At 44.4% G+C, this 61,115-nt stretch overlaps 1 protein-coding gene across 2 annotated transcripts; it reads left to right on the top strand.

The window, feature by feature from the left end:
* Nucleotides 1–892: 892 nt before the first annotated feature.
* PFDN1 (prefoldin subunit 1) lies at nucleotides 893–56,845 on the top strand. 2 transcript variants are annotated; one of them, XM_005280826.4, is made up of 4 exons: nucleotides 893–1,051; nucleotides 1,961–2,127; nucleotides 28,096–28,180; nucleotides 56,553–56,845. In XM_005280826.4, the coding sequence occupies exons 1-4, from the start codon at nucleotides 908–910 to the stop codon at nucleotides 56,634–56,636; spliced, it is 480 nt and encodes a 159-aa protein (XP_005280883.2). In that variant the 5' UTR covers nucleotides 893–907; the 3' UTR covers nucleotides 56,637–56,845. The 2 variants fall into 2 exon arrangements, with proteins under 2 accessions (XP_005280883.2, XP_065411924.1); XM_065555852.1 differs by lacking the exon at nucleotides 56,553–56,845 and adding an exon at nucleotides 55,384–55,410 and having other exon boundaries at nucleotides 896–1,051.
* Nucleotides 56,846–61,115: the final 4,270 nt, after the last annotated feature.

Below are 61,115 nucleotides of genomic sequence, written 5' to 3' on the forward strand. Positions count from 1 at the left end.
TGGAAAGATTGAGAGCCACCGCTTTACATGTTCAAAGCACTGCACCAGCATTAAGTAACTACTGTGAAGTAGTATCACAAACTGTTCAAATTAAATCCTACCGCTCAGGTTGCATCTGATCACTATGTATGCTCTGGTACTGTATGCTCCCTCACTCATGGCTCAGATTATGGGCAAATAAAACTGCATAATAATCTCCAGTGAGAATTAGCATACAACTGTCTCTAGTGAACTGATCTGAATTCCTTGTCAATAAGGCTCTCTCAAGAGCAGCTTCTCTTTGTTTCACCCCCCTTGTCATTCCTTGTGAAGTTTTCCAGTTTATTTAAGCCAGATCCTATCCACTGATGTCAGTGGCAACGCTCCTGTTGACTTTCGCAGAAGTAATCCCTTGGACGCTCAGCTCCTCGGGCAAGGACCTTATCTTCATATTAGCTGGTTAAATGCCAAACACACCTGTTGTGTAATAATGTTTATTAATAACTACATGTACAGTCACATTATATTTTTCTGGTCCCTGGTTGGTTGACCTACAACTACAGGATACATGAACACACACATAGTGTGATGAAATATTCTTTATGTTTTATTTGGTCTCTTGATAGTTGGTAATTTGCAATTTCAGCCATTCATCTCAGTGAGCAAAGCTTGGGTCTACCACAAATACAATTCTGCAATGGCCTGGCTAGCATATATGGGCACCAGTATGGGATAGAGTTAGAAGAACTGCTCAGCTGTGTGTCAGAGGCCTCGTACCGCAGAGAGCTACAGGTGATTCTCCTTTAGCTCAGATGGCTGCAGGTGGTGGGTCTGGGTGGTATCCCTGCTGCACTGCAATTCTGGTTGTCGGTACTCCAAGAGGAACGTGGGCTTGCTGGTAACCCTCCAGGACTGCCTTGGAGTCCCCATGGGTTGCTGCCCAGTGTGTGATGGGAAGCGCAGAGGCCCACCTCTCACTGCGCACGCGCACTGGAATAGGGCCCGCTGCCTTGAATGCGCACGCGCAGAGGTCGGCAAAATGGCGGCGCCCGTGGACCTAGAGCTGAAGAAGGTACCGGCCGGGTCCCATTTGTAGCGTTGCGTGCGGAGCCTCCTTTCCTATAGCCTGGGTGGCTGCAGGAGGGAGGGCCGCAACAGGGCCCTGCTCCCCGGGTTCAGAGGCCGCGCGGGGCTCGGCTGTGCCGCAGCCCTGCTGGGTGTCCCGGGGCTGGCAGGAGCTGGGGCCCGGGGAGCGGGGTCTGCGGGTGAGACCTGCAGCGCAGCGGAGAGCACGGAGCCGGGGGAGGTGTGGGAGCGTGGGCACTTGAGAGACTTCCTCCCCCCACCCCCCGACAGACACACACACACACACACCCTGAGACAGACACTCGACCTCACTCTCTGCAAAGCTCCCTCTGTCCGGCCGCATGGCTGATCCCCTCCCCAGCAGAGAGTAGAGCGCTGCCCCTCCCTCCCACAGGTGCTGGGCAGGGCGAGCTTCTCCAGCCCTGACCTGGAGGGAACCAGAGCTGTCAGGGAAGGGAATGGGCACTGGGAGGTGGCCAGGGGAAAGCTTGGAGAGCAGATAGAAGTGAGTCAGGCCAGGCATTTCCAGTGAAGAGGAGCAGTGCAGTGCCCCAGAAGGGAGGCAAATCACTAAGAATGAGTCTTGCTAGACAACTTAAAAACATATATGTGTGACATGCAGGAGGGCAGATCCTTGAGCTGACAGTCTGTGTCCAGAAGCGTGTCTGTGTTTGGAATCCCTGGTGCCATTATAGCTGAAAGAGGCAGTTCACTTAAACCCCTGTACATGAGTTAGCTGTTGCTGAGTTTTCTGAGTCCAAAATGAAAACAGTTGCCCCATGTCCAGAAGTGCTATTTGACACTCCTGGACCAGTAAAACTTAATTTCCTGTGCAAAAGTTATGACGTTCAAGGTCAAAATTTCATAACTGTAACTTGCCTACTTTTTTCATTAGGCTTTTACTGAACTGCAGGCCAAGGTTATCGACACACAGCAAAAGGTGAAGCTGGCAGATATACAGATTGAACAACTAAACAGGACGAAAAAGCATGCACACCTCACTGATACGGAGATTATGACTCTGGTGGATGAGACACGCATGTATGAAGGTGTAGGGAGAATGTGAGTAACTTTTTTACTGATAGAAGAGATTATGGCCACATTCTTCCAAACTGCCAATAAAACTTGCTGTAATTGCTTGTAAATTATACTACTTTTAGAAACATTTCTTTCTGTAGTCAATGATGAAGTATCAGGTTTGTAAATATTAGCTGCCTTTTGCATACCTCTGATCTGCGATTCCTCTACTCTCTTCCTTCAAAACATATCTTCTTTTAGGGCCATAAACTTTAATTTCCCCCTCATAATAATTCTGTGTGAATGTGTGAGTGTAGTCTCCAACGGTGGCAGTTAGAGCTGTGTTGGCCCTGTACAGGGGAAATTCTCCCGTGGCCATCTGCAGGGCTTTTGTATCTCCTATAAGCTGCTGGAGCAGCACACAGGGTCTCCAGCAGAGGACAGATGCTCTCTCATTGTCACTTATTTGTATGAAAAGCATTCTGGATTTTTCGTATCATACTGTGTTTAGGTGTTTTATAATCCTATTTTTAATTATCATTTCAATGGCTCTTCAGTAAGAGGGACTTACTGCGCTGTAATTCCCAGGATCAACCTTCTAGGTACAATGTTTGCTACCCACCAGTCTTCTGGCAAAATAATTTATTTCAATGAGTGCTTACATATTTTTGTTTGGCTTTGCTCATGCGGATTACAATCACATTTGGGGTTTCATGGAAGTTTATAGACTCCACCATCAGAGCTTGTATGCCTCATGAATGTTGATGACAAAATGTAGATTTGTGAGAAGTTATAATAAACCTGTCCAACTTTAACAGCCTGATGAAATATGTATTTGACTCTAAAAATTGTATGTCTCCTAATTTAATGCACTAATTCAGGGGCTATGGTTGTCCAACGGAACTGAAATGGTGATCTGTTCATTAGCATGTTAATTAAGTTCTGTGAAAGATGTTCCCTAGAATCTTTAGAGAACCAAATGAAGTGAAATGGATGCCAGAAAGTTGTTTGTCCAGGTGCACTGTGGCATATGTTAATTTAAAACAATAATAGGAAAGGAGGAAAATGTAACCTTGTGCGTTAGACTGTCTTCAAAAGAAACATAGCTTAAACCAGCGGTTCTCAAACTTTAGCAACCTGAGGACCCCCATTTTGATTTAAAATTTTGCTGCGGATCCCCAAGCCCTGCGCTCTGACTCCACCCCCGCCCCTCCTCTTCCCGGCCTCTTTCTGCCCCTACCCCGAATCCCACTCCCTCCCAGCGCCTCCTGCATGCCGCGGAACAGTTGTTCCCTGGCGTGCAGGAGGCACTGGGAGTCAGGGGAAGGAGTTGAGTTGATCAGCAGGGCCCGCGGACCCCAGGCTGAGAAACGCTGGCTTAAACCAAACCTAATATGTATTTTGATGGCATGCTAATGATACCTTCCTATTGTAATTACGATACCCTCTTGTAAAAGGCTACATGAACTAGTCTTTAAGCTAATAGTGCATTCTTACTGGATAAGTGTTTTGCTTAATACTCTGAAAGGAAAAGACAGACAAAGGTTTGGGAGTACTAAGGTTTTTCTTTCATGTAGTGTATCAGGTAGTACCGACAAATTGTCTGGGCCCACTTGAAGGGATGTTCTATATCTCGTTTCCAGGGGTCCAGTATACTGTACATACTGTCTCTTATTTGTTTTCTGTAAACTGCCAATAATTATTTTATTCATGCAGCTGAATTTAATTTTGAGGTGTTACATGAGGGTATTATTGACTGGCACCTTCAAAGGAAATTGATTTCAGTCTCCTGCAGTGAGGCAGAGAAGTGAATGATACAGCCTGTCGGCAGCTCAAAGCCATAGAGTTTAAGGCCAGAACAGACTAGCAGATCATCTAGTCTGACCTCCTGCATATCACAGGCCAGCAACACATCCAACACCCAAAAACTAAACCCAACAATCAAAATTAGACCAAAATATTACAGCCACAGAAGACTAATAGGCCACAGGCAGAGAATAGGCTGAATCAAGATGCAGCAATGTCAGAGTGCCCTACAATGCCAAGGAATTAAGTGAGATATACCCAGATAATCTTGGCACGTGACCTGCACTCCCTGCTGCACGGGAAGGCAACCCCCACCCCCAAGTTCACTGCCAAGTTCCTGACATCACATATGATGATCAGTTAGACTCAGCATTTAAGCAAGAGAAGGGTTTCTTCTTCAGGGCAGTGGGACAAGTAGGCACAGCAGAGACAAACTCAGAGTAAAAAGCACCTTCAAAAGGTTCCTTTAAGCCATTTTTTACTTAGGAGCACAAGGTGGCTTTTTCCATTTTGAAAAAACTCCTAAAGTAATTCTAAAACAAAGATAAGATGGAGAATGTATTGCCCTTTAAAACAATACCTGAAGTGTTTGTCTAAAGGGAAAAAAACAAAAATGTAAATAGCAGTTAAGGTCCCAGCATCCAGCTCAATTCCTCTGCCTCCTTTTTCTGCTCATCTTCCACCTATAGTCTAGAGACCACTTTCTCTCTGTGCACCCTCGATTACTCTGTGGGCAGCAGGCACCAGAGTAACCATCTTTCTGTGAGCTTTACTTCTGCTTCTCTATCTCTGACCAAGAGAGGGCTGTTTGGCTCCTGCTGGACTACCTGTTTGTACCATAGAATATGCATGTGCCATCTTATTTATATTATTACCATCTGTATTATGGTAGTGTCTAGAAACCCCAACCAAGATCAGTGCCACTGTATAAACATAGACTAAGAGACAGTTCCTTCCCTGAAGAGTTTACAATCTAAATGGCTTCCACCTACCCTTAATTCCCTGAGTTCAGTTTCATGTATCCTCAGGGAATTTAGTTGAACCAGTATCAGCTGTTCTGCTATGTTGCTGATGGCGAACTACCTGCTATCTCTGAAATTTGCTTTTCATGCTGACAAAGTTTGGATCCCTTTCCAGTATGGGGATTACACCCCAGCAACACAAAGATCTTCCGTTAGTCCACATTGGTCACTTCTTGATGTGTGATGGAGACTTTGTGTTCCCAGTTTGGGCTGGAAAGGTTGGCATGGGTTATAACCTCATAACTAAAGAGCCTGCTGTTGGAATTGAGGATAGACTTGTGGTAGCTGGTGGTCTCCAGGGCTTGTGTAGAGGTGAGTGAAGATAAGGAGAACAGCTAAGGTTGGCATTGGGACCTGAATTGTGATTTATCAGAATTTTGATCCTGCAGCATTTTGTAAATTATATGTCTGTTGTTGTTTTAAAGGGCAATATAATATGAACTGTGGTGTTTGCCTGGGAATATCCTATACTAGAGTTTTATTGTAGAGGAACTAGCAACTTTGTTCTGTACTGCCTCCCTACTGTGAAGGGAGAAAGTGGTCCTGAGGATGATTCTTTCCTTCTCACCTAGTTTTATGTGAAGTGTATCATCAGCTTGAAATCTAACCAGATTTAAAAAAAAAGGGGGGGGGGGGGGAGTTAAATAGTTGCAGGTATTGCACCTGGCCCTGAGTCCCACTTAAAGTTTTTACGGTTTCACAGTTGCATCTTCTATATCTTCACAATATCTTTTCCTTTGCTGTTATGTGTGACAATCCCATGCAGATAAGGGGGTGACAGGGGAAATAGCAACACAGACTCTCCAGAGACAAGCACTGTCAAATGCACAAAGAAAAGTCAATGAAAAGAGAAATTTTACTTCTGATCTCTCATAGCACACTAAGGCCTTGGCTACACTTACCCGCTAGTTCGGCGGCTGGCAATCGAACTTCTGGGTTTGACTTATCGCGTCTAGTCTGGACGCGATAAGTCGAACCCGGAAGTGCTCGCCGTCGACTGCGGTATTCCAGCTCGGCGAGAGGAGTACCGCGGAGTCGACGGGGGAGCCTGCCTGCCGAGTGTGGACCAAGGTAAGTTCGAACTAAGGTACTTCGAACTTCAGCTACGTTATTCACGTAGCTGAAGTTGCGTACCTTAGTTCGAATTAGGGGGGTAGTGTAGACCTGGCCTTAGATGTTACTTGTAACAATAATAGGCAAACATTTTTCAGGGTGACAATATTTTTTTTAGGGATGATGAGTCCCTTTAAATCAGAAGTATGGTAGTTGGTTTTTGCTCTAGTGCAGGGACGGGCAAACTTTTTGGCCTGAGGGCTGCATCGGGTTTTGGAAATTGTATGGAGGGCCGGTTAGGGGAGATTGTGCCTCCCCAAACAGCCAGGCGTGGCCCAGCCCCCACCCTCTATGCCCCCCTGCTTCTCGCCCCGACTGTCCCCCCCCACCCGGGACTCCTGCCCCATCCAACCACCCCCGTTCCCTGACCCCTGACTGCCCCCCATCACCCCATCCAACCCTTCCTCTTATTCCTGACTGCCCCCCGGGACCCTTGCCCCATCCAACCTGCTCCTCCCCCCCGTTCCCTGACCGCCCCTGGAACCCCTGACTGCCCCCCATCACCTTCCTCTCATTCCTGACTGCCCCCCCGGGACCCCTGCCTCATCCAACCACCCTTTCTCCCTGTCCCCTGACCGCCCCCTGTCGCTCCATCCAACTCCCCCTCCTTCCTGACTACCCACCTGTTCCCCACCCTCTGACCGCCCCAACCCCTATCCACATCCCTGCCCCTGATCACCACCCCGAACTCCCCTGCCCTCTATCCACCCCCCCACCCGCTCCCTGCCCCCTTACCGCGCTGCCTGGAGAACCGGTGGCTGGCGGGGCTAGAGCTGCACTTCCCAGAGCACCAGGACAGGTGCCCGGCTGGAGCCAGCCATGCCATCGCGCAGCACAGAGCACCAGGTCAGACTGGACTCTGCAGCTGCGCTGCCCCAGGAGCTCACAGCCTGCTGCCCAGAGCGTTGCGCCGGCGGCTGGGCGAGCTGAAGTGGTTTGCAAAGTGGTGATCTGGTTGCCTTTTTCAATAGCTCTAGGCTAGATAACATTATCACCAAACACCCAGGCAGTTCTAATGCTCAGACTCCTTTGGGTGGATTCCTTTATTTTCCTCATTACTTTTGCCAGGAGGGAGCTATTTACAAAAAAAAAAAATCTGTTCTGAAATAGTAAAATCTGAGACTGCTATAGTGGGATTTAGCCTCCCCTTCCCCCACAACAAAAAAAAATAAAATAAAATCTTGTGTTACACATATTAGGACTGAATCTCTGTTCTTGTGAGTTGGGATCAAGACCTGAGGTTTTAGTCTTCTTGGCACCTGCTTCTACAGTAAATAGTTGTATTTGTTCCATTTGTTTAATTGTGTGGTTATTGGATATAAGAGGGAGCGGCAGGAAGCCACTCAGTCAAAGGATGTTGTTCACTGTGATCTGTGTTGCTAACCAGATGAGCTTAGCACAGCTACTGTGTTCCGTACTAGTTGGAGCTTTGGTCTGCTTCATTTCTAGATGTGAATTGCAGTAATCAAGCCTGGAGGTTGTGAGTGTGTGGATCATGCTGTTGCTGGGTCTGTGTCTGATAGAAAAGGGCACAATCTTCTGGCTAGTTGCATTAGGAAGTATATGTGGTTTGGCATCCAATAGGATCGAGGGATCCAAACAGGCTCCAGGCTGTACACTAACTTAACTGTCTCAGAGTGAGGACAAAAACACACCCGCAGCCTTCTGCCCTGCACCTCCCCCCAACACCCAGCCTTCTGCCCTGCACCTCCCCCCAACACCCAGCCCTCTGCCCTGACCTCCCCCCAACACCCAGCCTTCTGCCCTGCACCTCCACCCCCCCCAGCCCTCTGCCCTGCACCCCCCAACACCCAGCCTTCTGCCCTGCACCCCCCAGCCCTCTGCCCTGACCTCGAGTTGCCCCCAAGACCAAGCCTTCTGCCCTGCAGCCCCCCCAGCCCTCTGCCCTGACCTCGAGTTGCCCCCAAGACCAAGCCTTCTGCCCTGCACCTCCACACCCCCCCAGCCCTCTGCCCTGCACCCCCCCAACACCCAGCCTTCTGCCCTGCACCCCCCAGCCCTCTGCCCTGACCTCGAGTTGCCCCCAAGACCAAGCCTTCTGCCCTGCACCCCCCCAGCCCTCTGCCCTGACCTCGAGTCGCCCCCAGCACCCAGCCTTCTGCCCTGCACCTCCACACACATCCCAGCCCTCTGCCCTGAACCCCCCCACACCCAGACTTCTGCCCTGCGCCTCCACACACCCCCAGCCCTGACCTCGAGTCCCCCCCCAACACCCAGCCTTCTGCCCTGTACCCCCACACACCCCCAGCCCTCTGCCCTTACCCCTGAACCCCCCCACACATCTAGCCTTCTGCCCTGCACCCCCACACCTGCCAGCCTTCTGCCCTTACCCCTGAACCCCCCCACACACCCAACCTTCTGCCCTGAACCCACCCCCAAGTCTGGGGTCCCAGCTGCTGGCCCCTTGCCAGCCGGCGTCCCAGCCACAGGCCCTGCTCAGCCCGCTGCAGGCCTTAGTGAACAGAACCCCAGGCTGGAAGTGGGCTGAGCAGGCTGGCGGTGTAAGATCAGCATTTTAATTTAATTTTAAATGAAGCTTCTTAAACATTTTGAAAACCTTGTTTACTTTACATACAACAATAATTTAGTTATATAATATAGACTTAGAGAGAGACACCTTCTAAAAAACGTTAACGTATTACTGGCACACGAAATCTTAAATTAAAGTGAATAAATGAAGACTCGGCACACCACTTCTGAAAGGTTGCCTACCCCGGGTTAGAATATTACATGTCTTAAGGTGGGTGGTAGGTTACTTTAATAATAATTTTTTATCAAAGAGGTGTGGACAATCTCTAAGTCAAGGTCCTGGGTGTCCTTTAGTCTCATCCACGGGAAAGGGTGGAGGTTCAGAGTCGGTTTTGGACTTCAATGTCATCAGTGCACCCGTGACTAATTGTGTGAATGACCAAATTATTGGAAGTAGGCTGATGTTTCTGTTCCTATGCTTAGCTTTAATAAATTAAAAACCCTGCTCACTCCCAGAACAGTATTTTGACTTTTTGTCTAGAAAAATCTTCCAATGTTTGCCCAGTGTATGTGTGTAACTTAGAGATTTAAAAAACATATTACTCTAGACGGCACCACCGTGGAAGATCTTGGTTATACCTGTGTGAAATGCATGCTACCCCAGAAGGCAATCGATTTAATCTTTCACTTCTTCACGAGCACTACATGAATGAGTATTATGGTCTTTACTCTCCTCTGCTCTGAACTTGAGCACATTGTCTTTCTGAGGTTCCTTCTCTGCATCATCATAATGTGAAAGCCAGTTTGTCATTCCCAAACCTGGGTTTCTTCATTGCAATTTATGTGTAGCGTGCAACTCCACCTCTCTTCAGCATAGGGAGCTTAGTAGTGCTAGATTTACTTCTACTATAGCTATTTTTGATTTAATACAAGGAAAGTCAGTGCCACATAGTAGGAGGTGATGAATTGCTGTATACTGTAAGTTTCCGTTGCTCAGAAGATATCCCAGCCTCGTGGCATCTTGCCAACTACATTTTAGTTCTGTTACTTCATGTTCTTTTGAAAGGCTTGTTATGTAGCCTGATACAACTAACACCAACTTCTAGTTTTGCTACTTAAGCTATTTGTGAACTGACATCATCATATTGCTTTGAGAACTAGGATGAAAGTTTAAACTGCAGAATTCTCTGTCTGAATATTTGAGACCTTTCCCTTTACATACTTCTAACATTCAGATAATTAATAGATCCAGTCAGAGTTGTAAGGGAAAACATTTATTTACACCAGACATGTTATAGGGTTCACTGCAGTTCTTGTTGTCGTGGGATGCCAAAACTGATTTTTTTTTATTATGTATTGATATTTAGTTATTTAGGTTGTCTCCAATTTTACTCCTCTGACGCTTTTTTTAGAAGTTGTATGCCCAAGGAACAGTCTGATTATAAAAATGAAACAAATTTAATAACCTCGTACAACTTCATTTTCAAGATTGTGCCCAAGAAATGTTCTGTCTGCATGGCAACTAATAATAATCTGATTTTGATCATGATTTTTGAAGTGTGGGTTGTTTGTTTTTTAATCACACAAATGAAAACTGATGTTAGAATTGAGCGGTGCAAAAGACCAAGGTAATCTAATCCATTTCACTGGAGGTTTGACCATGTTGCTACTTTCAGTGCTGTTCTTGGTGAGAGTCAAAAGTCATAAATTAGCAGGATCCCTATTTTCAGCAACTGCGAAGACAAGTCTCGGTCTCCTCACTATCATATGTTGCTCTCTCATACAGAAATACTCTTGCATGCAGCAACAATCGTATATTTTTTGCCAACACAGACAGTAGCAAGATCTGGCTCTTCTTGTTGACCTGTATATTCACATTTCACAAAGAGCTGAGGGACATGCAGGGCTCAATTTACCATTCGCCTACTACGTATAGGTCAATGTAGTAAATGTGAGTGTAGTACCTATCATCAAGCAGTACTCTGGTGAGACGTTCCGCACTGAATGCCACATGCTGGGAAGGGGGCAAGTGTTGGGATGTTTACAAGAGTAAACCAGGACAAGCACCTTAGGCCTGGTCTACACTGGGGGTGGGAGGTGGGGGAGGGGAATCAACCTAAGATACGCAACTTCAGCTATGAGAATAGTGTAGCTGAAGTCGATGTATCTTAGTTCGACTTACCTCACGTCCTCATGGCGCAGGGTTGATTGCCGCGGCTCTCCCGTCGACTTTGCTTCTGCCGCTCACCGTGCTGGAGTTCAGCAGTCGACGGGAGACTGATTGGGGATTGATTTATCGCGTCTACACTACATGCGATAAATTGATCCCCGATTGATCAATCGCTACCCGCCAATCCGGCGGGTAGTGTAGACGTACCCTTAGTATCAGCCTCTGATCGGAAGGACCTGCTGCTTTTGAAATTCTCCCATCTCACTGCTGGAAGAGTGCAGTATCATCCCCTCCCCGCCGAGACTCCTGGCTGCTGTCATGGAGGTTTTTATGTCTACTACTCTTCTGTACTCCCACAGCTTCTTGGAACTACTTCGGTGCCTACTGCTTCTATTGCTGGTAGCTTTCCCAAGCTGCAGGGCGTAATGGACATTATTTTTGTCAATAACACTGCTGCCCACAGATTTCTGAACTGATTTGAATCTTATTAATTTCACTCTTCTGCTTGGATAAGCTATGAGCAGCAGTAGGGGCATTGGAAGATAATTGTAGTTAGGAGGGTAGCCCTGTGTCGGATCACTCTGCAACCACAACTTTTTAAAACCATTTATATATGGCTATACAGGTGTGAAATACATGCTGCCCCAGAGGCAATTGATTTAATCTTTCACTTCTTCACCAGCACTACATGAATGAGTATTGTGGTCTTTACTCTTCCCTGCTCTGAACATGAGCACATTGTCTCTCTGAGGTGCCTACTCTGCATCATCATAATGTGAAAATCAATTTGTCATTCCCAAACCTCACTTTTCTTCGTTGCAATTTATGTGTAGTGTGCAACTCCACCCCTCTTCAGCGTAGAGAGTTTAGTAGTGCTAGATTTACTTCTGATATAGCTATTTTTATGTCACACAAGGAAAGTCTGTGCCACATAGTAGGAGGTGATGAATTGCTGTATACTCTAAGTTTCTGCTGCTTAGAAAATATCCCAGCCTCATGACATCTTGCCAAGTAATGCCAAAGTGTGTGTGTATTGTGTGTGGCGCACGCATATATATAAAATAGCTTAATTTCAGCAAAAAAATGATGCTGAAGGTACTTCTGCTTGCTATTGGTAAGTAGGTTTTTCATACTCTGGATGTAGGAGGTACCAGGATTTTATGAACACTACACAAAAAAACCCTTGCATTCAAAGAATGTGAAGGTTGTAAAGTCAGGCACTAACAAGCTGGGAAATGTCAGAATTAAGTTTGCCTGTGTAACCTTAATTTGGGCCCCCTTGTGCATAGGTGGCATGATACAGTCTTTAATAACATGATTGTGTGTTATTTTTTCCATAACACCCTGGTGCAATCCATGCAAAGGGCAAACCTGCTCTGGGGATGTATCAGGGTTGTGTGGTAAGGCAGACTGTAGTGTATAAGACCTCTGCTTCATTTGTTGCAGAAGTTGGAAGGTGTATTGTGTTTGAGTCAGGGGACTGCAGGAACAGAAAGGAGGGTCTCATGGTTAAGACAGTTGAATGCCCTCCTGAGGAAGTAGAGTCCATTCCTTCCTCTGCCACAGAGTTCCTGTACAATGATAGACAAGTCGCTTAAACCAAACTTTTCACAGGTGGTCACTAACTCTGTGTTCCTCAATTTCTGGGTGCCCAACTTAAGATCCTGGGGTTTGATTTGTAGAAGTGCTGAGTGCTCACAACTGCATAGTGGGGGCTGTGGCTTGAAATGTGTGCTATATAATACTAAGCACCTAAAAATCAGATTGGGCACCCAAAATCAGTTGATACTTTTTACCAGCTTCCTCTTTGTAAAATGGGGATAATACCACCCCTTCATCTCAAAGGGATTTTGTGATGATAAATTCATGTTTCTGGAGCAGTTGGATATCATAGTGATGAGTGCCACAGAAATGCATGAGGAAATTCATAATTCTGTCTTCAGAGCAGGGTCTGAACAGTGCACTGTAAATAAAGCTTAGGGCCACACATTAAACAATGAGGAGAAAACAAACTGATGAATAACTGTTCATTTAGTGAGCACCATGCATCCTGTGCCCTGAACAAGGCCTGGGTCCTGTTGAAAAAAGTGTGTGATCCTGTAATTAAAGATTGTATCGTAAAGCATTCACACAGAGGGGCCAAATAAAGTTTGCAAAGGCAACTTTAATTCTGGCCTGTCCTAACTTTTGAGTGCTTAACTTTGCAGTTTTAACATAGATTTGTATGTGTGTAATTTACTAGGATTTTAAAAAAGCAAACTGAAAAAAGAACAGTTCTGTTGTGTTGGCAGCATATTAACACCCCTTCAGCTGCCCAGAAACATTTATATTTACTGTACAGCCCTCTGCCCCTTGAACTAATAGTGTAACTGATAGCAATATTCATCCTGTATGTGGTCCAGCACCACAGGAGGATGTAAGGTCCATGGATATTTACTGACAGCAGAAGAATGGTGAGGCTGAGGAATCCTGGGTTCCATTCCAGCCTCTGGAGGGGTGTGGGCTCTATTGTGTACAGACTCTTCTGTCCTTTCCCCCAGGCTTGAGCCCTCCTGTCCCATCTCCCACAAACTTTCCCTACCCCACTCTCATTCTCCTTGCCTACACAGTCCCCATCTGCACTCCTCAGGCTTCTTGGCCTAGTCTCCTTGCCTCACCAGTCCCAGCATCCCATCCCCACTTCAGTTCCCAGCTTCTCTCGCCCTCACAACCCAGTCTCACCAGACTACTTGTCCCAGTCTCCTCTTTTCCCTTTCCCTGGTCCATTTTTTGCCCCTCTGTATTCGAATGAGGCTGCTTCCTCCTTTGCACTGCCTGGATGCCAGCAGGGGGATCAATGAGAGCATTGGAGACAGGCTCCCTGCTCTCATTCCCAGTGCTTGGCCTGACCCTGGTTTAGGGTGGCCACTCACCTCTTCCCGGAATACCGGACATTCCAGTACTTCCGGGAACAGCATGGACCTGCTCCTGTTGGCATGACCTTGGATGCATGGTGTGGGTGAAGTCCTGCTGCATGGGGGGTACCATTTTTAAGAGCCCCCCCAATGTGACCTCACATGCACGGTGCATGCAAGGACACACCAGATAAGGGGGTGTCACTTTTAAGAGTGTGCCACTCCGCCTCCAGGACCTTGTGTGTGAGGTCATGCTGCTGGGGGCAAAGTGGCATGCTCTTCAAAAGAGAGTCCCCCACCTGATACCAGACAAACCCATGTCTGGTTTTGTCAGAGTACTGAATGGGGGACAAACCCTAGAAAAGTCTGTCTGTCTTGTTTAATACCAGATGAGTGGCCTGCCTACCTCATCCTGGAGCAGCCATTACAGAGAAAGCCTTTCTAAACTCATGTAGCCGTGGCCTGGGGTATGCTCAGTCACTCTGTGGGGATGGTGCATGCACAGCATGGTCAGCATTAGGAGCCAACGACTTTTCAGAGTCTTAATTGTTCAGCTCTAGCAAGTCTCTCTTGAGTATATGGAAACGGAGATTTTTCAAAGGTTTATAACGTGGTCATATTTAGGCAGATTTTGATGGGCATAGACCCTCTACCAAATTGAGTCCCAGATCCAAAACATGGTGGCACTAGAACATTAATAAAAGGTCACCAGCATTTGTTAACATGGGGAAAACAGAGTATTTTCTTCTATCCTTGTTCTCAGAAAGGGCTGAACCATTTTGACTGAAAGTTCAAAAAAAATTTCAGCCTGAGGCAGACGTGGCATGGAAATTTTCAGCCCAAATGGTTAGTTTGGCAAAGTTATAAGTAAGTAAAATCAGGGTTTTATAATAGGAAGTGTCAGGTAACCTTAATAATAGGTATTTCTACCAGTCCTACCAAAATAAGCTTGTCTTCCAGGTTCTCCCATCCATGCTTGCAGTGAGAGAAGTTGAGGCAAGCTAACTGATATGCTTTTTACACCACATGTGTAGCTCTCCAAGTTAATTTATTGACACACTATGACTCTACAACTGTGGCATAAGCTGTGTTCAGTAAACAGCCTGATCATCTGTAGTCCAGTGATACTGTATTATCATGTAAATGCTTGAACACAAAAGATGTCTTGTCTTATACTTTGAAGGTCAGCAATTCAGAGGTAGACTACTTCAGGAAGCAAGTTCCATAGCATTGGATCCCTCACCTTATCTCTAGTCCCCAGTTATGCTCATCATCTGCAGGCAGTCATCAAATGTAGCTCATCTGATATGGTCTGTAGCAGTTGTGCACAGAGCGATCTTTAAGATATGTGATTAAACAAACACAAAGTGTTGGGTGAGCTTCTCTTCTAAACTTCTGAACTTGCAGTGTTCCTGTTTCAGGTCTTTTAGTGTCTTTGCTGTGGTATGTCATAGAAGGTTTCTCAGGGTATTTAAAACAGGAGCATGGGGAATGTTTTTGCTTAGCCCTTTAGTCTTGAAAGCATCTAAACCATCACTTTAATATTCCATAACTTAACACTTATCCAGCTTCTCTTAGAAAACTGAATAGATTTCCCACCCTTGTCATTTGCACAAAAGGCCTGAAGATCAAGGAAGCCTTCACATTTTCTAGAATAAAGAGCACTTCACCAATGTTTTTTATACAAACTGTTCTTGAGTTGATTCTTTTCCTGGTCAAAAAGTTGAACTCTCCATTAAAGGAATTAAACACAATCAAAGATGCAGGTGTGTCCAGAAATAGATCCGTCAAGTGACTGGAGATCATTGTCCATTTTTGGCCATTTGGCAACATGGAGAACATGCAACAGTATCAATGTGCATGTCTCTTCCTGACTGGATTTTTAGTTCTGAGCTGAAAATATCACTTCTGTTGGAACACACACATGTACCAGACAGAATGCCAAAGCTCCAAAGGCTTTTTTTTCTGAGCATCGCAGAGTTCCTGGGGGATGCAGATTTGCCAGCTGCCCAGGGAATGTCCCCTTGTCAAAAATAGCTATTTCTTTACTCTGGATCCTTGTTTGTGAATCAGTTTCTTCTTCCTCAGTTGTCACTTGCATGATTATTCCCTGGGATATAGCTTGATTGATGGCTATGGAGGGGAAGTGCTTAGTCTTGTTTTTTAGATGTTCATGAACAAATTCTCACCCTAGAAGGTTTGTTTTTTAGTTACTAGGTACCTAGATTGTGATTGTTTTAGTGCTCTATAGTTTTCTTCTGGTAATTAAACACATCTTATGTATCAGTTATGTTGGTTAGCATTCTAGAGTCAAAAGAACATTTAATTATATTTACATGTGTGATAAGTTGTGCAGTACTACTTCCTCCCATGCTTTACGTGACATTGATTTTCTGTTCGTATCACAAAAGCAATTTCTATGGTACATAAGAACAAAACCTATGCAACGTAGGGGCATTCCAAAATCTGCAAATAAAAAGCTGGGGTTTTTATTCACTTGTGGTCTTTTGCATAGTTGTCCTTATGTCTCACATTTTCAGTTTCAACTCTGTGTAGCTCTCCAGAAGATGCACAACAAATGAAACATCAACTTGTTTTTATAGGCATAAGGAACAGGCTCATCTTTCAAAAGAGGTACATTATGTTTTTTTGAAGGCCTGGGTAGGTGTTGGACTGCCTAACTGGAGAGGGGGAAATGTGGCAGTAGAATGGAAATACTTAATTTATTCTCTCAAATTCATTCTCTCTTTCCATCACATGAGTATTTATTATATATTATTTCATGGGAAACAGTGTTCAAGAGAAAACTCTTTACATGCTGATGAGGGGGCATTCATCTTAGTCTTTGCTATCTTTCTTTCTCCCGTCTGTTAGCCTTTTAATTCCAAGAGGCTCTTCTGCTATATGAATTGATGTTGTTTTACTTCTGTTTTTGGAAAATTGTGCAAACTTTTATGAAATGGATCCTACTGTTGTTAGAAAGGATACATGACAGCAGCACCTTAAAAATGATGGTGGGGAAAGCTAGTAATCCCAGCCCTCACTGTCCAAATCAGGTGCAGCGCTGACTGACTGACCACTGTGAATTCCTTTTTTATATTGTCAAATCTATCCTGTGGTGATGGAGAAGAGGGCATGTTCTCAGTCTCTGTAGCATACAGTTTTGAAAGTCTGTACCAAACCATATTGCATAAACCTACCTGAAGTATGTCGCTGGCATATTGTTAGACACTACGGTCTGTTGCGTTTTCTCTGCTTAACTAGCTAAAAATTGTTTATTGTTCATATTGTTTGTTAAACAGGAAATTAGATAAGAGAATGATTGGGGACTGCTTGGGGTGGGGTGATTCCCAACTCTGATTTGTTAAAAAGGGAAATATAGCCTATCATATTTGAAATTCTTATTCCACTTCTGACACAGATTTATCTTTGGATGTTGCTTGTGAATGTTTGCTCAAGTAACTTACTACAAAAAGGAAGTGTGACCATGCGCTTGAGGATTCAAGAAAAACTACAGGGTGAAAGAGATCGTTGAAACAGTTTCCCCGTACTCCTTCTGGGCAGCAGTCCCCGTAATAGGTATCTGCCAGGTAGCCCAACCTGGGACAATAGCCTTTTATAATCAAGAACAGAAGAATAGTGCAAAACAAACTCACTAGTCCTGTGCCAGGCCTCCCATTCTCCAGAGGGCTCTGACAGTTCACTGTCCCTGCAGGAGTGCAGGGCTGGTCCTTTCCTCCAGGGGCGAAGGACATGCAAGGTCTGCTTTCCTTGCTGATCAGCCAGTAACTGTACTCTCTTTCTCTCGTTTTAACTGACCCTTCAGTACTGGCAGTGAGTGCAGGTGTAGTGGGATTTAGCTGAGTGGGCCCACAGCAGTTCATTAACCCTGGCCTGTTCAGTGTGGGGTTGGTATAACCCATCATAGGAAGACACAAATTAGTCGGAATTTCAGTAAATCTTGATCTAGCCTTTGAAAAGAATGAATGGTGTCCTTTAAAAAGCTGACCCTCACTACTGTAGCATTATTTTTGGTCAGACTATGTTTATCACCAATTTAGAGGTGAACCACTACTTGCTTTTTTTAAGAAACTAAGTATGAACAATGGTATAAATCTACCATCTAGTTAAGTGTCTAGCAATGCAGAAACTGCTGTTTAGAAGCTGTGATACTATTTCTGTATGAAGTAATGTAATATGCTGGAGCTGTTGACAGATCCAAAATAAAGTGAAAACTAAAGTAAACATGGTACAGGTGTAAGACAAATAACATTTCCTCATCTGATAGGGCAGGTGTGCTTGTTCCTGACATACCACACACAATTTTGAAAATGTAAGTAGTTCAGCATTTTCTGTTTCTCACTTTCAGTCCTTTAAGGTCAATAAGTATATAACTTACAAATGTTAATCTACGCAATTTCATTATTGTCCCTATAAGACTAAAACTGGAACACTTGCAGTATAGTTAAGCCTTTTTTTCCATCCAATGTCGGGGCGCAGATATTACTGCACAATGTGTACATTATTGTACCTACACTTCTTAAGTTAAAACTGCCAAATGGCTCATTAAACCTGATGCATATAAGAATCTAATTACCTGTGTATAGATACAGTAGTAAAATTAAAAATTTGATTTGCCTCTACAAATGCAGAGAATTGCTAAGAAACTTTTTTGGCTAAAGTTTGTTAGCCTGTAATGGGAGATTTATGTACTATATGAATTTTTGCTCCAAAATATTTTCTAATTGGAGAAAAATAGTTGAGTCTAGCTGTATTGAGAATTTCTGATTTTTAGCTGCCTGTTATAGCAGCAAACATAGGAACAAATTGCCATCTAATCTGCTTGAGGTGAGTTGACTCAAATGCATCAGCCAAAGAACGTAAGCTGCTTAATGAGACGTTAAAAAACAGACTGGCAAAATATGAAAGATCTAGATATGAAGAGGGAGTGTATAAAATAGTGTTTAAAACATGTACACTGAATTACAGTACTATGTATCAGAGGGGTAGCCGTGTTAGTCTGAATCTGTAAAAAGCAACAGAGGGTCCTGTGGCACTTTTAAGACTAACAGAAGTATTGGGAGCATGAGCTTTCGTGGGTAAGAACTTCACTTCTTCAGATGCAAGTAATGGAAATTTCCAGAGGCAGGTATAAATCAATATGGAGATAACGAGGTTAGTTCAGTCAGGGAGGGTGAGGTGCTCTGCTAGCAGTTGAGGTGTGAACGCCAAGGGAGGAGAAACTGCTTTTGTAGCTGGATAGCCATTCACAGTCTTTGTTTAATCCTGATCTGATGGTGTCAAATTTGCAAATGAACTGGAACTCAGCAGTTTCTCTTTGGCGTCTGGTCCTGAAGTTTTTTTGCTGTAAGATGGCACCCTTTACATCTGCTATTGTATGGCCAGGGAGGCTGAAGTGTTCTCCTACAGGTTTTTGTATATTGCCATTCCTGATATCTGACTTGTGTCCATTTATCCTCTTGCGTAGTGACTGTCCAGTTTGGCCAATGTACATAGCAGAGGGGCATTGTTGGCACATGATGGCATATATAACATTGGTGGATGTGCAGGTGAATGAGCCGGTGATGTTGTAGCTGATCCTGTGATGGTGTTGCTGGTGTAGATATGTGGGCAGAGTTGGCATCGAGGTTTGTTGCATGGGTTGGTTCCTGAGTTAGAGTTGTTATGGTGCGGTGCGTGGTTGCACTTCCTAGACACCACAGTACAAATAAGCGATGGCCACGTTAACACCACCCTATACCGAAACCCCACTGACCGCTACGCCTACCTTCATGCCTCCAGCTTCCACCCCGGACACACCACATGATCCATCGTCTGCAGCCAAGCGCTGAGGTACAACCACATCTGCTCCAACCCCTCAGACAGAGACCAACACCTACAAGATCTTCACCAAGCATTCTCAGAACTACGATACCCACACAAGGAAATAGAGAAACAAATCAACAGAGCCAGACGTGTACCCAGAAGCCTCCTGCTACAAGACAGGCCCAAAAAAGAAACCAACAGAACTCCACTGGCCATCACCTACAGTCCTCAGCTTAAACCTCTCCAACGCATCATCAGTGATCTACAACCCATCCTGGACAATGATCCCTCACTTTCACAGACCTTGGGAGGCAGGCCAGTCCTCGCCCACAGACAACCTGCCCAACCTTAAGCATATTCTCACCAGCAACCACGCTCCGCACCATAACAATGAATGGCTATCCAACTACAGAAGCAGTTTCTCCTCCCTTGGTGTTCACACCTCAACTGCTAGCAGAGCACCTCACCGTCCCTGATTGAACTAACCTCGTTATCTCCATACTGATTTATACCTTCCTCTGGAAATTTTCATTACTTGCATCTGAAGAAGTGAGGTTCTTACCCACAAAAGCTTATGCTCCCAATACTTCTGTTAGTCTTAAAGGTGCCACAGGACCATCTGTTGCTTTTTACAGTACTATATTATTTTTAATTTTGTATTGGAATTTATGGCTAGTAGATGTTTCTCAATTAGATAAAGTAATTAAAACTCAAGCTTGCTGAGTGTATAACTAGTATCTATGTTATGAAGTACACAGGCAAATTATTAGAATTTAAATGGACATATGTAGGGAAGGGAGAGGGGTCTGTCCTGAAGGGTTGTGAACTTGAGCAGCCAACTTCTGTTCCAGTCAAGATGGATTGTTTGGGAACAAGATCAGCTCCTTTGGAAGTCTCTTTTCCATTGGCTTTGAACAGTACTTAAAATGCACTAATCCTATACTGGGTTACTCTCAAAGCTTGAATGGCAGCACGAGTTCAGCATTAAAAAGCATCTTTAAATAGATGAGGGCATGACTGAGGTTAGCCTAACTTTTCACATTGCTTAGTCTGATTGAAAAAAGCCTTGGCCTACAGCATTACATGTGTGAGGCAAAGCATTTTAGCCAGAACATTACATATATTTACATGGCATACCATGATATATTTACTGCATCATATATGTATATATTATATGCAGAAAGCTGTGTTAAAAGAACATTAAGGTTGTGTACACACAAGGGAACTGAATTAAAGTTGTTAATTCTGGCATTTCCCAACTTTTCTTTTGCAGTCTTAACATTCTTTTAACGTTTTTTTACTTGTGACGTTTTAGATTTTTTTTTTACGTGAATTGAATAACCCAAACTCCCATTTTATGGAACCATATTGACTTCCTGCATGAATCATTGGTCTGGCTGGAATCCAGGACCTTAGATCCATAACACAGACCTTTGCTACTTCTGTTTAAGGAGTAACTAGTAGTAGCATTAGGCTATTGTCCGGTCTGTAGACCACCCACTACAGGCATGTGACATACACTTTGCCAGTGACTTACAAAACTTTGATAGACAGCAAAGGAATGTTGAGAATCTTGGGTTCTGTTTCTGTCTCTGGAAGGTAGCATGTGACCTAGTGGTTAGACAGCACAGCCAAATTCAGAATCAATGTGCCAAATTTGTAAGGCAGTGAGCCCAAGTGCAGGAGACTTAGGTCTACCATACTAGAGACCTGGGGCTATATTCTAGTCCTTGCTATGGCCCCTTTACCGTGCTCCAGTGTACTCAGCACCATTTTGTTCCTCTCATAGCCACTGATGTAGGGACATGCTAGGGAAAGAAAAGGAAGTGGCTGATTTGTGGAACTCTACAGCAATTGGGGGCTTGGGAGAGGCTCATAGGCAGCCAGGTAAGGCTGCAGTAAATTAGAGCAGCCTCTTGGTTGTGTGCATAGTTCTGGCAGAGGTGACTTTGTGCTATTACCCCATATGTAAAATGAGACCGTGATATCTGGTCACCTCCTAAGGTAGGGGTATGAGGCTTTGCTCAACAATAAGGGCTGTGAAGTGTAAAGAATTATTAACACCAGTCAGTGGAAGAGTAAAACTAGGACTTGTCTCCTCCTGGTGCCCAGTGCCCCTGTGATTAAAGCAGAATGAGGAGCTTTCCCAAACCAGGAAGCAGATCTGTATGCCCCCCTCACCTCTGCTTACTTTAATGTCTGTCTTCTCCTAGGCCAAAGGGGTGGCAGCTGCAGGAGTGTGCGCCGTGTGGTTGGGATGTAGGAAGTTATGCAGGGCTGGAGTTCTGCTCACTGTGGATAGAATGTTCAGAGATTGTAGCCACAAACCTCTAACAGGTTCTACTGAGCATGTGCAAATGGTAATTTTTAGAGGTTTATAATTTGGCCAAATATGGATGGGTTCTCATTTGGACAGCAAAAGGCATCTCTCTGACGCCAGGATAATCCATCTGCCAATTTTCATGTTCCTACTCCAAACCTGTGAGGCACCAGAGCTGGTAGAAAATACTTTTAACATTAGCAAAACTACTTATTTCCTCCCTTATCTCATTCCCAGAAATAGCTCGAATCATTTCACTGAATTTAAAATAAAAATAATGAAAAAAATTCTGCCTGAGGCGTGAAAAATTTCAGCCTGAATGGTTAAAGATTGGCAAAATTATAAATAACTGAAATCAGGGGCTCCTAATGGAAAGTGTTAGGCAAACTTACATACAGGTGTCACCACAGTCCAGCATAATTTCTGTGCCATAAAACGTACACTCTGCATTGATTTGTGAACAAGTATCCCCATAAACTCATCCAGCAACAGTTTAAATATTTTAAAATGTAATACTGTTCGGTAAGTCAAATAGTAGATCCTGGCACAAACAATCTGTGGGTTATGGAATTAAATATTCAGTGTGAACATCAGTATGTGGGTATGTTTGCCTGTATGTGAGAGTGACACAAAGGGGCCTGCAGAGTTTATACCTGAACTCTATGAACTTCATACCCTCATATCTCAATGCCTGTACTTTGACCCATCAACCTTTTACCCCCAATCGGGGATATTGCAAATTATGTATTCCTTATGCCACGTGATCTTAAACCAAACTTTGCACCCTTGATAATCTGTACGTTATTCCCTGATAACCAGAAACTTCTATGCTCAAACTCTGTTCACTTTTTTTTTTTTAACATCTTAATAAAATTTTTACTGATGAGTAGCTGGATCCTGAAGACCATGTTGGAGTGCTAGGGGGATAAAATGATTTGTACAGATTTAAATAATGGAAAGACATGCTAGAAATCTCACATCTGGAAATGGGGAAAACTCTCTGAAGGAAACAAACAGCTCGGTTCCTAAGGGGAATGTATAGCCTCCACCCTGTTTTAAAGAAACAAAAATCCTGCTTTGGTGTTAGCAGAGGGTTATTGGGAGGAAAATAGAAATCAGTGGGGGAATTTTTGAAAGATTTTCTGGGGTGTTTTTTCTTTCTGCTTGTGCTTGGTAATACTGTTACTTTTTTGCTCCTCCAATACATTTTATGCCTTTAGAGCCAGCAGTCATGAGGAGTCAGACTCATAACGCTCTCTCAGAAATACTCACTGTAATAAAGAGCTGCTTGTGCTGCTGGCAGCCCAGTTTTTGTTGAACAATCCACAGAATCTCACACATGGCACCAGAAGAGCCTAATATAGTCTAGCGGACTCCCTACTTCTCATTTTTACCCGTTTTTAAGGACCTTAGGAAGTCTTATGTATGCAAATCATCAAAAGAACATTTAGCTGTTTTTCTATTAAAAACTTGCAACCTTATTTTTAACGGACTGTCCTTTTAAATGAATGGAACATCACTACTTGATGAATCTATCCTACTACATGAGAGATGGATATTCCTTGTATGAGGAGTAGTTGTGAAAGTTATTAGGCTTTAAAGTTAACAGCTAATTAAGCTGAAAAGGGGAAATTCACAACTCTTTCTGGGTGGTTGTTTCATGCTGTTTGGCTGCAGAGTGTATTGGTTTTTGCTCTGAAGGTTCTATGAGTAATCAGGAGCAGAAAGCTTTGCTTCTGAAGAAAGAAGCACGTGAAGTGAATTTGGCCTCGTCCCAGTTCCTAACGGATCCATGTCTCAGTAAAATGCTTTCTGGAGCAGGGGTTGCTATGGTGTTTGTCTTGTACAGCAACATGCACACATTGGCACATTGCAATTCAAATTAATAACTCCTGAGTGGCGGAACTTCACTTGAGGAAACTAGAGGTGGGTGTGGTGGAATCTTGCTCAGTGCCTTCTTACCCTATCTAGCTCATATCAGTCAGGTTAATCTCACAAATTCAACTTCACACTTCCGAAGGAGGCAACTGAGCTCTGCTGGCTTTGTTTTTCTGTCATTTATATACTGTCATAGGTCCATTAATTTAAATTACACCAGCTGAGAATCTGCCCCTGGTTTTTAAACACCCTAAAGCATTATATTGTATGCTAGGTGAAAATGAAACACTCTAAATATTCTAGTCCCTGCAGTGTCACCAGCTATCACCAGTTTCTTCATATACTCTGCACTGAATAAACATGTTTAGAATATTTCTTTTGTATACACACTAAAGAAAGCATCTGTCCGTACTTTCTAGGTTTCTTTGACATTGCTTAGAATGTCAAGAAATGTAATACCCATATGTATCTCAGCAATACAATTCAATGTAACCCGCTACTGTAGGTACTGCACAAAAACATTAGTGCTTAATTTCTCTCCTACTCAACAATGAACATTCTAGCTAAGTGTTTAGCTGGATTAATTGAAATTTCAAAATCTGAGACAAAATTACTAATTGCGAAATTACTCTAAAAAGCAACAGAGGGTCCTGTGGCACCTTTAAGACTATGGCATCTGAAGAAGTGAGGTTCTTACCCATGAAAGCTTATGCTCCCAATACTTCTGTTAGTCTTAAAGGTGCCACAGGACCCTCTGTTGCTTTTTACAGATTCAGACTAACACGGCTACCCCTCTGATACTTAAATTACTCTAATGCTCCTTCTATAACTGCATGGAGTAGGCCTCCTTGTTTTCTCTGGTAGCTCTGATAAATGGTACACTTTTCCTCAGTTGGGTGAAAACTTTGACCAACATTTTTGAAGTTGAATGCCCCAAGTCAGGCACCTACATCATCAGTAACCCAGTTTTTTGAGGGTTTGGTACCTCTGAAAGTCAGGCCACTTAGATGGATACATGTGGATGTGATTTCCGAGCTTTAAGATTTCAGTTAGAAAATTTTGGTCTGTCTGCTATCAATGTACATTCTTAAGCTTTTGTTTGAGGAAAGGCACCAGGGAGGTTATTTTCTCAGTTGAATGGTGTTGACAGCTGCAGAATCTAAGTTTTCGTTTAAAAACAAACAAACAAAAAAATCCTCTAGTCCTTAGAGTTGCAAAGATCTTCCAGAGTGAACCAAGTGTAAACTGATGCTGTGTAGTTTTCCTAAGTCTGCATGGACAACTTCAGAGATTTCCCAAGTTGCAGCGCAGTGAAAATTGACCAGAATCTTGTCTGTTTTAATGTTCCATATTTAGAACACAGTGGGCAGCCGTGAAACAGAGAAGATGGTCAGGTTGAACTACTCCAACTTTGGAAAGCTATGTACAGCAAATGAGCAGTTACTGGAGCTGTTCACAGTTATGGTCCGTCTTCCCCCCCAAATTTAGGGAATTGGAGCCACCTTCCCCCCTAACATGCCACCACTATCACCCTTACAGTAGCCACGATGCTCTTGGGTGTGAGAGAGGAATGATTTATATGTATTGCAGTAGTGCCTAGGAGCTGCATGGGTGAAGATCTTGCTGTGTTAGGTGCTGTACAAACACAGAACAAAAAGAATGCCTGCCTCAAAGAGCTTAGTATAGGAAAGAAGCAGGGGGAATGCTCCCTCTCTCTTCCACTGTCCAAAGGATGTGTGTGAGAGCTTCAGATTTATCAAAACCTGATAGCTAGAGGCTATGAGAAATGGGGCTCCTTCTTAAGATCCAGGGCTGCAGCTGATGCAAATGCAGTGCCCTTCCCTTTCCCTGAGGGTGCACAGGTGGCTGTGGCTTCTCACAGGGACACTGCACCCAGAGAGACAGAACCCTCCTTTTAGTTTAGTCACCTGGCTATTGAGCGTTAGGGCCTGAAAATGTTACCAGTGTCTGAGCAGGTGGTGGAGGGGTTGAGGCTGGTAGGTGGAGAGAGGGAGAAATTGAGGGGATGCATTAGATAAAAAGAGAAATATGATATTAAAAAGAGGAATTTTTGGGGAGCAAAGATGGTACCAGGGAGAAGCATCGCACAAAATGAGTGGAGGGAAAAGGGACAAAGTGAGGAGAGATGTTGAAAACTACATAAGAAGAGCTACCAAGTGAATTATAAGAGAGAGAAAGTGGAGTGAAGCCAGGAAGGGAAAAAAAAGTGTAACAAAATCAAGGAAAGCACTGTAAAGTGTGATTGAAAACACATTAAGGAGAGCATGAATTGGCAACATGTTAAAATTAAATGCAATACCCAACTCTTCTGTTGCTATAAATTGCAGGGCTGTGATGGCACCAGGTATTGTTCACCCAGGCTTAATCCTCAGCTAGTGTTGGGTACGTTTTTCAAGCTGTGCAGGAGGATCCACATTTCTGTTTGTTTCAGTTCTGTTCATCTTCCAGGCCCTGAATAAACGTGTTAATAATATCCATTTGTCATGGGAGATTATGCCACACATTGAATTCAAACTTTTGTGCAGAAGAGGCATGTAGTCTGGCACTGCCCAGTCTAAAGCTATTCCTTTTAGCTGTTCAACATGATCACTTGTCACCTGGCATGAAGACATGGTCCCAGACACTAGTTAGCCCTGTGAGAGACCTTGAACACAATGGTATGAGCTATGGAGGCTCCTTTTAATCCTTCTGGGTGACTTTCTAAGTAGGGAAGAAGCTAATCCGTTGCTTGTGCATTCCTTGTGTGTGAGAGGAGGGGATGAAGAAAGCTATGTAAGGTTCCTAAAATTTACTTGAACTCAGTTAGCCTTTACCTCTTTGCAAGCTGTCTGTCATATTCTGAGAGTAGCCTTGAGCCGTGTGATTACTCAGAACACTGCTCCGAGCAGTTTGGGGCAGCTTTCTTATGATGGCTGTACAAGCTTGCTGTTACTTTCATCTGTAACTCATAAGAACCTTATCTTTATAATTTGATTGCAAATGGAAAAAGGAAGAAATAGACACTCGTGACTGCAGCTTCAGTTTAAAAAAATATGAATGCAACAAAATGGAACTTTAGAAAGCATTGGAATTCAAAGTTCACTTTAAACAAATAAACAAACCTTAAACAATGGAAACTGTTAAAACACAGTTAAGGGCACCCAAACAAGTATAAATCTGTCTCCATAGAGAGAACAACCAGGGTTTGCCTTATCCCAGCCATTATGCAGGTTCATGTCTTCTGTGACCATACAAAATATTAATTAATATTAACTAGAGCTGGTTGGGAACAAGGTTAATTGGAATATGCCAATTCATTGAACCCGAAATATTTTTCGGAAATGTCTTGGGTTCAATGAACTTCTGACAAAACACAGGTAGGGTTCCTCCGGAGCAGCCCCTCTATGACAACTGTCATGAGGCCAGGGACCTCAGGGCTTCCAGGGTCTATGGCTCATGGGCAACCTTGCCATGTGGACTGCCCTGAGATTAGGCTCTGGCTGGAGCCATGGCTCTCAGGGTTTTAGGATCCCTGCTATGTGGTGGGGAGCTCACCTGAATCCCAGGGCATCCAGGAATGGAAGGCAGCTGGGAGGTGGGGGCAGCCGGCTACTCCATTTCGTTTAGAAAAATGGAACTGAAATGTGTGTGTGTGTGTGTGTGTGTTTTGTTTTTGTTTTTTATGAAAAAATCTCAGAATTTCTTTTCTGTGGGAAACTGAAATTTCAAGTTTTTGTTCTGTATCGGAATGAAAACTTTTTTGAAATGGCAGAATTTCACACAGAATGGAAATTCTGAGTTTTTGCCAGATCTAATCTTAACCATAGAGGTCAGTCAGACTCCAGGCATAAACAATCCGTGGAAGAAGTCGTCCTTTAATGATTCTTGATTAGATACATAGCCTACTGAAGATAGTCTTTTCCCTTTGCTCGCAAAGATTCCATGTGCCATGAAATATCCAAGTGCCATGAAATACAGATCTAGTGTATCTCTGTATCCAAACTCTTAAACTGAGATAATGAAATTATAGGACTTGCATGGAAACCTAAAGGTTAGCGTGGTGCCGAAGTATAACCCATTAATGTGCGTAAACAGTTATGTAACATGTTCTGTGGTTCAAATCTTCAGTATTTAATCTGCAAGCTGTGCAAGTACAGTGTCTTCTCTAAACGTTAAGACCATCCAGAAGGCTGGTAACAGCGCGTGAGGCAGAAAAAGTTGGCGTCCGCCTTTACTTCATTTTAAGTGTTTAGTTTGTCTTGAATTGAGTGAAGTCTGGGCCACTTTCACTAGATGATCACCTCCATTATGCAGCTGATTTTTTTTCAGCCCATTGACTGATCAATTCCATTATCTTTTATTGTGCTGTAAATGAATCTCTCTGCAGTCTCTCCTTACAGAGCACAGGATGAGAGTGAGTAACATTTGGTTGATGTAGTTTAGCTCTCTGCAACCGTAGTAAATCTGCCTGATTTCTTTTTTTGTCACTTGTAGGTTTATCCTTCAGTCCAAGGGAGTAATTCACAACCAACTCTTAGAAAAACAGAAAATAGCAGAAGAGAAAATTAAAGAACTTGAGGTAAGTTTTAGGTGAGTGAAGGTGATATTGAAAGTAGGACCTTAAAAAAAAAGTCAACATGATAGTCTTTGTTGCGTCCCTTACATATATAGTATATTTATATAGCGCTTTTCATCCTAAAGGATCTTACAACACTAGAACTCCTATCCACAGCTGAAACATTGCTATCTCTTGGGTAGAATGCAGCAGCTGTCATGGTAGTAATATTAGCAATGCATATCCTGCTGACCCTCCTGATAGGAAAATACCTATCTAGTCTAGAAGTAATTTAGACATATTACCTAATTTGAGTATTTGAGAGATGCAGAAATATATAGGAAATGCACAGTAATTTCAGTGTCCTTTTGCAAGTTCAAACTGCTGAAATGGGGCTTTGGATCCATTTAATCTTGACCAACATCCAGGGGATACAAGCCAGGTTCACTTGCTCTGCTCATTACATTTAATTCTTCAGAGGGGCACAAATAAAAATGCACCAAAAGAGCTACCATTATGTCTTTTTATAAATGTCCCTAATATGTGAATAATATGAAACCCTGCCTCTTAGTATCTTGAGCAAAGAACTTAAAAACAAACAAACAAACAAAAAACCCACAACAAAAATACCCTCTAGGAATGTGTTTAGGGGAAGCAAATGATGAGTTGACCAAACAGTCAGATATGTTAATGTGAGCTTTGGAGATGGAATTAACAATAGGGAAGGCAGAGCAGGCAAATAAGTGTGTGTGTGCACGCGCACAAGGAATAGTAATGTGAAGTGCTTAAAGTGGGGCACGGGTCACTTGTTGGAGGAGTCTCTGCACCTTGAGGTCTTTAAACCACGATTTGAGGACTTCAGTAACTCAGGCATAGGTTAAGGGTTTGTTACAGGAGTGGGTGGGTGAGATTCTGTGGCCTGCGTTGTGCCAGGAGGTCAGACTAGATGATCATAATGGTCCCTTCTGACCTTAAAGTCTATGAGTCTATAAAAGTGGCACTGTGGAGTTCTATATTTACTCAGTTACTCCAGATCAAATCTGCTCAGTTGGTAAATAGAAAGGTACTTTTCTTCTGTTTGCCCTGAAAGCCCAACCTATAGTCTGAAAGACAAGATGGCTTCTGTCTTTTGCATCTCTAGCAGTAAATAATCTGCAGTCAGAACTTAGTTAACAGTTCTGATAAAGTGGAAGATAGATATGATGCATGTGTTAGATTCTATTCTGCCTTATATAGCACTAAAAGGTGTTTTTAAAAAAAAGTCTTAAATGCATGGCCTGATTTTCAGAGATGCTGAGCAACCCCAACTCCCATTAAACACCACGAAAGTGGCTTGTGTTCATTACTTTTGAAAATCAGGTTCTTGTATTTTGTTCAATAAAGTACTTCGATATGATTCTGAATAGATATAGGGAGCAGATCTGAAGAGTAAGAATGTGCCATTTTTAAGTGTTTTTCATTTTAAAGACTGAGGATTTAATGTGGTGAAAAGTGTTTTTATTCAAAGAACAGATGATAGGATGGGGCATATTTAAATAGGGTTACCATACGTCCTCTTTTTCCCGGACATGTCCGGCTTTTCAGCACTCAAACCCCCGTCCGAGGGGAATTGCCAAAAAGCCGAACGTGTCGGGGAAAATGGCGGCTCTGCTTCTCCCCTGACTCTTCGGCTCTATTTAAGAGCCGAGCGCTACGGGCTTTGGGCAGCCCCCATACCTCCGGACCCTGCGCCGCCGGAGCCCGGGAGGGGAAGTGCCCGGCCGGGGGCGCAGGGTCTGGAGGCATGGGGGCTGCCCGAAGCCGGTAGCGCTCGGGCAGCCCGGCTCTTAAACAGAGCCAGGCTGCCTGAGCGCTACCGGCTTCGGGCAGCCCCCATGCCTCCGGACCCTGCGCCGCCGGAGCCCGGGAGGGGAAGTGCCCGGCTGGGGGAGCAGGGTCCGGAGGCATAGGGGCTGCCCGAAGCCCAAGCGCTACCGGCTTCACGGTTTGCCGGGCAGCCTCCAGACCCTGCGCCCCCGGCTGGGCGCTTCCCCTCCCGGGCTCCAGCTGCGCTGGGGAAGCGCCGGCGGGGGGCGCAGGGTCTGGGGGCTGCCCGGCAAACCGTGAAGCCGGTAGCGCTGGGGCAGCCCTTTCCCCGTGGCTGGGAATGGGAGGGAGGAAGGAGGGGGCGGAGTTGGGGCGGGGAAGGGGCGGAGTTAGGGCGGGGCTGTGGTGGGGAAATGGGCGGGGCCAGGGCCCGTGGAGGGTCCTCTTTTTTTATTTAATATATATGGTAACCCTAGATTTAAAGTAGTTTTGGGTGTTGTGTTTGAATAGGACAACCTTAAGCTTGCATTTCCTTGGTACCTACCATTCACATTTGTGGTGTTTTAACTATAATATTTTTGAAAAGTAATGCACATATCTGTAGTTGGAGTGTGTCGGCACCATGACAAACTCTTTAATGTGGAGATATGTTTTTGTTATAGTAGTATCCCAATAAAAATAGGATCCACAGTGAGGGAGATATCCTAACCTTTGAAAATCTGTTTTTAACTGTCTCAGTTTTCATTGGAAAGGAGAGAACAGATATGTCTAGGGGGGCAGCTGTGCTAATGATATGAGGCAAGATAACATTTTAACTACATTTTGGACATTAGCAAGTGTGGGTTGTCAGGTCTGATCAAGCTGGGACTGTGCCTATTTGGTTGTGAAGTCCAGGGCAGTGTAGCTGGACAGTGCTGTCCTATGCTCTGGAGAAAAACATTAACACTGTATTTATAGAAAATTCTCTCTCCATGAATAATGTGAAAGATGCACTTGCAAATTACAGCTGTCATTTCTGAGCCGAGGTGCTTGGGTTGACCTCATGGCTGGGACAGTCAGTGATGAAACCCAATGTCAGTGATGTTCACAAGTCCCCATGCTGCCTCAACAGTTATTAAAGGGTTGTTTTGAATACACTTTCTGAACCTGAAGCCATTCCATTGCTTGATAATTTGTCCTCTTGATAGCAGGTAAAAATGCATCCCTTGGTGGTGGCAATTTTTCTCCGTTTGCATCTTGGAAAACATGCACCTGCATACCTCTGCAAGTGTTGTAATGTTGATCTTCAAATGGTAAACTGGACATAGGAACACCTCCAGTGCATTTACGACTTCCTCAGTGACTGTCTCAGCTGTTCTGAGCACCTTCAGGGCGAGTTCATGCTCTTTGGAGGTTGCCTTCCAGTAAGATAATTTGGTCTTTCAAGCTGGCTTTGTGTGGTTTTTAATGGTCCAAGTGATAGGAACACATCTCTGAGGTATTACAGTGATTCTGTACCCCAGCAGCAGGCACAAAAACAACATCTGGTGGAAGTCTTGGGTAGCGTCTCACAGAGAGCACTAGAACATCCGTGTCTTATGCAAAAATCTGGAATTTAGTAGCACCTCTCTCTGTGACATTGCTGACATGCAAGATAATTGTAGACTCAGCTTCCTCATGGGAACTATGAAGAAACTCCACTGATCACTGTGAGGCAGCAGCTTCATTATGTCATACGCCAATGAAATTCTTCGAGAAATTCTTCACATGATGGAGTGTTTTTCCTGCAAGGTATGCGGTTAACTCATCCTTCATGTGAGTATGAGACAGTAACTTCTTCACTGTGGCACTGGAGATGTTCGTGGAGTCAGTGATTTTATATTTCACAAGTGCAGTACAATGGAGTCTTTTCTTTCTGGTAATATTTTTAATTGATTTCCCCTGAATACTTGTCAAGCACGAGATGGATTCCGTCATAGATCCAGTATTTTCTCTGTACCCTAATGATGAAGTGTTCAGCCAAATCTTGGCAAGTGTTAACAGTTTCTAGATTGTCAACAGCTTGTACTTTAGCCATACCATCTATGACTGATATCCTGAAAGGCCTCTGCTGGCATAAGGTACCGGTCATGTTGTCAGTAGGTGCTGGCATAGGAAGACCACGGAAGATGTACATTAGTTTGTTTTTTGTCTTGCACATATGGGTTGTTCCATCATATGCGAACATTGATCGTGGAGAACTCACGTAGACCCAAAGTCTCACATAGATGATCATGATGCTGAGATCTGGACTTGACCAGTAGATGAGCAACAACCTGTCTGCAGTTAGCTTTGTAATAGTCTCTGCCACCTTCACTCTGACTTCCCTCTTTGCATTTGAGCACACCATTAGTCTTTTTTTCTTAATGGGATCCCATAGATTGACAGAGCCTTGAATAATTCTTTGGGTTTTGAAGGCTTCATACAAATCATGACCCAGAGTATCCATTTGAGTGACATCTTTAGCTATCTCATCACTGAAGACTGCTTTTATCATAATATTAATGAGCTCTGATGCATGAATGGGTAGCCAGTGCAAGTAAGCTCACCTGTAGCTTTAAAATTGCTCCTTCTTGGTATTTAACAGAACCTAATGTGTTTAAATGGTGCTTGGTTACTTCTGGGAAAATCATACTAAGCACACTTAATGTTTCATTTGAAATTTGCTAGAGTTCTGGGGTTGTCAAGGAAAGAGCAGCATTCTCACTAAGAGTGACTGCTTCATACAGTTGTGTGTGTGTTGAAACTGTACTTAATGGATGCCTTCGGACTTCCAGCTTACCGCAGAAGAAGCAGGTGTTCTCTAAATGCATGCCAGGAGAACTAGTATAAGGCAAGTCTCACCCACAGTTGGCACCTGTCCCAAAATCTTTGACTTTTTTTTAATGCTCAATGTACTTCCCCTCCAACCTTGCCAAATTCATTTTTTGGGTGTGCTTCTTATAGCATGCAAGTTGCCACTATTTAACCAGGTACTCTGCAGGGGTATTCTCTAAAGATTCAACTACTATTTGGTATTCTTCATCTCCCCATAGACTTCTAAATATGATCAAGGCCAAAGTAAAAAAGAAGTATTTTGTAATAAATTACTTTGGGATTGTAATTAATATACATTATATAACATCATTACGTAACTATCAGTGTACTGTTTGCGGATGGATTCCAGTAATTTCTGTCTGCATGCTGACGTCTTAACCAGTGCCTCATTACAACTCTTTTGTCATAATAAACCAAGCTAATAATCAGTACCACTGAACCTTTTCTTTTTTGCCAATGCTGACAAATCAATTTGAAGCACTCCTTCCATTACAGTAATTTGTAACATTAAAATAAATTAATCAGATATATTCTGGGCATGAACTGATAACACAGTGCTGTCAGTTGAGGGCCACAATTTAACTTTGTGAGAGCTGCGTGTTTGACATGCCTGTGTTCAGAAATCATTTTTTAAAACCATAACACTTTCTCAAATATATATCTACATCATTGTTTTAGGGTTGTGGGAGAAAGAGCTTTGGAATGTTACCCAACTCAACCCATTTCCAGTGATGTATTATGAAAATTTCTGCCAACTGGAGAACCTGGCGCTGGGACCTCGGGGCAGCGAGTCCTCCCGCCATGCTGCAGAGGGGGACACGTTGAAATTATGATTCTGTACATTTCTATGAATCAAATGACACCTCCCTTAACTTTCTCTTCTTATCTTGCCCACAAAATTACACATGCTCTCAGACTAACATCATTAGTAATAGTAGTGCTTTAAGCATCCAAGTGCCTGAGTTTCTTAACAAAACAGCTGTAAGATTATTTGAACGTTATTTTTTTCTCAACTCATTCTTATAAATGACTGAACCGTGTTAGCAGATACTTTCAAAAACACCCAGCGTAGAAAATTTTATCTGCAACAGTTGAAGTTTGACAAAGTCGTAAGCAACCGAAAACAGGGTCTTATAATGGAGTGTGTCCAGCAACCTTAATAACAGGCAATGTTACCTGAGCCTTTAAGATGAGTTAGCTCTAGTATAGACAGGACACAGGCATTTTTACCACACACTAAACATTTCACCATTGATCGCACAGGTGGAGCTGCTCTGGGACTGAAAAGGCAGCTGTAAACATCCTGATTAGATGCAGCCACAGTGTTAAAGCCAAATGGAATCTAGTTGATAGGCCTTTGTTTACTGAGTGTTGGGCTCCCAGGCTGCTAGTCTTGCCAGACTGTGGTCAGTTTTCAGCAACTATAAGCTTTAGGCCTTGGCTACACTGGCACTGTACAGCGCTGCAACTTGCTGCGCTCAGGGGTGTGAAAACGCCCCCCTCTCCCCCCCGAGCGCAGCGAGTGCAGCGCTGTAAAGCGACAGTGTAATCAGAGCCTGCAGCGCTGCACGCTTGCTCGCAGTGCTGCAAGCTACTCCCCTCGGAGAGGTGGAGTACATACAGTGCTGCGAGAGCTCTCTTGCAGCACTGGCGGCGCGACTACACTCACGCTTCACAGCGTTGTGAATTCCCAAGTGTAACCAAGCCCTGAGTTGAATGTCTCCATCTGTTCCTGTTCCTGGTGGGAAATGGTTCTTAACCTTCTGAACTTCGATTGCTGGGTTAAGCAGAATGGGTGGAGTTCCTCGTAAATTAGAACCTTCTACTTCTTAGGCAGAGCTTCAAAGCTGTCCCCTTGATCGTTGTTTTCTCTCCTTTGAAGCTTACAGCTGCCTTTGGCCAACAGTTATTGGCACTGAATTGGCTGTAACAAAAGCAGTGACTGATCTCAGTAACTGGTGGGAGAGGGAAAGTGGCTGCCAGATGGATTGCTCTCTCCTTTTTAACCATTGATACGGGGGCCAGGTTCCCTGAAGCTTCTACAGTTTGTTTAAAATGAAGATTCATATCCACTATTAACTACTTTTCAAGCTGGCTGTTCCAGGAGAGCCATGGGATTCCTTATGAGAAAGGTTGAAGTCTTACATTGATGCTTCCTATGAGCTGAGGATTTCCAGGGAAACACCTGAATCCAAGTTACATCACTTACCACAGGAGTAGCTGGGAGAGAATTTCTCTGGTCCTGAAACCAACCAGTGATGTAGAGAGGAAAGAATGTGAAACTTACGTGATGAAATTAATGGAGACATGCCATCTCCTAGAACTGGAAGGGACCTTGAAAGATCATTGAGTCCAGCCCACTGCCTTCACTAGCAGGACCAAGTACTGATTTTTCCGTGATTCCACTAGGTCATCCTAAAGGAAATATCAGACTGAGAGAAACATGGTGAGGTTAAAATCCCCACCTTCAGATTATTAAATGTGAATAGGTTTTGAAGGTTGGATTTACCTTCCACCATGTCTACTGCTTTCTTTACCGCCTCCCCATCCTCACTACAGTGGCACAGCTCCAGCTCTCTTCTCTCCTCCCCCCCCCCCCAATAAATAAATAAATAAAATAAAAGTAAGCCTGTGGCATGGCATGGAAAATTGCAGTCCAAAGTTTGCAAAGTTTTTTAAGCAACTGAAAACAGGGTCTTGTGACGACTGAGTGTTGGGCTACCTTAGTAATAGGCAGTGCTCCTAGCCTCATTTAATAATTAATTATAAAATCCTGAAAGTGTTTCTCTTTTTGGTAGCATGCTAAAAATAGTGCCCATTTTGAGTGTGCTTTTTGAAAGCACGTGCCCAACTACCATTGACAGTCTGGGAGTTGGGTGCCTATTTCCTCTAGGTGCTTTGGGAAATCCCACCCTCAAGGGGGCTGATCCAGTGCATTGTTGGGAGTTTGTTGTATGAGACATTAGTATTGTAGAGCTATTATCAGGCCTGCATGAGATGTATGCTGCTGACATAGGGCAGAATTTTCCTAAGTGTTCAGCCCTGGGAAGCTGGGCCAGGTCTTCAGTACATTGGGTGCCCATTGGTTACTGAGCTCTTTTGAAAATCTGGCCATAGGTGTCGCAATGGGAGCTGCTGGGTGCCGAGTACTTCTGAGAACCACTCTCTCAGTGCTCTTCAGAGCTTGAGCTGCATGTTTTTACATTTACAGCACTGCCATAGTGAACTACTGTACACTGAGCCTGCAATATAAAACTTAACTTTCTCTTTCAGGACTTGTTTGCCCTATTTTTGCTTTTATTAGCAATGGATACAAACCCAGTTAAAAAATAATAAATTGCAGGTTACTTTGAAGGGTTTTGGCCAGTCTTTGAATCAAAAATAAAACTGCCTACTTTTATACCAACTTCAATCTAAATGGAATTAATAACAAGGCTGTCATGCAAATGGCTTTGAGACTCAGCTGCATTGGAAGCCACCTTTAGGAGCACTGCAGGCACTTGAAATTCACTTGTATAAAGAAAAATTATGCAGGTCTTAAGGTGCTGAAAAATGGTGGAATAGTACCCAGAGCTCAAAAAGATTCACAAACACCCATTAGTCAGGGTTAGATACAAACAGCAAGAATTGGGGTGAGCAAAGGTGCTGGGATTTCTACCAGGGTGCTGTTCTTGAACTGTGGTTTCTAGATCCATCTCAGATATTTGCCCCGGGTAGTAGATAGGTGATTAAACTTGAAGCTCACTCCAACCCCTTGACCTGCAGGAAAGGAAGAAGAGATTTTTTGCCTTTCCTCTAAAGCCTCCCCACTGCTGCGAGGATTGAGGAAGAGGAAGAAAGGTCTCTGCTATTCTACTTTTCTCTCTCCTCGTTATGGTAGGTCCTGCTTCCCTGTGAATAGTTCCAGTGCCTGCGTCTGATGTTGCTCCTAGCTTTCTGTGTAGCAGTATCATGAAATTGCTGTGATTCTGTTTAACCATTGAATTTCAGGTGTCTCTATTGCATGGCAAAGCTGTGAGCAGTGGCAGAGGAACTAGACCTCTATGTGCAAACCCAAAGATGGCACTTTACATTCAATGAACATTTGAAAATGATCTTTGCCGTTGCAGGGGCTAATCCTGCAAACACTTAAGGTGCTTAACTTTACACTTGTGCATAGTCCCACTGAAGTTAATGGGACTTCTTGTGTGTACGTGCTTGCAAGGTTGGGACCATAAGGCAATAAAAAAATCAATGAACCGCAACCTCTTAAATTCTGCAGAGATTGATGACCTGTACTCACATACTTACAAGAGGAGCTTCCAACTCCCTAGCAGCAATTGGATTTTTCCAGCCTTGATAATATCAATTCTCTTGTTATGTTTAACTATATTAGTTGTGTATGTGAAATCTATTTTGAAAGCATTCTAAAAGGATGAGCACAGGCCCTTTTTAGCTCAGCAATGTTTGTGCAGTATTAGGAGAAAAACCTAGTAATGTTTTTCTTCCCTTGTTTTTAAGGAAACATGATATGCTGGGGTGGAACAATGCTTTGTTCAGGAAATGTTATCCGTTTCCATTGTAGGGCTAGATGAATTCTGTTTTTAAATGTGGCATTTTAAAAAGACCAAACTCTGTGATGTTATAAAGACATGGAAAATGATTCTTCCTTCAGCGTGGAGGAAGTGATTATTGCTGTGTTTTTTCACTGGTAGTATCTGATAATCCCCCTCCCTCCCGCTATTCTCGGCATGTTTAGTTGTCAGGCGTTGTCAGACTAAATTGCTAAAAATAACAAATACGGGGGAGGCTGCTCTGTGGCAGCTTTCTTCAGTGTGTGCCACTTGTTGAATTTAGTTCCTTCACAGAAAGGGCAAAAGCAACCCGCTTCCATTCTTGTTGAATGGGATTTCTTTTTTTAAAGTGCTGACAAGAACATTGTTGTGTGTTTCACATTTCCCAAACATTAATACTCCATGCACATGTACAAGAGGATGAAAGCTGACTGCTCCTGTAGGGCTAAATCTTCAGTGTCTGTCTACAGCAAAAACTATGATCCTGGAAAACCACAGGAAAATAAACAAGTGGTTGCATTCTAATTCAATAGCTTTGCCATGTGGCTTCTGAGAAGCCATGTAAAATTGTCCCAACCCATGCTCAAGATCTGTTCACCTACCGTTTACCATGATGATGTAGAAACTAATATTTTACTTGTCCATCAAATACCATTAGTCTCCTTGCGTAAGACGTGAGTTGAACTGTGCAAGGCTCCTTTATGGTAGAATAAAAGGAAAGGGTTGTTCTGTGGCAGTGGGATCTAATAGTTAGGGAGGCTGGATGTCAATACTCAGAAGCTTTGTTCCTGCCTTTGCCATGGACATGGTCTGTGATCTTGGGGAAACTAGCAATATCTCAATACCTCACATTCCTCCTCTGTAAAATAAGCATCCCTCACAGAATCAGTGTATGGGTTCGTTATGTTCGAGGATCTTTGGATGAAAGGATGGCCTAACTGCAGGTGTAAGATACTAGCAGCAGCATCTTTCTACTAATCAATAAGATGAGGAGTCTCTGAAATTTGCCAGGGCTACTCCATGCTTCATGAGAACAAAGCTATTTTAATTAAATAGTAAATGTAGTGCTGGTGAAAAGTGCCAAATTAGCTTGAAGACTGAAGTTCTTTGTTACCAGGATAGTATAGTCCAGGCAGTAATGGAGGCATATTGCCACCTGGCAATAGACCTCCACTTTGCTCTTGAGGGACCACCTCCAGAGGTGAGAAGGGAGCCCTGTCTCCATGCTTTAGGCAGTCCCTTGATTTTCATACTGAGCCTGTCAATATGGATGCCAATTGTTAGTGTAGTTTAATTATGTCGAAAGCCTAGAAACTCGTGTGAAACCTCAATTCATTTCACAGGCCACTAAACAGCCACCAGAAGGTAACAGTGTTGCGTTATTACTGAGCTGGACCACATTTAATCCCATGAATTACCACTGACCAGCTGCTATCCCATTGTGGAGTCATGGAGCAGGCCAGTGGTCTGGAGCATGTGGGCTTTTTCAAATAAACGGGAGAGAATGAGTGTCCCTGTTTATTCTTCTGTCAGGGGAATCCTCTCAAGAATTGCCCTCTCTGTGTTTTAATCTAGATGGATCTTATTTTGATTGCGTGGTTTTTCTCTTTTAGCATAGAAGCAGGCTGTCATTTTTAAGAACTGCTCCAAGTGTGCCCGTAAGTGCTGGTCTGCTTAAGCTCTGTCTTCTTGACCTTATGGCTCCAGCTGCATTATGGACATCTTGCAAATGTTTCCCACCATTGCTAACACCAATTCAGTTATAGTTTGAGCAACACTGGGAGCCGTGGTGTAGTGGAGCTGCTGGTATTTTGAGCACCATGTCCTCCAGGGTTGTTAATGCTAATGGAGTAGAACTAGCGCTGCCATCAGTTTGTAATATGTCCATCATGTAGACAGGGCTGTACCGGTTTATGACATTACTGCATACAAGATTTGGCTGTTTGAACTCTTTGGGAAAATCTTGTATTGTTTCTAGACTTCCCCAAAGTCTGCTATTTATGATGGTGGTGTGGAAGGCTCCAGGACAGAATTCTGGCCCCCCAAGTTGTTAGGTTTTTAACGGAGCCTCTCCATGGCTTGATGAAGCCTGGACTTGTTTGGCCCTTAGGGGAGCTACCCTCTCCTAGCAGTACTAGTCTTGGCAGTCAAGGCTCTGTTACTTTGGCTTTAATGGCCTCATGTGATATTTGGAGTTATCTGCATTGTATCTGAATGGTCAAATGCCTGGAGGGTTCAGGAAGGTGGAGATGGTGAAAGCTCTGTGTAACTTGTTCCATATACCTGTGATGGCAGTTCCAAAGCTCTCGGCACAGAGTTCATCCAGCCAACAGGGTATGTCTTTGGCAATGGGGCTTGCTCTGAGCACTTTACATCAACACACGTTGCTAACTCTCAGTTGCTGTTACCAACATGGATGCAGGCTTCTATCCTCTGGATGCTCCACTTTGAAGTTTATTAGAAAAATTGGTAACTGAATTCTGTCCACCCATGAGACCTTTTAAAATTCTTCCATAGGAAAGTGTCTTGAAGCACATCTGAGGCACTGCTGGGCATCGACAGAAAGATTGCCAAATGCACAGATATGATCTCCCTGTTTTTATCTAATCTCTGCTCACCCCTTTTAGGGTTTACTCCTACATCTGTTCATATTGTGCATGGCAGCTACTGGAGGGAAGAGCCAAAACCCATCAGTCATCTGCTGCATGGATGGGGAGAGGATTGCACCACACTGGCTCCTTCCCTTTCATTGCTTTATTCTAAGGCTGTCAAGTGATTAAAAAAATTTATTGCCGGGTTAAACAATAATAGAATACCATTTATTTAAATATTTTTGATGTTTTCTACATTTTCAAATATATTGATTTCAGTTACAACACAGAATACAAAGTGTACAGTGCTCACTTTATATTTATTTTTGATTACAAATATTTGCACTGTAAAAACCAATAGAAATAGTATTTTTCAATTCACCTAATACAAGTACTGTAGTGCAATCTCTATCATGGAAGTTAAACTTACAAATGTAGGATTAGGTACAAAAAATTTAGGTAGATTGCTGTATTCAAAAACAAAATAATGTAAAACTTTAGAGCCTTCAAGTCCAATCAGTCCTCCTACTTGTTCAGCCAATCGCTCAGACAAACAAGTTTGTTTACATTTCTGTAGCAGATAATACTGCCTGCTTCTTGTTTACAATGTCACCTGAAAGTGAGAACAGGCATTTGCATGGCACTGTTGTAGCCGACATCGCAAGATATTTACATGCCAGATGCGCCAAAGATTCATATGTCCCTTGATGCTTCAACTACCATTCCAGAGGACATGCGTCCATGCTGATAACGGGTTCTGCTCGATAACCATCCAAAGCCGTGTGGACTGATGCATGTTCATTTTCATCATCTGAGTCAGATGACACCAGCAAGCTGATTTTTTTTTTTTTTTTTGGTGGTTTGGGTTCTGTAGTTTCCACATCAGAGTGTTGCTCTTTTAAGACTTCTGAAAGCATGCTCCACATCTCATCCCTCTCAGATTTTGGAAGGCACTTCACATTCTTAAAATCTTGGGTCGAGTGCTATAGCTATCTTTAGAAATTTCACATTGGTATCTTCTTTGCATTTTGTCAAATTTGCAGTGAAAGTATTCTTAAAATGAACAACATGCTGGGTCATCATCCGAGCCTGCTATAACATGAAATATATGGCACAATGGGGGTAGAACAGAGCAGGAGACGTACAGTTCTCCCTCCCCCAAGGAGTTCAGTCACAAATTTAATTAACGCATTATTTTTTTAACGAGTGTCATCAGCATAGAAGCATGTCCTCTGGAACGATGGTCGAAGCATGAAGAGGCATATGAATCTTTAGCGCATCTGACATGTAAATATCTTGCAATGCCGGCTATTGCAATGCCATGCCAACGCCTGTTCTCACTTTTAGGTGACATTGTAATGAAGAAGCAGGCAGCATTATCTCCTGTAAATGTAAACATACTTGTTTCTCTTAGTGATTGGCTGAACAGGAAGTAGGACTGAGTGGACTTGTAGGCTCTCAAATTTTACATTGTCCATGTCTAGTTGGCAGCCGGTATCAAGCGGAATGCCCCAAGGGTCGGTCCTGGGGCTGATTTTGTTCAATATCTTCATTAATGATCTGATGGACTGCACTCTCAGCAAGTGTGCAGATGACACTAAACTGGGAGGAGTGGTAGATACGCTGGAGGGTAGGGATAGGATACAGATGGACCTAGCTAAATTAGAGGATTGGGCCAAAAGAAATCTGATGAGGTTCAACAAGGACAAGTGCAGAGTCCTGCACTTAGGACGGAAGAATCCCCTGCACTGCTACAGACTAGGAGGGTGAAGCACTGGAATGGGTTATCTAGGGAGGTGGTGGAATCTCCTTCCTTATTGGTTTTTAAGGTCAGGCTTGACAAAGCCCTGGCTGGGATGATTTAGTTGGGAATTGGTCCTGGTTTGAACAGGGGGTTGGACTAGATGACCTCCTGAGGTCCCTTCCAACCCTGATAGTCTATGATTCTATGTTTTTGAGTGTAGTTACATAAAAAAAAAACTGCATTTGTAAGTTGCACTTTCAGGTTAGAGATTGCACTACAATACTTGTATGAGGAATTGAAAAATACTATTTTTTTTATCATTTTTACAGTGCAAATATTTGTAATAAAAATAAGGGAACACTGTACACTTTATTCTGTGTTGTAATTGAAATCAATATTTGAAAATGTAGAAAAAATCTAAAATATTTAATAAATTTCAATTGGTATTCATTCTATTGTTTAACAGTGCAATTAATCGCAATTAATTTTTTTGAGTTAATCGCATGAGTTAACTGCGATTAATCGACAGCCCTACTATGCAGTTCTATGCATATGGGGAGTGAAAGCCCCACAACCCGTTCTCTCATTTCTCTGCTTCCTTTGGGGATGGGTGCAGTTATATAAAGAAGCTTTTCCCCAGTGGTAATAACCTGCAGCTGTTCACCCACTACTCCCTGGTGCCACCTGCTAAGCCTCCACCGCTGCAGGATCTCCTATGGAAGGGCAGCCCATTGGACATGTAGGGAGAGCTGCTGGCGTGAATCTACCCTGTATATAGTTGCTGGTTTTCAGGAAGAAAGTAGCTGAAGTATATTCTAGCACATAGATCAGGATCTTTAAAGTGGGGAGAGGGCATCCACATTCTAGTCTTCCATTTAAAAATGAAAAATACTCGGAGCATCTCCAAAAAAAACCCCCTCCAAGCACAACAAAAAAACACAGCCACAACAACCCCACACCTGCTGCCCCTTGATGCTTTTTGGGCTTAAAAAAACCTTTTTGTAGCCAGCTGGAGGATATGGAGTACCCTGAAACTAGAATGATCAAAGAACAAAAACATTCTTTTTACAGAGCATTTCTGTCATTTGGTTGCTGCTTTACAAATGTGGATTAATGTCAATTAGTGCTGTGAGAGATGGGACGAAGTTAATACTGCACTACTTTCTTTACTGCGTATGTACTCCAGTTTTTGACTCTGTCCAGGTAACAGCAGGAGCACAACAAGTGAGGTAGAGATGGCTTTACCTGTGATCCATGTAATGATGAGCAGTCTTACTGTATGATCACAGCCTTGCAACTGAAAGGGAATCAGCTGCTCTATAGTAATTATGATGCAGCCAGGAGGTCAGTTTCTATACCCTGCTGTGATGGGGTTGATGCATTAGATCACTTCTGGCCTGTAACACAGATGAAAAGTGTGTCTGGGCTTTTAAAATTGCCATCAAAGTATGGCTTATAGTAAGTGGTATGCAAGTAACAGGCTGCAAGGTATTAGACCGTAAACCTAACAGGGATAGAAAAAGGAGAATTAGATCATTTAAAAGAGGAGATTTCCAGCTTTCTAATAGGATCTGGCACTGGCTTAGCCCTGGGAGGTCGTGAGATCTAGACTTAAAATTTCAGCTATTTTATACATTTTAAATGTTTTTGGCCATTGTGAATTCAGTGGGACAACCAATATGTATACAATTACTTGTGTGTATGTCTTTGCAGGGTTAGGCCTTTAATTTGGAATAAACCTTCACAATAGTGATTTTTGTAAGGTCTGCAAGTTGTGCAGATAGCTACTTGATTATTATCACATTACTAATTCACTCAACCAGCCTTCAGTTGAGCTGTAAGTGGTACAAAAACATGTAGGTTGGCCAGCAGGGGCTAAAGTTTCATGCAGTCAGAAGTTTGAAATTCCACCCCGTTTTGTATTTTCACTGTTGTGTTTTGTCTTTAGGACCTTTGATGTTTTTCCTGTCGTTATTTTTTTAGGTGTATAAACATGTAGTAGATTTGAAACTAGGAAAATGATTGACATCGGTGTTGATAAATTAATTTAAAAATATTCTGATAGCTTATTGAAGGGATGGTCTCTGGTCAAATTTGTCCCAGAATTTAGATTTTTGTGAAAAATATACTTTATAATTGAAATGTTTCTATCATTCTTTTAAAAATTACAACGGAAAAAGCTTTTAAAAACCATCACCTACCTCTGCACCTTCAGTTCTAGTGAAGGAGAACTAGAATGTGAAATAGGCTAGAAACAAAAAAGTCTGCTTTTAATTAGATCTCTATGGAGGTATGGAGTTAGGAGCCTAACTTTAGGTACCCAGGTTTGAAAATGTTGGTCACTTTTTTTAAAATATGATTTTTAGCTTTGCAGGATCTCCTTAGAGGAACTGGTAGTACCTGAGGAGCAACTACCATTTCCTCTGGTAGGACTGGACCTGTTTTTATGAATAAATTGAAAATGTCTTTTACACAACATTGGTAAGTTACAAAATCATTCTTGTAATTTGGAAACAGAGTATTAACACATTAAAAGGAGAGCTTGGAATTTATAGTGAAATGCTATCCAATGCAATGCCCAGAACTTCCTCAGGGCTCTCCCTTGCATAGCATTACTCACATAGGTAATCCTTACTCATGGGACTAATATCTCTGCACTCACCTCTTAGTCACTGTGGCCCATCCAGCCACTCCTCATTGCCCCTTACTCTATGCAGTTTATTGCGGGGCTAATCTGTTTCCTCCCCCACCACCCACGCCCCAGGTGGGAACAGGAAATAATTGTTTATATTGCCTAGAAGCCTTACCTGTGCCCAGAACTGACCAAGCTTTTAGTCAGCATTGTTAAACCACACCTCAGTTTTCAGGAATTCGAGGGTGTTGCCATAACTGCCTCTTGGCACATGCCTTCCCTCTCTCTCTTTACTATGCCTGAAGTTATAAATTAATTGTTAGTCTACACTTAAAATGCTACAGTAGTGCTGCACTGTAGACACTCACTGCAGTGAGAGGAAGGGTTCTCGTGTCACTGTAGTTAATCCACTTCCCCAAGAAGTGGTAACTAAGTGGAAGAAGTCTGGCCATCGACCTACCACGGTCTGTACCAGGGGTTAGGTCAGCATAGCTACATCTTTCAGTGGTATGGATTTATCACACCCTGAGAGACGAAGTTATGCCAAACTTTTTATGGTAGATCAACCCTAAGTAACAGTGTGAATGTCTGGTCACTTCTCTTTATATATCTGTAAGGCAAACAGAAGTTCAGCAGGGTCTGAGTTAGGAAAAATGGATATTTCTTATTGGCCTCTGATTTTTTTTAAATACATTTGAGCTTTGAAATCTTGGAAAATAATTATTAAAAAAAGGTTTTATTTGACACAGAGCTGAAAAGCAGGGGAAGTACAATACAAATCTTTGCAAAAAAACTTCTCTCTAAAAAAGTCATTCTGGCAGGAAGTGTTCTGATTGCATTACTGGCTTTAGCAGTAATAATATATTAGGATCCAAAGTGTGGAACTGAGGAACTTACTACATTTTTCAGGACTCTGTTTTGTAAAGGAGTTTTGCATAGAAAATATTCAAGCAAAAATTCAGATGACAAGGTGGGATTTTCAGAAGCACTCAGCATTTGGCCTAACTCTCTGCTCAGTAGTTAACAGGAGCAGATCTACGCCAATGTTGAGGGCTTTTGAAAATCCCAGCCTAAAGATTGAGTTTTGCAAAGAGGTTTAGTTTTAACCAGTAATCGATCTGCTGAGTCCAGAGAGAGTACATTTCTGCAGCCACACATTGACACTGCACAGGCCAGTTTTCTCAGGTTGTAATTCATGTCAGGTTGTGGTGCAGAAGTTCTGTGGAATAGTTGTCATACAGTTGAGGAACGCTTCATTTACACCCTCAAACACCTCTAATTTAAATTTTGTAGTTCAGATGAAATGATAGTTGTGTGCAATGGGGCAGTGCCTATCGACAGGCATGATTTATGTTTCACAATAATTCCTCTTATGGTACTGGTATTGTGTGTTGCCACTGTCTAACCATGGATGGTGTCTGATACTTTCCTGCAAAGTGGGCAAATCCAGTTGGATTCTCCTCTGTCTGCTGTTCTGCCTGGAGCAGACTCTAGTGGAATTTCCTGAAATTAATCTCCTGCTTGGGAAGACTCATTGCGAACAAGTCAGACTGTTCATCAGTTGCAGTAAGGTATAAATCTTAGAGTATCCCTGGGGTTCTAGTCAACATGAGATGGCCCAGGGCTCATTAAACTGGTGTATGCCCATACAGCTGCTCAGAAAAGAGCCCATTAATTGCTATGTTCTGAATTTCACCAAGACATACCTGTAGCAGCAAATGCCCAGTCTAGCATTTAGATGGCTAATTAGATTTCACTCTGGCCAAGTAAGTGACAAAATGACAGAGCACTTCAGACCTGGAAAAGAAATGGCTAAGGGGAGATAGGATTGAGGTCTATAAAATCATGACTGGTGTAGAGAAAATAGATAAGGAAGTGTTGTTTACTACTTCTCATAAGACGAGAACTAGGGGTCACCAAATAAAATTAATAGGCAGCAGGTTTAAAACAAATAAACAAATAAAAGGAAGTATTTCTTCACACAACGCACAGTCAACCTCTGGAACTCCTTGCCAGAGAGTGTTGTGAAGGCCATAACAGGGTTAAAAAAAAACTAGATAAATTCATGGAGGATAGGTCCATCAATGGCTATTAGCCAGGATGGGCAGGAATGGTGTCCCTAGCCTCTGTTTGCCAGAAGCTGGGAATGAGTGATGGGATGGATCACTTGATGATTACCTGTTCTGTTCATTCCCTCTGGGACACCTGGCACTGGCCACTGTCAGAAGATAGGATACTGGGCTAGATGGACCTTTGGTCTGACCCAGTAGGGCCATTCTTATGTCCTTTTCAAAGACCATGGGTAGACACAAATTTTAGACTTTGTTACCAATCTTTTTGAAGACAGCAAAATCTCCTTCCCTCCAGCCTGCGCTTTATGGACAATTTCAACCATCCTGATGTTGGCCGAAGCCCTGTAGGGTTGGGGAAAATGTTTCTCCAGATGAGTGTGTATACCCAACTATATCTCGGGATCTGATCACTTTCCCAAAAAGTGTTCCCACACAGACCCTGAGGAATGTAAAAAATGACACATGTTAACTTTAGAGATACAGAAACTCTTGGCCAAAAAGTTTATAGAGACCATGTCACAAGATGAGTTACATCAGGGGTGCTATTTGAGGCATTGTGTTATGTCCAAAGACTTCAGAGACTTCCTCAAGGAAAGGCTTCTGATTGTGAGAATAAAATACTGGCAACAGGCAGGCTGACTCTCCAGAATGTGATATAATGCTTGGGAAAAGGCAGTGGGGGAAGAGCATCCTCAGGAAAGAAAGCTGCCAGCTTGCTTCAGACCCGTCATTTAGGGTTTGTATGAACAAGGGTTTACAAAGCCTAACATTAGGCAGAAAGTTTCCATGACTGACTTAAATTTCCATGAAGAGCTTTTTGTTTGGATTTAAACATTCCCTTTCAGTATTTGCGGCCCACAGATTGAAATATTGTGCTAAGGCATGAGAACCAGAGGTTGAAACTGGCTACTCTGGGTTTTCATTGTCCAAACAGAGAGAGAAGCGCAACGCAAACATCAAAAATGGTGAAAAATAAATTATAAACAATTATTTGATAAGACTGTCTTTAAATCCTATGCATAATCTAGAGTTCTGCCTTTCGCAGCCTGATACACTCTGCTCTCCATGATGAAATACTGGATTTCTAATGGAAGAAGAAGATGTGCCACAATAGTTTGGTGCCCAGCAGACACGTCAGTAGCAAATCCTCTCCTGAGAACAAAATTTGGGATTCCCCATAGTCATGCAAAATCCAACCAAAAGCCATCTCAATGTAGGCCCAGTATCTAAGCCACAAGGCTGTAGGAAATATATTGCTTTAGTCTTCTAAAACTAGTCAGTGAGGGGTCTGAGTCATAGTTTTTTTCCCCTCTGTGGAATGCTTGCATGCTACCTCTTTAACCTATTAAGAATGTATGGCTTTGATGTGTCATGCTGCATATCTGTTTCGGAATGGCACCAGTTCAATGATTCTTATTAGGAGATGGTAGCATAAAAACTTAAGGTAGGAATATCCACTGCACTGAACTCCAATTTACCTGAACCACGCAGGAAACTCGTTCCTGGATTGCCAAAGAGAGAGTCTATGCTAATCACAGCTCTTGCCCTCTTGAGGGAGTATCAGCTGTAGCAACTTTTGCATTAAATAGAATACAGTTCTGCAGCTGCTGATGAAACCAAATAGGATTGCTTAGATCAGAAAACAAGGTGGTAGCATGCTACCCGAATAGGGGTTTGAAACACAAGGTCACCTCTTAGGAGTAGACACATGAGGTTAGGGTGTGATGTTAGGTATTTATAACATCCTTCTTATTGTACTGTTGACAAGACAAACCAGAGCACCAAAGCAGCCTCTTAAATGAACTGTAATAGTAAGTACCAGGAGAGAGTTAGCGTTCGTGGGACACAGCCTGACTTGCATAACCTCAAAACAAGGAGGAAGAGTCAAGTTCATGTTCCCAATAACTGAAGCTAAGGACTGTTACACCCTCCTATCAGGGAAAGGCATAGAGGAAGACTGACTAATTCCTTTTCTTCCACTAAATCACTGGTTTAAATGTGGCCTAGGTAAATTGTGGCTTTTATCATCTGATGCCTGCTCAGTGTCCACTGTGAATTCAGTTTGTGGCCTGTCTACTTTAGAAGGGAAGCCAGATCTTGATGCCAGAGAAGTTAATGTGAACTCTCTGTATGACAAGGATGCGTAAACTGCCAGTACTATTTTTGGCTGCATCTCTGATCACGTGGGAGGTGCCAGTTCTACTCGACACAACCCTAGTGAAATCCCATCCGGCTCCTCAGCTGGACAATAATTAAGACTATACCACATGCCGGAGGAGTGTAACATCAGGTCACTCCTCCATATTTGGAAGTCCTTTAAATATCAGTGCCATAAAAACTCATTTCTGAAACCCATTTCCTTGCAAACTCAGCCCAGTAAGCACTGGAAACAGATGCACTGGAATCCCTGGTAATTTTGAGTGCTGGATGATTCGCTTACGTGACAAACAATTTAAGCTTATTTACTGGTATTGCTGAGTGTTGCAGTTTGGCAGTGAGCAGTTAAACTACCTGCAGTAGCCTTCGCTGAATAAGCTTCAGTAAAACTACAAAGATCTATGTTGGTAGCAGAGTCCTGACTGATCAATCTATACATAGTACACTAAATGAGGAGTCATTTGCACTCACTGACTGGGGCAAGGGAGAGCCTTTCCGAAAGGGACCATCCCTCTGTTACAGACATAGACATCAGCTGGCAACCCAACCTTTTCATGCTACTTAATCCCTTATTCTCCCCCCTCCTGCTTTCCACAGCAGCAACTGAGCCCTAGTCTACACTTAACATTTAGATCAACCTAGTAAAGCCAAACTCGCCCCAGTATAGAGGCAGCTACGTACGCAAGATAATTCTACTGTTGACCTAGCTACTGCTGGTCGGGGAGGTGGATGGATGGAAAAAACCCTTCCATTGATGTAGGAAGCATCTACGCTATGGTGCTACGGTGGCATAGCTGCAACTGTGCCACTGTAGTGCTTGTAGTGTAGACATGCCCATAATTGCTTGTACCTGCATTCTGATGTCACTGGTGCTGGTAATGCATTGTCTTCTGCATGTGATGTAAAACTGAGGCCTTGATCAGTTGTGCTAATCAGGGTTGGGATTTTCAAAAGTGTCTAAGGGAGTTAGGCCATGGAAATTCAGCAGGAATGGGGCTCCACCCCCCTCAGCCTTCTATGAGAATCCCAGCCCATGACCTCTTGGCTCTTTAGAAAAGGGACAATGTTACTGTCCTTCCAGTTTGGGAAATTCTATTCTGCGGACGCTAAAGCCCCTGGCAGTTTCAATTGGATAGGGTATTTTCCATTTGCTGCTCTGCTAGGTAATATTACTGAGCCATGTTGTGCAGCCATCTCTGAGGTAGAACACAGCAGCTGTATTTCCAGTACTGAGAACTTGATTACCAAGTGTAGGCCCTCGTCCTGCAATTGGTATCACATAAGTGCCCTGCTGTGCTTCCCCAGATTGCTCTGAAGTCAGTGAGGCTCCGCGTGAGCATGCAGGTGCGCCAGTGAGCTGTCAGTTCCAGGATTGGGGCCAGGGAGATGTGTTGAGGTTAAAAACACTGGAACTAAAGTAAATGCTCAGTTGGGGAGGAGACTTTGGCAAAGTGTCTGTCTGATTTTCTTATGAATACAAATGCATAAATTGACTGACTTCCACATATGTGTTTGTGCACGTGGGGTGGAATGCAGCTGTAACTCTCTATATTAGAGGTTTCAGAGTAGCAGCCGTGTTAGTCTGTATCCACTGTGACAAAGTTCCTCCTCTATCTTGGTGGGTCCTGCGCTTATTGGCGGATTTTCTTGCCTCAGAGATTCACCATGTGGGTTGGGGAACAGCCCAGAAACCTTCCCCTCTGGAAGAACCCACAGTCCAGGTCAATTGAGAGGTTTGGGGGGAACCCAGGCCCGTCCTCTACTCCGAGTTCCAGCCCAGGGCCCTGTGGACTGCAGCTGTCTATAGTGCCTCCTGTAACAGCTGCATGACAGCTACAACTCCCTGGGCTACTTCCCTATGGCCTCCTCCAAACACCTTCCTTATTCTCACCACAGGACCTTCCTCCTGGTGTCTGATAACACTTGTGCTCCTCAGTCCTCCAGCAGTACACCCTCTCACTCTCAGCTCCTTGCGCCTCTTGCTCCCAGCTCCTCACAATCCCACCACAAACTGAAGTGAGCTCCTTTTTAAAACCCAGGTGCCCTGATTAGCCTGCCTTAATTGATTCTAGCAGCTTCTTAATTGGCTCCAGGTGTCCTAATTAGCCTGCCTGCCTTAACTGGTTCTAGCAGGTTCCTGATTACTCTAATGCAGCCCCTTCTCTGGTCACTCAGGGAACAGAAAACTACTCATCCAGTGACCGGTATATTTGCCCTCTACCAGACTCCTGTACCCCACTGGTCTGGGTCTGTCACACCGCAAAAAGAACAGGAGTACTTGTGGCACCTTAGAGACTAACAAATTTATTTGAGCATAGCCCACAAAAGCTTATGCTCAGATAAATTTGTTAGTTTCTAAGGTGCCACAAGTACTCCTGTTCCTTATATTAGAGGTTTTCGTTAACTGTACTTGCTTTTTAAAGAGCAGCGAAGAAAAACGTTTACAAATGTAATGTATCACTTTAACTAGTGGCAGCAGATGGCAGGAAACTTAAGTGAAGAACTGGACTATGAATTTTAAAACCTGCAACCACATTCTGGTACATCCTACAGAAAGATCAGTTGGTGTTCAGTTAAAAGGGCAATGAAAAGCTCATCAGCATGCAAATGAAATATGACTGGACCACTGGGGAGCACGTAACAATAATGGGTGTGTTGTCGCAAGAGGTCAATAGAGTTTCTGATAATACTAACAGTTAATGATTCACTTATTGCTACCACCTAGGTCCAATCAAATGTGGTCATGTCAGCAGAGTAGGCCTTAAACATGACTTAAAACTGTATTTAAAACTTACCAGGTGGGTTTTTAAAACTGATCTGACCAGGCAAACTGTTTTTCAGATCAGCTTGCATAACACTCTGCTGCTGTCCCCAGCGAAGACAAGACCAGAGAGTCACATGGAGTTCCCGTCTAGGCCCTAGTAATTAGGGGATGAGGAGGGGTTTACACACAAGTTCCTGATACTGCTCCTGGATTACTTAAACAGAAACCAGCCTGCAGTTCTGAGGGGGAAGGACACCTCGATTTCCCTTTGCAATGAAAATGTAGCAATAGTCTATTTCACACCCTTCCTTAGAGCTTGGCCCTTAGTCAGAATGTAATGAGCCAGCTGTAGCCCTGGCTCTTCGGGCTGCTCACCAGTGGCGGTATCTGTAAGGTTACCTTCTTTGGGTTGAGCTTTTAGTGCTTCACTTCTTCCTCTGCTGGTGATAGCACATTGTAGAGAGAACAGGAGTACTTGTGGCACCTTAGAGACTAACAGATTTATTTGAGCATAAGCTTTCCTGGGCTACAGCCCACTTCATCGGATGCATAGAATGGAACACACAGAAGATATTTATACATACAGAGAACATGAAAAGCCATACCAACTGTGTGTTCCATTCTATGCATCTGACGAAGTGGGCTGTAGCCCACGAAAGCTTATGCTCAAATAAATTTGTAAGTCTCTAAGGTGCCACAAGTACTCCTGTTCTTTTTGCGGATACAGACTAATACGGCTGCTACTCTGAAACCTGTCACATTGTAGAGCTGTTTCAGGACATATTTGGCTCCCTCTTTTCCCTAGCCTTCTCCCACTCCCTTTACCTGCAGCAGAGGCCTTCACCTGGCCTGGATCCTCCTTTGCTGAGTCCTAGGCTGCCTCTGCTGCTCCATTGCTGGCATTGCCAACTTGAAGGCTTCTTGGAGCCCATTGGGTGCCCAGTGTCGCCCTCTCTGTGAGAGCACAGACCTCGTGCAGAGGACTGACCTGTGCTAGGACATCCTTGTGTTGGGAAGAAACCAAGGTACTTTGGGACTGAGTAGCGACGGGTGGCAGACCCTCTAAGCTGTGAGACTTGATCCTAATGGGGTGGGAACACAGCTAAAGGGCGTTCAACCCCCCAGTAGCTCTTGCCTGAATCCTGAGCTCCCAGGACCTTAGAGTTGATCTGATCTGAGCAAGGGGTGGCTCTTTGGCATTCAGCTCCACCTCCAGTGCTCTGCCATACACCAGCAGGAGACCACACTCTGCCAGTGGAGAAGAGGCCCTAAGTGGGGAGTGTAGAGGATTATTTGAAGAAACGTGTCTTACCATCAACACCCAGAGTATGAATGCTTCAGTGATGTGTCAGGCAGGATTAGTGTGCCTAGTACTTTTACTCATCGGAAGCAAGGCCTAAAGGTTTTTTAGCTAGGTTTCCTCCCAATGGAAGTTTGGAATCCCATTGAGTGTATAAAGACAGACTGATGGTGGTAACGATCAGTTGTGTCATTGTAATTAAATCAGTTCTTTCATGACAGCAGTAGAAATGATACAACCCCTGTTTCCTCGCTTTGCATCTGTTGAGGGCAGGTTTTTAAAACGAAATTTTGTCATACGAAATTTGCCTTGAGGACAAACAGTCGGGGATTTCATAAGCTACTGGCTAACAAAACATTTGATTAGCAAGTAACTTCCTAGGGGTGGATAGTGTTAGAGTTAAAGCCAGCCACATCCACCTTTGTTTGGCAGCATGACAACAGGAGATGCCAGAGTTCTAATCACAGCTCTGACACGCACTGCTTCCGTGACCATGGGCTGATCACATAACTCTTCCGCTTCAGTTTCCACATTCATACAAATACCTCGAAGGGTTGTGAGAACGGCGTGCTGTGCTCTACAGACTTCAGTGCTACACAAGTGTAAAGTATTAGTATAGCTATTTATTGGGTTCCCTCATTAAACTGAAAAGCTGCTGCAGTGGGCAGAGGGAAAGCCAGACACTCCTGATGTCATTGCTGGGATTGACTTGGGAGAGAGGTCTGGGCACTTGTTCTCCATCCAGATCGTCTGACTACTGCTAACTGTCCTGAGTAGTTTGCAGACTTGTAATTGTACTAAACAGTTTAATTAAACCAAAACTCCAGCTGTAGTTAGTGGTAGGCTTTTCAGTCGAACATGCCTTGGATGGAATCTGGCTGGAAGAGTGCAGACACAAGGTGATGTTGGCAGGATTCTATCACAGTACCACATTCTAATGACTTTTCCTGCTGCATTAGAGCTCCCAGTCCCGCCGTGTCTTGGCAAAGCCTGACAGGAGACTGTCTGGTCTGGAGCTTTAACCTGGAATTTCCTGCCTTTTGTCGGCTTGTCCCAGCCTGTGTGTGTGTGAGCCCTCTGTGTTTCTTTTGGGGGGAGTTCACCTCTAAACCTGTTCCAGAAAGCACTTAGGGTATGTCTCCATTGCAGTGTAAGCCCAGGGTGAGTGGGACTTGAGTCAGCTGACCTGTGTTAGGGAACCCTGGACTTGAGTCTCCTATATTGTATTTTAACCCTGTGTTAAGACTTTTTTCTAATCTGTGCTTGAACCTACGGCTCTGGTGTCCACACTGCACTGTGCAGAGCCTTGTCAGAATAACCTTATCCCAGAGTCCCTAGTGGCGCTGCCTCCCCCCGTCCCCCATGTGGCTGCTCTAGCCCTAGGACTGTGGTGCACTGTGGGATAACTTTACTGCCTGCCTGCATGTTACCAGGAAGCAGCTCACTTTGCAAAAGGTTTGATCGGTTTGCTTTCCGTAGCAAACCCAGGAGGCTCTCTGATAGCGTGCTTGCAGATTGGTGATCAGAAGAGAATGGGTTAATACTGACATGAGCTGCTGCTGTTTGCACTGGGGGGTGGTTTTCATTTTCAATAGAGTGGATTTCAGATTGATGGGCTAGAGAGGACTGAGGAAGTTGTATCATGGAACTGTGGGATACTATTGGCTGACTACTAGGACCTTAGGGCTGGTCTACACTTGGGTGGGGGCGGGGAGAATTGATCCAAAATACGCAACTTCAGCTACGCGAATAGCATAGCTGAAGTCGAAGTATCTTGGATCGAATTACCTGGGGTCCACACGGCGCGGGATCGACGGCCGCGGCTCCTCCGTCGACTGTGCTACCGCCGCTCGCTCTGGTGGAGTTCCGGAGTTGACGGTGAGCATGTTCGGGGATCGATATATCGCGTCTTAACGAGACGCGATATATTGATCCCGGATAAATCAATTGCTACCCGCCGATACGGCAGGTAGTGAAGACGTACCCTTAGACGCTGTCCTGCTTGACTTCTCTGCAAAGGCTTGGACCCAACTTTAGCTCAGACTCTCCAGCCCTGCAGAGCCCTGGAACCCTGAGGTAGTGCAGTTGCAGTGTAGACGCAAGGGGGGCTAGGCTTGAGCTCCAGCTCAAGCACAGGTTTACATTGCAGTGTAGGCCTACCCTTGGTAGCTACACTCCATTGACCAGCTGCTTAGTGGGATTTTTTTTTTTCCTTTTAGCCAGGAGCCCCAAACTTTGCAACGCTGTGGGTTGTCCCTGTGGCTTGATTCTATGAGGTGCTGAGCTCCAGCTCCCATTGGCTGCAGTGGGGTTTGGCATCTTGCAGAATTGGGCCCCTAACTTGCATTTAGTGAAGCTGACCCTGCAAGCCCTTACTCAGGTGGTCTCATCGGGCTCCTTGCCTGAGTAAAGACTTCTGAGGTGAGGCCCAGGCTGTTAGAATTTACATGTAATAATAAATGCAAATGCATACAGCATGGAAGTGCTGGTATTGAGGTCTTCCTTGGAAACTGACTAGAATTGGAGCTTCCCAGGCCATTATGGAGTTGTCTCTGGCTTATCAGTCAGCTCTGTCCATGGGCTGCCCCTGCAATATAGATGTTCTTAATGTAGTCCTGAGAGGCCGTAATCGGGATCAGGGCCCTGGTGTGCTAGGTTCTGTATAGACACAAAGGTAGGTGCAGCCTCTGCCCTGCAGAGCTTACAATCTGTTTCGGAGGCAATATAGTGAACTGAAGGTGCTCACAGGCCATTTTTTTTGTCTGTCACCTAGGTGGACCCCTAATTCTGAATGGGTAGAGCATGGGAGGCAGCTCTGAATGGAGACCAAGACAGCTATTGACGCCTGTCACTGTTGGGTTTTAAAACAGAATTTACAATTATCAAAGTGTTACATTCCTGACTGGTGTCCTCAGAGTTCATGGTTCATTCCTCTGGAAGTCAAGGTCCTTGGGAGCCTCCCTGAAGAGAATTTGGATCTAGAGTTCTGCCTCTAGTACTTAGATCTTGGTCCACTCCAACAAGAATGCTTTCTGTGGCTCTGGAGTCTGCTGGAGATGTGCCAGTGGTGTCTGCTGGTTCGAAACTCAGAGAGAATAGTCAGAAGAAGTGACTCCAGTCCTCTAGGGTTACCCAGACGAGTAGGAAAAAATGCTACTGGCTGAATTCCTATTTCTGGGATACAGTTTCTGTCCATTTCCCTGCCAAGTTTAGCCTAATTCAGGATGATTTTTTTTTAAAAAGTCTCTTTGCTGATTGCTAGGGAGTTTTAGAACATGCATCTCAAAGAAAGGGGATAAAAGGTGATCCAATTTGTGAAAACTTGACTGGGCCAGAAGAGGATTTTATAGATGTTCCAGTATTACCTGAGTGTGAATAGGTTATTTTATGGGCCTTGTGGGTTTTTCTCAGTTGATTCTTTAGATGTGAGTACATAAATACAGAGGTACTTTTTCTTTTCCTTGTTATTTTCCTTTGTTTCATGCTCAGGATGTTAAGTTTATGTATCTGTTTAACTTTATTGCAGTTGTCAATCTCTTCTCACTGCTTTGTTACTGATGTAATGACAATTGGGACTATCATATCTGTAAAGGAATGAAATACACGTTTTCCATGTTAATATGACAGTACCAAAAATATATGTAATAAAGATTAAAACTATTCAAATATAACCCTCAACAGCCCTAATGTATGAACCAGTATATGCTGGGACCTTTTATTCACTAAAAATCACTCGTGATTTGCATGGAGCCCAAATGACTCCCCAACCCCACCCCACCACGCATTGTCTATGGTGATATGAATGTTGATTCCATTCTGCAGGGTTCACTCCTAGCACTATAACTTATCATAGGAAAGAACAGATTCGGCTGCTGCTCTGAAACAGAGCATCGGGTGAGGGTGATATGGCTGTTGAGTCTGTTCTGGTTTTGTACCTTGCAGCAGAGGAAGTCGTACCTGGAGCGGAGTGTAAAGGACGCTGAAGATAACATCCGAGAAATGTTGATGGCCCGAAGAGCACAGTAGGGGTGTGGCTCCCACATGCCTCAGCCAAGTCGATCCATTTCGCTGGTGCCCACACTGATTAGCTAGAACCGGGATGTTTTCTAGAGATGATGACCTGCCGCTCTGTTTGCTGCCGCCTGCTGGTGGGAGCAGTTTGTGTTTGAATATGTTGGATGTTGTGTCTCACCCTTTCTGTATTTGAATGTTGTAATAAACTCTTCTTGAAAAGACTGCTGTGTTAACCAGCTCCTGTGTTTAGCAGACTAGCTTGGATTTTATACCAGTTGCATTCATACTGTTGGCTTTTCAGTGGAGGAAACCCTGTGCTGCTTCGGGTATCGTACTTTTTTCTCAGAGTGGGCCAGATTTTAATAGTCCAGAACCCTATCAGGCCCAGATTTCCCAAAGCACTCAGCACCCAGCAGTTCCTGTTATGATACTTCGGGCTGGATGTTCGAGAGTTCAGCACTACCCAGTGTGCACCCAGCATGCTGAGCTCACTGGAAAATCTGGCCCATAGACCTGATTTAAGGCCCAGTGTAGCAAATGGTTACTCCCAAGCCTACTGCTTACTCCCATGAATAGGGCAACTGCCATCAGAAGGACATGGCACGCAGTCAGAGTGCTCAAGGGGAAGGCATGTCTTATGTCGAAAGCTGGTGGGTTGCTGGTTGCTGTGGTAAAAGCATCACACTGTCTCCTAAGGAGCAGCAGGGCAACAAAGGACTTTCTGTTTTTCTTTTTAATGCTGCTTTGAAAGAGCTCTTGGAGTTTCCTTTGGCAAAACTAAAGCAGAAGCAAATGGCAGCAAAAAAGTGGCTGGCTCGAGGGAAGAGTATGTGCAGAAAAATACATAGACACATGCTGCGTGGCTTTCCTGTTCCTAAACTGAAGGAGGGGGAAAGGAGTTGGGAGCATGGATTGAACTTTAATCTCTCTCTAAACCTCACTGCTTGTAAAGTCACTTGCCCTTTTCTATTGTGTATATAGCTGTTAGGAAAATGGTCACTGCCTGGGATGTCAGTAAGAATCTTTGCTGGGGTGTGTGTTTGGATTCCAGTCATGTCTAAGAGCCCCAATCAGGGCCCCATTTCACTTTATCAATGGAGTAAAAGATGGTCCTCTCCCCCAAAGAGCTTACAAACAAATCTAGATGCCAGGGTTGTGGCAGCTGGCACAACAAGGCATGCCAGGGCGGGACATTGCCAATGGGCCAATATTCACCTGCAAGACTAAACTTTACCACTAGAAAGCACCTGGTTAGCTACTGCTCTGAAACAACTGAGCTCTCTTGAGTTCTCATAGCCACTAAGAGTTACGGTGTTGTGCTGGTGCCCCCTTGTGGATAATGTGTGTAATGAATGCTCCCCATTCTGCAAAAAACAAAATACAAGGTACAGGTTTGTTATTGACACTAATTTATTCCAGGGCAATATTTCCATGTCTTTAGAGCCCCAGTACGTTAAATGCCACTGCTCTGTTACTGACTCCTGGGTAGCCTTAGACAAGACACCTGAGCTGTCAGTGTCTCAGCTTTCCCCTCACTAATGTGAGGCTAAGGCCTATATCCCAGGTGCGCGGAGAGGGTTAATTTGCTAAACATGCTGGTGCCATCCTTCCATGAATGGCCTGTGTGATGATATCCCCTCTAGTAGCTCTCTGTGGAGAACCACAACAAAGGGTTAATTTATGTCCCCAAGGCCTAGATCGTAGCAGCCCTGTGAAACTAATCTAGTGGGAGAGACAAACTGAAGAGACACAAGGATGCTGTCCTGTGAGTGCTCCCCTGTTGCTCTCCAGCAGCATCACCCTCTGTCCAGCACGGTGGCCTCAGTAGGGTGACCAGACGTCCCGATAAAATTGGGACCGTCCTGATTTTGAGCTGTTGTCCCACGTCCCAACCGATCTCTGGTCAGGACGCAATTTTTTGTCCCGATATTTTGCGCCGGCTCATCTGATCCCCTGTGCACCCCAGGCCACCCCCAGCACCCGCACACTCAACCCAGCCACTGCAAAGAGTCCAAAGTATCACAGCACCTAGGAAACTAGCTATTACGTGCCACAGGCAGAGAATAGGAGGGACCAAAGCACACGAGGGCCCGAGGCTCTGCAATGGCAGGGAAATGAAGTTAGTTCAATGCCCAGTGAGCACCGTTCGATCCACCGTCACGGCTGGCAGTAGCTGGCATCTTTGGGGCAGAAGCGCTAAGGAGACTTGAACTGCAGGTGCCTAGGGATGGTTGGTCACTTGAGAACCAGAGGGAGGCTCGCACGCGTTTGTGTGGCAGAAGCTGGCATTGCTGCTGCCAAACCTTGACCAGTTTGGAGGATCAGGAGACTTGTTACCCAGGGCTGTCAATCACTTTGTGCCAACCCTCCAAAAAGGGTTCTCTTGGAACCGGCAGGGGCAGATGGCCCAGTTGGTAGGGCACTAGCCTGACACTTGTGAGAGAAGGGTTCAATCCCCTGCTCTTCTAGACTCACTGTTACCCCTTGGGGTACTTAGTCTTGTGTGCCAGCCCTGCCCCATCTCCCTGGCACTGTGAGGATAAATACTTTACCGATTGCGAGGTGCTTGGGTAGTACAGCGAGGGGAGCCAGGTAAAACCTTCCCCACTGCATTGCTGGCCAAAGAGAGGTGGAGTGGGGACATCTCAGCACCAGTAGCTAGTGACATACAGGGAGTTTTCTTCATGCGATAAACCCCATCTCTGAGGGACTAAGCCACAGCCCAAAGCCAGGCCCTGTGTCTTGGGGGTGGCATGGGGGGTTTGACAGTTACGCCAAAAATTCTAGCCCGTGTTCTGGGTGACTGATTGGTTTGCCGTTCAGTTACTTCTGCAGACATGTGAACAAGCAGGAAAGGGCTGAAATGAACGAGCTCTGTTGTTCAGAGAGCTTGCCAGGCTTAGTGTGTGTAGCGCTGCCCTCTGCTGGACCCTAGTACACCTGCTGGTGTGGAGCCCTGACACACCCCATTGCTGGTTAGCTGAGCCTTAGCTCCAGGGTTAGAGGCTTTGTGCAGGGCACCTGCTGCTCCCATTGACTCCAACAGCAGTTGTTGGTGCTCAGCACTGGGTCTCAAACTGGGCAGCCAAAGCCACCTGCCACTCTTGAAACTCCAGCCTGGGTTGTCTGCTGTGCTCAGCAATAGCTGCTCCCGCTGGGGCAGTACGTGGCAGAGCCTCTGCCAGCTCAGTAATAAATAACGATCCACTCACTGTGTCCCATGCCAGCAACTGACTCTCCCCAGGGCCTGGAGCAGCTGCCAGGATTACGAGGTGGCTACTGAGAGTCTTCGCTGCCAGGAAGGGCTCCTCTGGCCTATGCTCCGTCCGCATCCTGCCGTCCCCTGCTGCTGGTTCCCACGCTCCCCCTTGGGCCTGGAACTTGCAGGGAGGTTGGCATGGAGCAAATAGCCCGTTCTGAAGGAGGTTTGAGGGAAATGGAGCCCAGGGTTAAAGTCTGGGGTGATACCCTCAGCACTGGGGGAGAGAGGGCTGTGTGCAAGCCCCATCTCAGGATTTACCTGACCCTGCAGTGCCGGCTGAGCTGGGAGGTGAGCCAGCAAACCCAGCTTCCCTGGGCTGCAGCCCCGAATGCTTCCACCCCCTCAGAGAAGTGGGCTGGGAGAATGGGGGATCAGTCAGTATCCTCGCCAGGATTCTGTGTCAGGGGGACCCAGTCTCCAGCACTGCTTCCCCATAGCACAGCGCCATCCCGCCTGCAGCGAGGCTCCCGGGTGCTGGGGCTGCAGGCCGGGAAGCAGGCAGCCAGCGGCTGACCGACAGGCTGAACTGGACAACAGGCTGTGAGGATCAATTGGCAGGCGTCAGAGCTCAGCACTCAACTCTGAGACGAGGCTGGAGTGGCTCCTCTCCTCTGTACCCCCTGGGTTGGCTCTTTCCTAAAACACGTGCCCGTGAGCCGTGTTGGTCTGACCCAGAGCAAGGTCTGCCCGGGCTGGGGCCAGGCAGCTCCCTGCCTCCAGGCTGCCTGGCATTGGGGTGGGGCCACCACCGGCTCTGGGAGGAGCATTAGTTGCTGTGGCCTCTGCTGGGGCTGCCAGTGAGGAGGGTGGATGGCACCAGTTGGGGTGATTTTTGTGGTGTGGATGCTTATCTCTGGCGAATGGGACTGAGACCTCTCCCTGCCTCCTTTCCGGGGTAGGGTGTTGGGGAACTCCTCCCAGGTCCCTGTGGATCATGTGGCTGCTGCCTGGGTGCAGGGAGCGCTCTGGGGCTCCCTGCTCGGCTCCTCGGGCCCGGGCCCTGGGAGAAAGAGAGTGTCGCTGCTCTCTCTGCCTGAGCCCAGTGGGAGCAGGGGCCGTCTGCTCTGCCCAGTGCTAGGAGAGCTGTGAACTGCTTCCCCGATGACCTGCAGGCAAATGCCAGCGCTAGGGCCAAATTTTGCAGCTTGTTTTGGCCTGGCCCTGCTTCCTGAGAGCCCAGCAGCTGCTAGCTCTAAGCCTAGGCCCACAGTACCAGGCAGGCTGCACTT

Source organism: Chrysemys picta, chromosome 8, assembly GCF_011386835.1.
Source record: "Chrysemys picta bellii isolate R12L10 chromosome 8, ASM1138683v2, whole genome shotgun sequence".
NCBI classification, from domain to species: Eukaryota; Metazoa; Chordata; order Testudines; family Emydidae; genus Chrysemys; species Chrysemys picta.

Coding starts and splice junctions, on each gene's coding strand:
- PFDN1 (XM_005280826.4), top strand. CDS start 908: ATGGGTTGCTGCCCAGTGTGTGATGGGAAGCGCAGAGGCCCACCTCTC. Junction 2,128..28,095: donor TATGAAGGTGTAGGGAGAAT/GTGAGTAACTTT, acceptor TGTCACTTGTAG/GTTTATCCTTCAGTCCAAGG. Junction 28,181..56,552: donor AGAAAATTAAAGAACTTGAG/GTAAGTTTTAGG, acceptor TGTACCTTGCAG/CAGAGGAAGTCGTACCTGGA.